The sequence below is a fragment of the Camponotus floridanus genome, unplaced genomic scaffold, assembly GCF_003227725.1.
Source record: "Camponotus floridanus strain SB8 unplaced genomic scaffold, Cflo_v7.5 scaffold365, whole genome shotgun sequence".
NCBI classification, from domain to species: Eukaryota; Metazoa; Arthropoda; class Insecta; order Hymenoptera; family Formicidae; genus Camponotus; species Camponotus floridanus.
This window is the reverse complement of record NW_020229509.1, coordinates 50393-122481: the sequence shown is the minus strand read 5'-3', so window position 1 is coordinate 122481 and position 72089 is coordinate 50393. Positions and strand designations below refer to the sequence as shown.

At 37.1% G+C, this 72089-nt stretch overlaps 4 protein-coding genes and 1 pseudogene across 6 annotated transcripts; 4 read left to right on the top strand and 1 right to left on the bottom strand.

Annotated features, from left to right (window-relative positions):
• Positions 1-8027: 8027 nt before the first annotated feature.
• Positions 8028-8468, bottom strand: LOC112638774 (cellular nucleic acid-binding protein homolog). The gene has a single exon (XM_025410988.1). The coding sequence runs from the start codon at positions 8466-8468 to the stop codon at positions 8028-8030; it is 441 nt and encodes a 146-aa protein (XP_025266773.1).
• A 15668-nt stretch (positions 8469-24136) lies between these two features.
• Positions 24137-25987, top strand: LOC112638768 (cytochrome P450 4C1-like). 2 transcript variants are annotated; one of them, XM_025410981.1, is made up of 6 exons: positions 24137-24273; positions 24508-24614; positions 24705-24773; positions 24969-25137; positions 25324-25503; positions 25568-25987. In XM_025410981.1, exons 2-6 carry the CDS (start codon positions 24528-24530, stop codon positions 25768-25770), a joined length of 708 nt encoding a protein of 235 aa, XP_025266766.1. In that variant the 5' UTR covers positions 24137-24273; positions 24508-24527; the 3' UTR covers positions 25771-25987. The 2 variants fall into 2 exon arrangements, with proteins under 2 accessions (XP_025266766.1, XP_025266765.1); XM_025410980.1 differs by having other exon boundaries at positions 24137-24614.
• Positions 25988-35017: 9030 nt separating this feature from the next.
• On the top strand, positions 35018-35737 carry LOC112638770. Its single transcript, XM_025410983.1, has 3 exons — positions 35018-35250; positions 35328-35610; positions 35703-35737. Coding segments are annotated over exons 1-3 (378 nt in total). The 5' UTR covers positions 35018-35157; the 3' UTR covers positions 35705-35737.
• Positions 35738-39672: 3935 nt separating this feature from the next.
• LOC112638767 lies at positions 39673-45970 on the top strand (annotated as a pseudogene).
• Positions 45971-63924: 17954 nt separating this feature from the next.
• Positions 63925-65775, top strand: LOC112638766 (cytochrome P450 4C1-like). 2 transcript variants are annotated; one of them, XM_025410979.1, is made up of 6 exons: positions 63925-64061; positions 64296-64402; positions 64493-64561; positions 64757-64925; positions 65112-65291; positions 65356-65775. In XM_025410979.1, exons 2-6 carry the CDS (start codon positions 64316-64318, stop codon positions 65556-65558), a joined length of 708 nt encoding a protein of 235 aa, XP_025266764.1. In that variant the 5' UTR covers positions 63925-64061; positions 64296-64315; the 3' UTR covers positions 65559-65775. The 2 variants fall into 2 exon arrangements, with proteins under 2 accessions (XP_025266764.1, XP_025266763.1); XM_025410978.1 differs by having other exon boundaries at positions 63925-64402.
• Positions 65776-72089: the final 6314 nt, after the last annotated feature.

Sequence of the window (72089 nt, the reverse complement as noted above, 5' to 3'; positions counted from 1 at the left end):
AGCCTATTCCGATTCCGATTGGGCAGGTGATATTGATGATCGTAAATCGCGATCGGGAAACATTCTATTCTTACGTGGTGCTCCAATAAGTTGGAAGTCAATAAAACAAGCGTCTATATTTTTATCTACGATGGAAGCAGAATATACTGCACTTTCTGAAATTTCTCGTGAAATTATTTATATAAAACGAATTCTAGAACATGGGCTTTGAGAAATATGTAACTACGCCAATTAATGTATTCTGTGATAATCAAAGCGCCATTGAGTTATCAAAGAATGCAGTATGCCATAAGCGAAGTAAACATATAGATATAAGTTTGCATTTTACGCGACAATTAGTCGAAGAAAAGGAAATTGTGATTCATTATCTGCAAACAGATTTAATGCCAGCGGATATACTTGCCAAAGCGTTACCAAAATGTAAGCATTTACGTTGTGTAGAAATGTTAGGATTGAACCGCTTAGAAACATAAGTTAACAGTTATTTTATTATTGCGCATATCGATAAAAGGGGTGTTGAAAATCGCGCCTTATTTTCATATTGTATCGAGTATGCGCTGCCATAATTTATGTAGATGTCACCGTATGGTCATTCCTTACACAGGATGTTCTATTAAGTTAGTTGTCCATGCGACGCCGTAAAGAAAGCATCGAGTTCTACCCTTTATTTAATAAAATTTCTTAAAGTATTAAATACAGTCTTATACATATACAGTGAGCGCTAGTTGTTGTATCTACCAGTATTCCCTCTATTCCCATATTCTCATATTCCCTGTCAAAGAAAAACAGAGGTGATTTAATTCTGATGCTGGCTATTCGAAAAGTATTCTAGAGACGATTTAATTCGTGTGTTGGTTATTCAAAAAAATCTAAAATCGATTTAATTTGTATGTTGGTTATTCAAAAAAAATTCGAGAAGCGATCTTAATTTGTGTGCTGGTTACTGTTCAAAAATGGTTTATCAGATACGAGTTGCATGTGCATTCTGGAAGCGAAATTTAAACAAAATTTAATTCAGAGATTATAAAGACACTGCCTCAACTAAAAAGCATATTTGATAAGAATAAAAATCCAGATAAAATAAATCATTGAACCGATTTTTACATGTTATAAGAGAATTCTTATTTTGAAAATGTGCTATACATTGCGCTAATTCTTATGTAATTGTAGCATGTCATATAGCGACAAAAGCTAACAAATTATTGGAGCAAATTACACTGATCGCTGGTGATTTTTTTTTGATAACACCAAGCTTCGAATGTATGATAGCCTACCCGGCTGTGTGATGTCTATTGGTGACTAAAAAAAATTACTTTCATTGCCGTTGCCTACAAATAATATAATATTTGAAAAGCTTTAACTTGATAGCATATGCTGTGGCTTTCCTTACACTACTATAAACTATAGCCTTAGAAGGAAATCCTTGTAAGGAAAAATATTTCAATAATGTGAAATGTACGAAGCAACATTTTTTAAAATTATAGCAGAAGGTAAATTGCCTTTTCTAAAATGATAAATTATTCATATATTCATATATTCATACATTTGTCATATATCTTATATTTATCATATCTGATCACGATATTCCAATGAATATCATTGGAAAAAGACGCCTCAGTACATATATCTGATTTGCATATATCAGAGAGACGAAAAAAATATATTATGGTTGCGTCTGCAAATGGACGATGAAACCTATTATATTATCGATATAAATCTATTATTTCGATGCTTTTGAGACAAATAATGTATTATGAAAATATATTATATTTATTTATAAATATAAATATATATTTATTTATATTTATTTATAAATTTTACGACATTACATCAATTTGCATAAAACATTTTATATTGTTAGCTTTTGATTATATCGATTTAACAAACGTCGTGCATAAATTATAATTTGTAGAAAGTTATATGCAAATATCTTTTTTATTGTATATACAGAATGTCGCAGAGTATTATACATATATAAGCGCTTGTAAAGAGCGCAGTAAATTGAAGAAACAAGTCCCAGCATTTTACAATTTTCGCAATAATAGAAATAAATAAAATAAATTAATTAATTATATAATAATATTAAATAAAATCGATCGAATGTGTATCTACGTGTGTGTTTGTGTGTGTGTGTGTGTGAGAGAGAGAGAGAGAGCTCGGCCGTTCGAGCTATTGCATGATTCAGGCCCGGTTCCACAATTTTCAGTTTAACCCGAGTTTAGCTAAACGGCCGTCAAAGTTAACGCTTACGTTAAACTGCGTTAAACCTGTATTCCGTTCCACAACTCATTTTTAACCATAGGTTACGTAAACCTATACTTTTTTCATTGAAACTCAGAAACATGAACTGTAATTGGTTAGCTGATATTTTTAAAGATGTTATAGTCCGAGAGACTATAACTTATTATACCATTATAATAGAATATATAAGAGAACATTCGCGAACCATGCAAAACCGCCATCTCAGCAAACCACGCGCGAGAACGCTCGCCGGAAACGCGAAAGACGCTAACGAAGGGATTCGACTTTGAACCTCCTTCGCTTGCATTTGGACTTTGGACGCCACGAAGAACCCCCATGACCATACATGGTCATGTCGCTAGGCGATCCCCTCCAAAACACCCTCGAAACCGAGGAAATAAAAACCGTCCACCGCAAATCCGCGGCGGACAGTCGTTAATTATAAATCAAACAACAACTAGTACGAGATCGAGGGCTAACTGCGATACTGTGTAACGATTCACTCAAAGAATTATTAAACGCTCTAAATCTAAAACGAGGCGACACAGGAAAGGACGACAATAAGGATAGAAGGCTTGTAAAGAAATCGACTAGAAATAAAGTACGAGAATCTATTTGTAAAATAAAACTCTTATAATAAAAGAATCGCTGTTACTGATCCGAGGATCCGAATCGTTTCTCCCGACTACCCCACACCCTGTGCCGCGCCGGGCACAACAAAGAAGAGGGAAAAATATGACGGTAAAGAGATCAGCTGTCTATTATTGTTGTGCAATAAATAGAAATATAATTTTGTGCAAGATTAAATATAATTGTGTAATGTCGAATAAAAAAGAATTGTCCGTGAAGGATAATCCTAAAAAACGATTACCGAATTTTTCGACAGACGAAAAAATAACATTAACTGAAATTATCGAAAAGAAAAAAAACATAATTGAAAACAAGCAAACTGATGGTGTAACTATCAAAGAAAAATACTGGTTAGACATAAGCCGTGAATTTAATAGCAGATGCATAAAAGCAAACCGAAATGTGATGTCGCTAAAAAGTTGCTGGGATAATTTAAAAAAGAAGACTCGGAAACATTTTGCAGAAATACGTAAAAAAGTTATCGCAACAGGTATATGTTGTATATAAGCATATTGTCTATAAACATATACAATTATTAATTAATAATAACGTGTAGGCGGTGGAAAGATGACTATCCCTGATGACTCGATAGCTGAAAAAGTAAAAAGTGTTATTGAACCATCAATCGAAGGTTTACGGAATCCATTCGACAGCGATTGTGTAGCAGGTATATTTATTTTTTATATAGTTTGAGAGAATATTATATATAGATAGATTATATACATCGTATAATGTATAAATATCTTGGCATTTATTTTTCGAAATAGAACCAGAATCTAAAAAATATGAAATAATCGTAAATTTTTTTTTATAGGCGGAGATGACATCAATGTGGATGAGGATACAAACGACAATGACGATGTGTATATGGATGTTGAAGTATGTATTGCAAATAGTTTCTGTATTTTAATCTTGGGGGAGGGGTGTTATTTTATGTACTCGCTTATTGATAATGCTTATTGGTGTTAGTAGATCGATATTTCGTGCGTTTTGATTAAATGCATTTCTTTTTTTTTTAATATCATTTTATCATTGATGATTGTTAGTCAATATTTTCAAAATTACTTTCTTGATGTTCCAAATATATTACTACACAATAGCAATACTAATTATGATGTTTATTAATCATAGACACTCAACGAAATAGATGATTTAACGACAAATTGGATTGATTGGACGCCGGCAATGCTACAATCGGAGAAGAGTACTGAATTACAGATTCCAACGACGGTTTCGTGCGTTGATGAAAGAAATACGAATCTTACATATAGTGAAGTAGAGGCAATTATGGAAACATCGTCCAAGGAAAATCAAAATGTAAATCCTGCAAGTTTGAATATAAAAAAAAAACTGTAAAACGAGGAAAACAGACAAGAATGCCTGTAATAAGCGCTGTAAGACGCAATCAATGTTTTTACGATTTAGTTCAATCTAAAGCCGAATTAGTCGAGCTAATGAAAAAGGATCTGCGTGCAAAATCTGAAAAAGAAATAAAAATTTTAAACACACAATTGCAAAAAGAACAACTTGAAATTGAACTTTTAAGAAAGCAACTCCAATCATATGAGCAATAAAACGTCTTTATTTTTTTCTTACTAATCTTCCCCAGTAAACACAAAATAACAGTAACATAACATCAATGTTATAATTTCTCACTCAACAATGGAACTATTATGTACAAGGTATGTTATATTGCAGTTATATTGTTGAGTGAGAAATTATATTGATGTTGTTACTTTTGCTTTGTGTTTACTGGATCCTTACTAATTTTTTTCCTTAAAAAATACTTTTCTTATTTTATATATATACAGGGTGACCCATTTTAACTTAGGCAGCCAAATAACTCGAAAAATAAGCACACTACGAAAAAATAGTTAGAATCAAAATTTCGTCATTTCGAGGGGGACGTATAATGACGTTAAAATCAGCCCCCCCACCCCTCCCCCTGGGCGGGGAGGGGGGGCAAGTTTGAAATCTTAAATGGGAATCCCTATTTTTCATTGCATATTCTTGTAGCTTATCTCGAGAGCTTTCCGAAACACTATAATTAAGTACCTTTTTATTAAGTACTTTTTGAGTTATAAGGCTTGAAATAATTTCTTAATTTTACATAAACCATAAAATATCTAGTAAACCATTCATTTTTCGATTATCTTACCTTCATACTTTTATGTACAAAATAATGAGAGGAATTGGTGTAAAGAAAACATACAGTTGTTTTTAAGAAAAAATATGGAATTGTTAATTGCAAATTACATATTTTTTCTTAGAAACAACTATGTGTTTTCTTTACACCAATTGATTCCTCTCATTATTTTGTACATAAAAGTAGTAATATAAGATAATCGAAAAATGAATATTTTACAAGATATTTTATGATTTATGTAAAATTAAGAAATGATTTCAAGCCTTATAACTCAAAAAGTACTTAACGAAAAGGTACTTAATTATAGTGTTTTGGAAAGCTCTCGAGATAAGCTACAAGAATATGTAAAGAGAAAATGTAGGTTCCATTTAAGAAATTGAAGGTGACCTTCAAATAACTCTTCAAGGTCAAATCAATGATACCATCTTATGTCCCCCTTGAAACCATACAACTTTTGTCTGAAACATTTTTTTCTCTCGGACTTGGTTTTCGAGTTATTTGACTGCCTAAGTTAAAATGGGTCACCCTGTATACAGGGTCTACCAAAAGTGTGGAAACCCCTAAATATCTCGGAAAATATACGTTTTACAGAAAAGTGTTTCCAACAAAAGTTGTAGGGTTTAAGAAGATCTATATACTGATTCTATCAGTTTGACCTTGGATGGCGTCGTCAAGGTCAGGTCAAGGTCACATTGACTTTTTTAAATGACACCCCCTACATTTGATTGCATATTCTTATAGCTTAATTCAAGAGCTTTCCAAAACACTATAATAATGTTCATTTTTATTAAGTACTTTGCGAGTTATGAGGGTTGAATGATAGAGTAGCGCCGGTATTAACATTATCCAAGGTGTACTACATGGAGGTTACTCGCTCGGATTTGCATCTGTTGTGTGTGTGATCCAGCTAACTAAGGCAAGATCGATTCCTCAACATATCCTCATATTTCGCTGAAGTCAAATTGCCAAAAAATTGCTCCATAAAACGTGTATGAAACGTCTCGTTAGTTCCTTCATTTACCGCTATGTGACGCACTACATGCAGTCTAACTCGCATTTAAAATTCAACTAAGAATGTATAAAGCTATCAAAGAACGAGCACCTTCTAACTTCAGCTTTGAGCAAGCAGAAATTAATTGTTATCGTCCAAATACAACGTACGATTAATTAAAATTAAACGTTTTAAAAATGGCTGGCGACTTGTCGGAACGTGAAAGAATCACTATCCTCATGATGCGTGGATATTTAGACTTATGTTTTCGCGTAAATTTATCTATTATTTCTTGAGATTTATTACATAAGGACGTAAAAAGTTTCGAAGATGGCTTATTCTTGCGGTTAATTTTTCGAGAATTTTCGATTTTTCTAATGTTCGAATTATGTTATTGAGCCTCTTGGATGAGGTCTTTTATTATAACATTGGAGGTTTCTAATTCATTATTGTCGTTTTTTCCTGTAAATAATCCATCCTTCAGAAATGTAAGGTCCAGAGCGGACGAAGAACTTCTTTCCCTTTTTGGATAAGGTGTCGATTTTCGTAGTGAGGTTTGGTAACTTCCCTCCTTGCAATTGACGGAGCTGGAATTTTCTGACGGTGTTTGGAAACTTCCCTCCGAAATTCCAGAATTATTGTTTTCTAAAGAAGTTTGGTAATTTCCCTCTTTGCGATCGACGGAGCTGAAATTTTCTGACGAGGTTTGGAAACTTCCCTCCGAAATTCCAGAATTATTTTTTTCTAAAGAGATTTGGTAATTTCCCCCTCCAAAGATGGTTAGATTATTAAAATTTTCAGAAAAGATTTGGTAACATCTCTCTTCAGGGATTGTTAAACTAGAATTTTTATTTGGATAAGCTTCCTTTAATTTTGATTTCTTTATTTTGATTTATCCTTTTTTGTTTTATATTTTCAAGTGTTTCGTCTTTGTTTCTTTTTTGGATTTTATTACCGCTTTCAGCATCTTCATTAAGAATAATGTTATCATTGATTGTGAAACCATCTTCATTTCTGAAATTAATTTGAGTTTCATCGATTTTCCTGGAATCCTCCAATGATCTTGTTGATTTCTCCTTGTCGAATATTTCAATGTTCGAATTATGATCATCGAATAATTCGTCTAATGGTTTTAAATATAATGTTGGCACACGAACTTCCATCTCTTCGTCTAAAGTGCTTATGATATTTAAATAAGCCTTTCCAGAAACGTTTTTCACTATTGTATCCCCTAGATAGATTCCGTGCTCTACCCTTAACTTCGGTATGTATCCTATTTTTATCTCAGGATTGACTATCCTTACGTAAAATAATGACTCGGATCTTGGTCGCACTGTAATCGTTTCGGGGGAGAAGAAAGGCACATTAATTCCAGAAATGTCTAGATGTCCCTCCGCGTAATCTATTTTTGAAGAAGTTTGCTTGAAGAAATCATTTCGAAGTATTCCGGATTGTGGAATCGGAAAGTCATCGGATACAATGTGAAAAGATACAGATTTTCCAAAAAGTGTTAACATAATTTCTCCGAGTGTGTAAACAGGATAGTTATTTATACCATTTAATTTCAAAATATTATCAAAATTTATATTAATATTTTTAGGTGTGAATTTTTCTTTAATTATATTCAGTCCGGATCCTGTATCTAGCATGAGAGTTATATGAGCGGATGTTTTGGTGAGCTGGACCTGAACAGTAGGCACGCGACTGTCTTTAGCGAGGTCACTGTTACAGGTCGTACATCTGGGTTTCGTTGATTTATTTGGCATCCTGCTGAGTGGACGGGTGTGAAGCTCGGGCCCCTGTCGCACACCCAACGTCGAGGGCCCATTGTAGTTTCCCTGGTCTTTCTCTTTCCGACGATTATTACTCGCGATCCGTAATTGACAGTTTTCAAGAAGGTGCCCTTCTTCCTTACAATATCGACAAAAAGAGTTGGTTATAGGTGTTGAATCCGTTCTAGTGCGGCAATCCTTAGCGACGTGTCCGATTTTATTGCAAATTTGACAAGTAACGGTAGATTTATTTGTTGAATTGCGGTTCGTTTTGTTTCTTCCAACAATTATTAGCGGGATGACCAGGTTTATTGCACCATTGACAAATTACAGAGGTCTTGTTGGCTTTATTATTGTTGTTATTTTGACGACATAGTTTCGCGTCGTGTCCGTTTTTAGAACATAATTGACAAGTTATAATTCGTTGCTGGATTACATTTACTGGTTGGCGATATTGAGGATCGCGCAAGCGACATTTATCTGCACTATGTCCGCGTTTCTTACAAATCTGACAAACCAGAATTTCGGTTCCTAAGGCTCCTGGAATTTGACCTAAAGAGGATGATTGTGTGAGCTTCCTGCAGTTACTAGCCACGTGTCCTTCTTTATAACAGCTCTGACAAGTTTCTCGCATTCGCGGCTTGTATTGATCTGAGTTAGTGTCTTGTCCCTGTCGTAAATCTGTCATTGCTCTCTTTCTATCCTTAAGACGTCAGCGACGGTTCCATGCACATCTAAGTCTCTCGCGATTCTCTGTTCTATTTCGGGTTTGAGTCCTCGTATAAAACATTTGCACATGTCTCCTTCTAATGATGCTTTTATATTTTGGTCAGGTAAAGAACGACTAGTACTGCGGTATGCTTCTAAAATCTGTTTTCCTAATAATTTTACTCTATTTGCATATGTGACTACATCTTCTTCATTTTTTTGATAGACGCGTCCTAATTCTCCTTGTAGTATATATATGTTTTTAGAAGGTCCGTAAATTTGTTTTAGATATGAAGTTAAATTAGATACTGTGTCAAAATCTTGATCTTGGATGGTTCGTCGGGCTTCGCCGACTATTCGGGTTCTTATAACTTTGGTAAATTGTGCTTCAGCTTCTTTAGGTAACATGGATTTAGCTTCCTCACATCCTTCAATAAAATAACTGAGCGGAATGTTTTTACCATCGAAAAAAGGAACGGTTTCAACCGCGTATTTTAAGGTAGCAAATGAGTTTTGGTGAGTCATGGTTTCGGACCTATCAAAATCTTTTTCTGCTTTATAAATAAAAGTAGATTAGTAAGTGTAAAATATTCTTGGCAAGTTATATCACTAGAATTGTCAGAGTTTGGCTCGGGCTATTAGAATAGTATTGTTTATGCTTGTGTCTGTGTTCTCTAAAGAAAGATCAAAATGTCTTGGTATAGACCCTACAATTCTTTTTGGAGTAGATGTATAAGGTAAACCAGGAGTAGATGATGTAATTTCAATTTTAGGTTTAGATTTTTTCTCTTCCAAAGCGAGTTTATAAAATTTTTTTACTTCCTTTTTATCGGCTTTACCTCGAGTCCCGTCACTCATCCCCGTTTCCTTCCCCCCGAATCGCACATATCTATCCCGGACGAGCCCTCAAAATTTACGTATGTTACGTCCAGGCCCGAGGAAGGATGGGCCGAAGGAAGGGCGTAACACTTGTATCCCGAGAACAGATGCCTTAAGGGCAAGTGTCAATTTTATTTTTTTGTATTTTTTTGTTTTGCATAATAAACAATCATGTCGAGTCAGTGCCCTGTAGATAGTTATTATGATAAGTGCGTGTACAAAGAGTGTAAGAATGGGAGATTTTCGCATGGAAAACGGAAATTCCGATTTCCAATGCAGAAGGATACAAGATGCAATACATGGATAAGCAATACAGGTATATTTTTATGCAATAATTGTCATTATTTTATTAATTTTTTGCCTTTTCTGTTCCCAAATTCAATACATATTATTTGTTATTTTATTATTTTATAAAATAAAAATAAAAAAAAACGACAGCAGTGAGATTCGAACTCGAGTCAGCGCCGTGACAAGCAGACATCTTACGTGCACTGCTATGCGCTATTACGAAGTAGCGTGTAACGTTACGGCCTATCCCGATCGCCACGGACTGGCTCGCCGGTTCCAAGATTCGGGAGTAGGTAGGAGAGTCAAGCTTGCGAGTCCTCTTTTATTAGAAATCAGTCTTTATTGGGCAATTACTTATCACAGGTTATCCTACGAGAACTTATCGTACGAGAACTTAATAGCGAGAGCTTATTCTACGACGGTGCGCAAGTACTTATATTACTAACTTAGCCTACGGACGACTACAGGTAGCTTAACTTAGGCGGTCGGTCGCGGGTTCGGTCAGCGAGCGCGTCGCGATCGCGGAGTTCACCGTACGGTGGTGCGCGGAAGCCGAGTGCCGGGCAAACCCAGGCGGCGGAGAGGTCACACCCGTCTCCGTCGGTGAGAACGGTTAGGATTCGAGACACCGGTTATTCTCAGAGGTTCGGATCAGGTCGGAAACTGGAGAGGAATAGGTATGTCGCACGAGCCGGCTTATATACCGCTCGAGGATCCCCCACGCTTGCGTGCGCCGAGGATGGAGTGAGATTAGGTGGGGGTGCCCATAGGCGGAATCGCGGGTGGGTGCCAGAGGCGTCGGGTTACAGGGTCAGGAATTTACTCGCGGAGAACTGTTACCATCAACGTCTTTATTTTACAAACTCATAAACAATAAATCGATAAAGAACAAATGGACAACAGTATCAGTCAGGAACAAATAAAGAAACTAATAAACTAATAAACAAAGAAACTAATAAACAATAGTATAAACAACTATATAGTGGCGACAGCGTCGTCACAAGCGCTTTATCGAATTGATTATAACCGACACGCCTGACATAGAAAATTTTTTTTACCAAACACTCGGTATACCAATTGCTATGTCAGCTTGAAGTAAGCATGTGTTACGTCCAGGCCCGAGGAAGGATGGGCCGAAGGAAGGGTAACACTTGTATCCCGAGAACAGGTGCCTTAAGGGCAAGTGTCTCGGGTCGAGCGAGCTTGCGGGAGAGCCAAAGATAGGTCAACGACCACAAAGATCGATTTTACTCTATTTTTGGTCCGAATGCCCGCTCGACGGTCCCCTTTTTGGTAAAGGAACTTAATCCTTTTTACCCGGGACGGGACCAAGTGCGATTCAGGAGCGTGGGTGATGAGGGGGAATTGATTAAGTTAGATTCGAAAGAAATAAAATTAATTAAATTTATTGTACATTATAAAAGAGATAAAAACTTACATAAACATTTTGGTTACGGCTCTAGTACAATATTAAGTGTGATTGTTTGTATGTGTGTGGGTGCATTAAGCGTGATTGTGTGTGTATGTGTGTGTGTATGCGAGACGGGGTGAGGTTAGTCGGAATCTGGACGATATCTTTCCCGGAAGAATTCTACGGGAATAGCGATGGGATATCCGGTGAAGGGAGTAAAGCAAGGGATGGGAATGTCAGAAGGGGCGGTGCGGAGAAAGGCCTTGAGAGTTGGAATATGAATAGGACTAGAGCCCAAGGTGAATTGACCCGGGAGGATGGCGTGAGAGTACGGAGGATAAGTCGAGCTGAGAATTTAGGAGACGATCCGATCACTAAGATTGATGTCGGAGTAAACAGGGGGAGAAAGAGAAGGAGGAGACAAGAGATGAGGATCTGGGACTGGCGAGTGGGGTAGAGAAGGAGAGGGTGATAACTGCGGAAAATCAGGTTGCGTGTCGTACACTGGGGAATAGCTGGGAGGAAGAGTTCCCGAAGACAGATACGGGGAGTAATTAGGGGGAGAAGGTTGTTGGACAGATACGAGGAGTCTCGCGTACTTCCTTGGAAATTCAAAAAAATTCGGGTGATGGGAAGATTCGTGTTTATATCGTTTAGATTTAGAGTGAAAGAGGGGTCAGCGACAGCCCGAGCCAGTAATCGGCAGGTACGACGATTGCGTCGGTATCGGAGGCGCTTTGCGTGAGCCCTAGCGGATCTCCTCGAAGGTTCCACTAGAGAAGCGATTATTATCAATAAAGGAAGATGGGGGGAGAGGAACTTAATAAATAAAAGATAAGACTTACTATTTGAAAAGCGTGCACAAATCGATACAAATTATTGCTGGGCCCCCTTGGCGTTGAGGATAGCGAGATATTAGCGCTGAATTGATTCTGGATATAGTTGTTGAAGAGGGTGGTTGCTGCCGGACCTCCTTGGTTAAGATTTTTGCACTGACTTGATAAGCAAGTATGTAACCGAACAACTATATAAGTATGTAACTGAGCAAATACGTAAATAGGTGAACTAGTAAGCGAAGAAAAAAATGGATGTATGTCTGTGTCGATTTGTCCAAAGTTCGCGCTTATATATCGTTTTGGATTACCCTCTCCCAGCGTGAGGAATAAGGGAAGAGAATAGAAACCCTCGTTAGATTTCCGTGGTCTCCTTCCTGTCCCTACTTATGAACATGTTAAAACAAATGCAACAAATCAGAATTTTATTACATTTGTCCGCGAATAGGAGAGCATCTTCCAAAACGGGGGACTTAGGATTCTCAGTATCGGAGGTAGTGGTAATTTATGCTTTATAAGATGCGTCTGTTGGAGATAAAGGGATGACTTTTACTACCCCCTTGAGATAAAACGGGTGCGACATCCGGTCACTCGCGTTTTGTAAATAGTTTTCTTTATTTTCTGTAGCTTGTTTGAATTTTGTGAGTTTTTTTTTAGTGATCAGAAAATATCAAATTCGTCTGACTGACTGCCGCCTTATTTAGCCAGATGCTACTTTTATCAGTCCGGGAATATCTGATTGTTATTCTGGAGTATTTACTGAGAATCCTACTTCAATTTAACTATCATTAACGATTTTCGGAAGTCGTGCACATGTGCGCCAGATAAGGGAAAGAAAAGAATCGTGAGCTCCTCTGGACGTAACACATGTAATCGTAATTTTCATAATGAGTTATATTTTTGTTACAGGAAATACAAAGTTGGAAAAAATTGTCTGCCAATATCCTTAGAAAATTAGGAATATGTGAAGATCATTTCGTTATGACATTTACAAACGCAACAAAAGTACGATTAAGAAAGGATGCTATACCAATTGCGTATGAAAATGCTGGCTCAAATTCTGCAAACGAAAATGTTGAAGTAGGTGAAATGCAAAGATATATTACAGAAGCACTTTCACCCAACGATAAAAATCTAATAATGGAGGAACAAATATCTGAAGAGTGTGCTTTATGGACATACAGGCCTGCAGCTTTAAATTTCGAAATATCTGCGGAAGAAGAAAACGTAATGGAATGGATGCATTTGGAAACACTCATACATCAAGATATTGAATGTAAAAGCAATGAAAGAAATATTGAATGCAAAGATGATAGCATTGCAAGAAATAATAAAAGAAAAAAGTGATCTAAAAGCAAAAAACAAAGCATTGAAAATTGAGAATTTGAATTTGCGGCAAAAAATTAAGCGCTTAGAATTTCGAATTCAAAGGATGGCACAAACATGTAAGTGTAAAAATTCAAATAAAAAGAAAGAAAAGAAAAAAGTGCTCAAAAATTTAATAAATGCACAAGAACTGCATCCTGTAGCAAAGACCATGATACATTTACAACTGCATACACCACGTACACGATATACTGAGGAAGAGAAAATACTTTCAAAACAATTATATTATTATTAAGCGTCAGCATTTTGCCGTTTGAAGAAAGCAGGTTGCAATTTCCCTTGTTATAGTCTCACAGACTTATTTAAACATTAGTACCTATATATAATTAAATTAAGTGTCAGCATGAAATATTGTTGAGAAATGCGGCAGCCTGATAGAATCGCTGCCTCAGCAATCCAAGCGTAAGAACGTTCACCCGGAAGCGCGAAAACGCTAACGAAGGAATTCAATTTTGAACTCCCTACGTTAGCACTTGGACTTTGGACGACCCGGAAAAACCTCCATGACCATACATGGTCATGTCGCCGGGCGATCCCCTCCAAAAATCCCCGAAATTAAGGGAATAAAAGCCGTCCACCGCGGATCCGCGGCGGACAGTCATAAACAGTGAATCTATAGTCAGAACAGTGCGCGAAGACTAATCATTAAATTGTGCAACGAGAACAACCGTTGATAAGACATAGTGCGAAACCGAGGGCTAGCCGCCAAACCGAGCTACGAAGCCCCCGACATAATAACTAATCACGAAAGGATCCAGGAAAGGACGACATTAAGGCTTGAGTAAACCGACTAAAGATAAGGGATAAATAAGTATATTCTGTATAATAAATTTCTATTGCTAAACAATTGGAGCGACTATTTTCCTCTCCCGGCTACCCCACACCCTGTGCCGCGCCGGGCACAACATCTTTGGTGGCAGCGATGGGATAGCCAAGGTCCAGGACTGTAGAAAAGCTCCTGAAGAAAAAAACTCCTTAACTCCTGCAACAGAAAAGAAAACAGAGAATTAAAAGAGCCACTGCTATACTAAGCAGATAGACTTAAACACGGCAACACGTAACATATACGGACGACAGTGATAAAAAGAAATCACGGCCAAGCAGCTGAAAGGAAACACCAGCGCCCAAGGACCAGCGTCGATCCACGGTCAAGGCAACGCAACGCGGACGGACAACGCATCGCCGACGGACAACGCACCAACGCGGGATCCAGCAGCGTCAGCAGTCGAGCGACCCGAATAGCAACCCGATACGCGACCATGCGAGCCATTGTACTACTAATGTAAGTCAAAATTTACAATTAAATGTCGGAGCCAACAAAGCGAGTTAGGTTTCACCCGCGATTTCTAAGCGAGCCAACGCGACTAGAGAATAGGTCAGGACTTATACCACCGATACAAGTAGCGGAAGAAGCTGTCCGCGACATACGAGATAGCGTGCGAAAAAATTTAGAAAATTATTATCCGAGTTCTGAGTCACCCGAAGCGCGTAATATTGACACTTCCGAACAAAACGGATCACGCGTTAATCAAGTAACATTCCGAAGAAATTATTCGCCATTATCCGTCGACCTTAGTATTTTAAATCCGGGAAGAAATATGAACCACGAAGCTGTCGAAAGAGAAATTGAGCGCATGCGAGCGCAACAAGCCGAACAAGGTGCCGCTGCAACCCATGAGGATGCCGGCGTCCACCCGGCCGAGGGCACAAGTAATATCTTGTTAGCCGAACTCATCCAAAACTTTCGCGAAATGCAGGCAGAAATAATAAACCTACGCGAACAAATGCACAATATGCTTACTAATCGAGGAAATATAAATAAAACACGAGTAAATTCAGACGATGTCCCCCTCGATATAACATACGGCCGCACTGAAAGAGATATAAGAAATAGGCGTAGCGCCGCCCCGCACTACTTACCATTAAAAGAAGCGCGAATAATGATTCCCGAGTTTGACGGAACATCGCGGCATAAGTTACAAGAATTTCTTAACGCTTGTACATACGCGGTACAAAACATTAATCCCGCGGATGAAGAGTCATTGATGCAAGCAATTCTGTACACTAAGCTAAAAGGAAAAGCTATGCAAGATTTTGAAACGCGAGACGTACAAACCTTCGAAGAATTGAAGCAACAACTCGAAGCTTGCTATCAGGCGAAGCAAAGCACGACGCACTTACAGATCGAGTTCAACTCTTTGAAACAAAAATCAAGTGAAAGTGCTTACGCTTTCGCACAGCGTGTTGATTTAATAGCCATGAAATTATACGAATCCATGGTGGAAGGAGAGGAACGATCCTCTACCTTTAAAAGGGCAATCCAAGAAACGATTAAAAAACAAGCTTTAATAAATTATCAAATTGGACTGCGAGAAGAATTAAAGACTCTCGTACGTTCACAAAGGTATACCACGCTCCAGGAAGCTATAAACGGCGCGAGCATGGAAGAAAAACTTATTGGACCAACAGGCACCCGAGCTTATGGTTTCGCAAATAAAAATAAAAATGACAATAAACCAACGCGAGCAAATAGAGATCCAAATATTCAATGCTTTAAATGCGGAAAAAATGGACATTACGGACGCGACTGTCGAAACAGCAAATTTACGTTACCAAAACCAGAAAAAAATTCGCGAGTAAATACCGTGAATAAATTTTGCAAGCATTGTAAAAAGTCAGGACACACCCGTGAGGAATGTTGGAATTTGAACGGACATCCTAAAGTAAATAACACTAAAAACCGTGATTCCAAGCCAATTAATAAAATAAAGCATAAAGAAAGCGTGAGCAAAAAACTCCGCATAGACAGAGGAAAAAGAGCACTGACTCCTCAAGCGATAGCGAAGGAGAAGAGGAGGAAGCGAGAAAAAAACAACCGCGACCTGCCTCAGAATATCGCATAACACATGTTAAAAATACGCACACGTCAGCCAAAGATGAGCTGCTGCAAGTATCATTACCGATCCGTGAAGCGAAGGGCGAAACGATAAACATGCTGTACGATTCCGGATCAACAATTTCTCTAATTAAATTAAAAAATTTGAAGGACGATACACCTATATATGAAAAGAAAAATGCGCATTAGATATAGTCGGACCATTAACCATCACTAATAATGGAAATAAATATTTATTGACTTTCCAAGACAATTTAACTAAATTTAGTAAGGCAATTCCGATTCCGAACCAAGAAGCAAACACCATTAGTAAAGAATTTGTTACAAAAATAATACTCGAACACGGGATACCGGAAAAAATTTTAACAGATCAAGGAACGAATTTCCTTAGCGAAATATTTAAGAATACTTGTAAACTATTGAAAATAAATAAAATATAAACAACCGCGTATCACCCGGAAAGTAACGGCGCGTTAGAACGATCGCATCGAACATTAACAGAGTATCTAAGACATTATATAAATGAAGACCAAACTGATTGGCACGAATGGATACCGTTCGCAATGTTCACATACAACACAACGCCGCACACCGCTACAGGGTATACACCCTTCGAGTTAATATACGGACATCAAGCAGAAATTCCAACAGCGCTAACTAAACCGCCTAAACCGACGTACAATTACGATGATTACGCGCAAGAATTGAAAGAAAGACTACGTGCAACTAATCAGCTTGCGAAAGAACATTTAAAAGAAGAAAAATTTAAAGCAAAAAAGCAGTATAATAAAAATACAAGGGAAGCACATTTTAAGATAGGCGACAAAGTATTGATCTACGACGAAACTCTGCGACGAGGAAGATCAAAGAAATTAGAATTCTTAGATCGTTATGGACTGGGCCATATACGATCTTAGAGAAAAATTCGGACGTGAATTACACCGTAAAAAAAGAAAGAAAAACCGTGCGCATGCACATAAATAAATTAAAATTATTTATAGAAAATTAAGGGAAAAAATGAATAAAACTTACCGAGAAGGAGGCTGCAGCACACCGCTACGGCCTGCGCGGCACTCACAGGCCAGCCGCCAAAAGCTGCGACGGTCCAACTGCCGCTGGAAACGAAGACGGGCCCACAGCCCAGGAAGATCCAATGGTTCCCAGGGCACCTTCAAACGAACTTGTCGACTGCCGGTGGATAAATCCACCCGCACCGACAAACCATATGGTCCCCGTGAATATACACGGTCACAAGCTTGACCAAAGGGCTCAGGAAGTGATACCCTTTCATCAGCGGGCACTCGCGACGTCAGTTCGATAAACTCTAACAGGCACTCCTCGTTAATAAACTTTTCCAAATAATATAAATAAATAATAAATGAAATTATTCTACATCTAAAAGAAGCGATAGTACAGTTACCGCAAGGAGCATATTTTCCTTTTCAAATAAAAAACGACGAATGGCTAACGATCGAAAATTATATAAAAGTAAGCGCGTATTGCGAGAAAACAAGCATATACACAATCTTAAATATAATTCCGTTACCGACACCTAACTACGAAAATAATTTTATACATACGGAAGTAGCTAATATGTTGATTGCTGTAAATAAAGAAACACATATTTAATTCTAAGAAAACAAGATTTAAACGAGTGTACAAATAATAATAATTTATATATATGCGAAAAGAATCAACCGATCTATTATGTTAATGAAAATACACCGTGCGAAGCGAAAATTTATGTACAAGGACAAAACTATCGAAATCAATGTAATATAGGTNGGATCGATGTAGCCGGACATCGTCCAATTAAACAGCGATTTATCCGTTTCGCCGAAAATCAAGAAGCTATCTACGCGGAGGTAGATAAAATGTTAGCGGCAAAAATAATAGAACCGTCGAAGAGCGAATGGTCTAGTCCGATAGTTATGATCAAAAAGCCGAATGGTAGCTATAGATTCTGTCTGGATTTTCGAAAATTAAATAGCGTTTCGAAAAAGGATGCGTATCCGTTACCATACATGAACGCCATCCTGGATAAATTGCGATCAGCCAGTTATATTTCGACGATCGACTTAAGTCAGGCGTATTTCCAGATTCCGCTGGAAAGAGATAGTCGCGAGTTAACGGCATTCACGGTACCGGGGAAAGGATTATTTCATTTCACCCGCATGCCGTACGGGCTCACCGGTGCCCCCGCGACGTTTCAGCGATTGCTCGATCGACTCATAGGTCCCGAGATGGAACCTCACGCTTTCGCTTATTTAGACGACATCGTGGTCGTAACGCGTACTTTTGACGAACATTTAATTTGGCTAAAACGTGTATTAGATCGGATTAAAGAGGCAGGTCTAACAATAAACCCAGAAAAGAGCAAATTCTGTAGATCTCAAGTTAAATATCTCGGGTTTCTAATTCAACAGGAAGGGCTTAAGGTAGACCCTGACAAAACCGCGCCGATAGTCGAGTATCCGCCGCCGAAAAATATAAAGCAGTTAAGACGGTTTATTGGAATGGCGTCTGGTATCGTCGGTTTATACCACAATGTGCAACTCAGTTAGAACCGCTAACTCGTCTCCTCCGAAAGAATTTCTCTTGGGAGTGGGGGGATGAACAAAGAAATGCATTCGAAGCAATTAAATCGCGCATTACGTCACCGCCTACGCTGTCGTGTCCGAATTTCGGACTACCGTTCACCTTGCAGACGGATGCGAGCTCGGTTGGTCTAGGAGCGGTCTTAACGCAGGAATCGGACGGCGTAGAACATGTCATCGCGTTCGCGAGTAGGGCGCTGTCGGAGGCCGAAAAGAGATACTCCACGACAGAACAGGAGTGTTTGGCTGTCGTTTGGTCCATCAAAAAGTTCAGACCGTACCTCGAAGGGTATAATTTTAAAGTTATCACGGACCATAGTAGCTTGAGATGGCTTCACAATTTAAAGAATCCGACTGGCCGTTTAGCGCGATGGGCCTTGGAGCTCTTAGAGTACGATTATAAGATCGAACACCGGAAGGGAGCGTTGCACCATGTTCCCGACGCGTTGTCGCGCATGTACGAGGATACCGCGGAATTATGCGCTGTAGCGATTACCGGAGACGCTTGGTACGACGCGCGCGTTCGAAACGTGGAAAACGAGCCGCGTAAAAATCAGGGCTGGAAAATTAATAACGACCAGCTGTATTTCCGAAAACCGAGCGCCGTCGTTTCCCAGGTTGTCGACGATCTCGAGCAATGGAAATTAGTCCTGCCGAGAGAAGCGCGCGCGAACGTTATCAGAGAGGCTCACGACACTCCACAAGCCGGTCATCACGGAGTGGAGAAAACTTATCAACGGGTAGCGACGCGTTATTTCTGGCCGCGAATGTTTAAGGAAGTTGCCGGTTATGTTCGACATTGCGATGTTTGCCAACGGACTAAGGTGGAACAGAATTTGCCGATGGGTTTGATGGGGCGTAGGGCTGTCGAGACTCCGTGGACGGTGGTCGCCACGGATATTATGGGGCCGTTTCCGCCGAGTAAGAACGGGAACGCGTACATCTTGGTCATGCAAGACCTGTTTACTAAGTGGATTGAATGTTGCCCCCTGCGAAAAGCGACCGGCAAAAAGATCCGCGAGCTTTTGACAGAAGTAATCGTAAATCGATGGGGCGCGCCGCGAGTGCTTCTGACGGATAACGGCACTGAGTTCATTAACCGCGAACTGCAGGCTTTTGCGGAGGAGCACGGCATAACTCACACGACTGTGCCTCCATACCATCCTCAGGCGAACCCTGTGGAGCGCGTGAATAGGGTAATTAAGACCATGATAACGGCCTTTCTGGAAAGCGATCACCGCGAGTGGGACCTGCACTTGGCTGAGTTCCGATTCGCGTACAATACAGCGTACCATACTTCGCTACACGCCACTCCTGCGTTTTTAAATTTTGGTAGGGAACCGCAGCCGATAAATACCGTGCGTGGAAGACACGAGCCGGCTGTCGAGGTCGCGGAGACGAATCCCGCGAGGTGGAAAGAACGCATGGAGAGGATAAAAGTGTTACGCGAATGGATAATCGAAAACTTGGAAGCTGCGCATGAAAAACAGTCGCGATATTACAATCTGCGTAGGAGAGATCAACGGTTTGCGATTGGCGAGCGAGTTCTGAAGCGGCAACATATCTTATCGTCGGCCGCTCAGAACATATCGGCTAAGTTAGCGACCAAATTCCACGGTCCTTTTACTATCGCGAAAATATTATCGCCCGTGGTTTATGAGTTACGTGATGACGCGGGTAGATCATTAGGTAAGGTGCATATCAAAGATTTGAAATTGTATAATGTACCACCTCCTACCCTTCCCGTAGGCAATTAACTAGAAAAAAGGAAAGAAGCGACGATGTCTCGCAGGTTCCTGGAGCAATACAGGGACGTATTCGAGGCTGTCGACGAGGCGCGTCCAGGTTTCTGGACGGCGCTGGACGAGGAGGCCCGACGAATAATGGAGGGCCGCACAACCACCAGAGGCGCCGTAGTGCGCGAGTTCCCCGCCCAAGTGGAGGCTGGAGTGCAGGCTGTCGTAACCACCCGGGACGCTGGTTCCCAGGGGGCTATCGGGAGCCGCAGTGAGGTGGCGATCCAGGTATCGCCGAGGCACCCCGAGCCGGACTCCACGTCCCCAGATGGGCGGGAGGCTTCTTCCCCCGCCCGGGAGTGCGTGGGTCCGGTTGCCGGGCCCTCTTCTTCCTCCTCATCGGTTCCGCGGCGGCGTCGAGGCTGCTGGAACTGCGGCTCCAGAAGGCACGTAGCCGGTGTGTGCCCATCGACAGAGAAGAGACTTTTCTGCTTCCGCTGTGGGACTCAGGGAGTCACGATAAAAGCGTGCCCCAATTGTCGCGAGGAATGGCGGGCGCAAGGCCCGTATAAAGAGGGAAAGGGCCATGACAGGCCCGTCCGCCGAGCGGTCAAAGGACCCGGCAAAGGGACCGCCCAAGACCCTATTGAAGGCTGTCGTCGCGTTGCGAAGGCTATCGACCCCCCCCTGTTTACCAGGCGAGGGGTATGTAATAGTAGGCCCTTAATAAACTTATTTTCTCACTTTGTATTCGGCGTTATCTTCGTATTTTTTCCTTCTTTCTTCCTTTTCGCCTAACTCCCCCTAAGTAGGTTAGCGTAGACGACGGGGCAGTCGCCCCGTAACCATCGCGCGACGTAAAACGCGATATAACGGGCCCAGAACCCTACCGAGAGACAAGATCGCGACGTAAGCTCGAGAGAGGCCGGATTAAACGGCTCTCTATTAGTGGAACCAATTCCTCAGCTAACATTAATTTTCGTGTTGTTTGATTGTTTTGTTTGTTATTTGTCGCACCTCCTCGACTCCGGGGACTTCGGCCGCCCGAACGAAGGCGAGCGGACGGTGCGGTCCGCCTTAGCGGCCGCCGTGGGTAGCCGAAGCCGATGGGCTCTCTCTTGGCATGGGGGGATGTGACGTGGCCGTCCCGTCGCGTCTATCCGCCCCGGCAATCTTGACGGGGCGCGAGCCGAGTGGCCGCGCCAAAGGTTGAGAGAGAGAGAGAGAGCTACCGAATTCCCCGGAGAGACGAGCGAATGAGTATAATTGCGTGTAGTATTAATTCTTTTTGTTTTCTTCCATCCTTTATTTTGTATCGAGTCGGCTTGAGGCGCCTCACCATCGAGCACCGAAGAACAGGGGAGAACATCATCGCCTCCCCGCGACCGCTAAGAACGACAGCCAAGGGAAACTCATAAGAGCGGAGGATCCTGTCCCGGAAAGCCCGGCATCATAGTTCCGGACCGGGGAGAGCCGCATAGCCTCCCCTCGACAGCCGGGAACGACAGCCGCTGCGACAGCCATCCTCCTGGAGAGGATGCGTGCGGGAAGGACCTCACCCGGGCCATATAAGGGCCCGCAGCGACGTTCAAGTTTGGCGCTATTTCGCGCGGGGCGCGAAAATGCCTCGCGTGGCGCGCGAGGCGCCAGGACCTCGCGCGTGTCGGCCGCTAATTGGCCGGGGGTCCGCGCATCCCCCTGCGCGGCCAACGACCCCGCTATCGACCCTGGATCGCGAGATCCAGGGCTCACTTGGTCGCAGCCGCTCGACTCGTATAGGCGAAGACGCATATTGTGTATTGTATTGTCGTGTGAGCTCGAGAACGAGACGAAACTTGGAGGACGAGGCCGAGGATCATCCCCACAGCAGGAGGAGCTCCGTCGGTGAGGTTGCCCACGTAATTTTGGTACTCCGCGAGCGTGATCGTGTCCGCTCGCCGGCCGTTCTGTCGCCGTCGCCATTACGGCTTATCGCGACCGCTCGAGCCTTCTGCCGAGTCGGTCGATTTTGTGTATTTCGGGCGACTGGAGACAAGCGACCGAGGAAGCGCGGACACTGGCGACGGAAGTGCGTATCGTAGGGTAATTCTCGTCTCTCTCCGGGTATCAGAGTGCGTAATACGCGTAGCATCCGACCAGCGGGTATCGACCGCGTGCGTCGTAAATCGCGAGAAATGCGTAGTTCGTACGGGCTGTCGTCTGGTTGTCGAAGCCGCGTCTCGCACCTCTGAAATATGTCTCAGAGCGAGTCTGTGGAAGTAATTATTCGTGATTAATGAGTCTTCGTGTATTTTAATCGTTCGTGAATCTGGCGCGAACCTGAGTATTATTGTCGCGTCTATTGTGTGCGTGTGAGTTATTCGTCTCGCAAGAAGGAACGTAATTCCTCGAAATTGTCGCGGTGTGCGGGTATCGCCCGATTCTAAGTATTGAGGCCGGAGGTCAGGAAATTCCTGGCGAATAGCACGGCTATCGAAGGAGGCGCGGTGCGGGACTGTCGCCCGGCCTTCCTTATTTCCTTGATAAGAGAAAACAATTAATTCTCACGCTGTCGAAGGTATCGGGGGTGTGACACGACATTGCCGCATCGCCCCGATTGCCAGAAATATTTGAGTTGCGAGCGTCGCCGAAAAAGGCGGAAAAATCTCCGACCGCCGCCGGCTATCGAACTTCGCCGGTATCGTCCGCCCATCGTATGCGGGATCTCTCCTCGCGGAATTCATATCTTGTCGCTTATTGCGTAGCTGACCGGCTACCTTATTTCTGGGTTGTCGACTCCGAGCACGCTCGGAGGAAATTGCGAAATACGCAGCTAATTAGTAGGATCTCCGCGAGGCTGTCGAAGCTGCGAATTATAGGCTGGTATTATCTCTCTTTCTCGTATGGTAAGCCAGTTATTGAGAATTCGAATTACCAAATTCAGTTATATCAAGTATTGTTCTCAGGAGCTTCGATTTTAGGAAGCCGCCGTAACAGACGTTCTTTGTTAGACCGAGAATATCGCGCGATTTTCGAGCGTTTCGAGAATCATTGTCCGTTCATGTCTAGTACGTTATTTCTGTTTTCATTCTGTAGCGATTTTTACTTCTTTTTGTTAATCACTTTTCTGATTATCTACGTTCTTAATAAACCTGTTATTTTCTTATTTATTAAATCTCGCGTTCTTTATTTGACTGGCGATCGTCCGTAATTTCTGTGTTCGTCTTTGTCTGTTAATTTAGTAAGCTCGCTCAATCAATTCACTTTTTCTTGCAAACCCCGCCCCTCTACCGTTAGGCGAGCTAGCCAGCCCGTGGCGAAGCGGGCTGTCGTACTCTTTCGCGTTTTTCGAAGAATTCGTGAAACTGGTACGTGAGAGACCGTACCTGGCGCCCAGTTCTGAGGTAACGAGACGGCCTTCGCTCCGCCGCGGCTCGCGTGCGGACAACCTCCATCCCTGTCCCGCCGATCGCGAGTACATAAAACCCTTGTATTTTGACGGCGCTTCCGCTCCCCCGCGAGAATCAAAATTTAGAATTGAAAAAGCGTCGCAATACATATTATTATTATGTATACATATTATATATACATATTATGTTATAAATATCTATGATATAATACAATTGTTGTTTAATATAAAAAATCTTGTCAAAAATTAAATATTGTACTTGTATAGATCATCGCGGAAAGAAAACTTTATCACGAACGCACCAATGACCGATACTTAAAAAACCTTGAAAGTAACAAAGAGACAGAAAATTTCGAAGTGTTTGGAAATACGTAAGAGATCAGAGCTTCTAATTTAGTTTGGCTGCGCAATTAATTTAATATTATACATTATGCTTGCATTATTTATATTAAACACATAATCACATGTAATAATACAACATACGTTTGCTGTAAAATTAAATCATTATTATTTGTAATAAAGTTTGAATTTTAAACAAGAACTGTTATTGTATAACTAAAGTGTGGCATGTAAAGGTGAAATTGTAATTAATATGCTTTTTTTAGTTAAAAAAAGTAGGCTAGCCATGTTGGACCTTTTAATAGCGGCATCTCGAGAACATTCTCTAACTGATTTGGATATCAGAGAAGAAGTTGACACTTTCATATTTGCAGTATGTATCTGTAAACTTTTTTTATTTTTTTGTACATGATATCTAAGTATGTATAACAATATAACGATATGCATACGATGATGATTATAGGGTCATGATACTACAGCGTCGGGCATAATGTTTGCTTTACTACTCTTAGCTGAGCATAAAGATATCCAGGTACCTATTTCTCACAATATATTGCGATATATAATTTAAGTTAAGATTTTATCAACGTAATAAAGATATCAAGTTCTTGTTACGATATAATTTTCCTAGATTTATTAGAATTTGATTCATTAAGAATTTATTTTTATCTGTATCACTAAAAATTAGAATTGAGAAATACATTTCATTATATTATTGATGACACAGGAGCGTGTGAGGACTGAAGTCGATACTGTGATGCAAGAGAATGGAGGAAAACTTAATATGAAGTCATTACAAAATTTATCATATTTAGACAGATGTTTAAAGGAAGCGTTACGTTTATATCCCAGCGCATCTTTGATATTACGCAAGACTGGGGATGCTGTAAAATTACGTAATTATAGTCACTTTTTGCTGCATATATTTTTGAATATGTTACATAATATGGAATATATATTATTGAATGTAAAGTAAGATTAATTAGTATTTTAACACTACAATATTGTTATATTTTATTTTTCTCAAAGAAACGCTTATTTTCGTGAATTTTAGTATTTTTCAATTTTGTAATAATTTTCAGAATCATATATCGTACCCGCTGGAACGACCGTACTTCTTAATATCTACGGAGTTCACAGAGATCCCAATTTTTGGCCAAATCCAGATATATTTGATCCGGACAGATTCTTGCCCGAAAGGATAAAGAATCGTCATCCTTATTCTTATATACCATTCAGCGCAGGACCAAGAAATTGCATAGGTGAATTAATCGCGATTTTCGTTTCTCTTCGTATCGATAATTTATCATAAATTTCAAATTGTAGGTCAACGTCTCGGTTTACTGATGATGAAAGCTATGATAGCTCTTTTGATACATAATTTTTACTTGGAACCTGTTGAGTATTTAAAAAATATTCGATTATTGTTGGATTTAGTAATACGTCCTGCTCATCCGGTTCATATAAGATTCATCCCGATCAAATGCAAACAGCCGTTTAAAAATAACGTGGATATTGCAAAAGTGTAACAAGATAATGCAGTGGGAACAATCGAAGAAAATTGTTATGCATATTATACGTTCAACATTATGAGGAAAATATTGTGTAAAGTTTAGCATTAAGTTTAATTATTAAAATATATACATAAAAATCTTATAAATCAGAACTCTAAGTACCCAAATTTAACTTATGTAAGGATCCTCTATCATGTGCAATCACAATAAAAACGTTTATCCATAAAATATATGTGTGCAAAGCTAATCAAACAATTATTTTTTTAGTCTTATTCATAGAATTAAAAAAATGTTTCAATCAACGCAATGGATATTTCCCACGAGTTTTGCGCTGGATAAAAATGAATATCTTTTTCTCGAAATAATACACGCATCATATATTAAGGTGTCAAGATTGATAGATATCTATTTCGATGATTAGAGGACGCCATAGTGGATCATGATTGCTGTTTTAATTTTCATCTTCATTTGCTGTAACAAGTTTTCTTTCTTTGGATTAATGAATTGTTTTCTACTTTTTTTGGTAAGTAGAATCTTTTTCTTCGAAATAATTTTTAATCGACGAAATATATTCATCGTATACTTGAATCGATTTACAATACTATGATTATATTTTTATATCTGCAGCAGTTTAAATTTGTCAACAAAGTTAATTAAATTAAATTTTTTTTTGTTATACGAAATAATATTTTTATGTTTTTTCTTTGTCCACTTTCAATTTTATGTGATAAATGTTTTAATTATACATTTGAAAGATGTAGTGTATTTCGAAAGATCTCCACATTATCGTACAACTTTAAATTTAATTCCTTCACACATAAAATATTATTTGTATTATATTTGTTTTTTTCTGTGTTTTAAATTAAGCGCATATTTTAAATGACATATATTTTGGTATATATTGATATTTTTGCAAAACACATCTATAAAATGTATTCCTTTTTTAAATCTCGTGGGAGACAGATCTGTCGCGTAGATTTACACTTACATCGCGAAATCGCGAAATCGCAGCTTTGTGAATTCGTGGAAAACGAAGGAAAATGGTGATTTTTCGCAGAAACGTAAATATCGATAACAGCCAGTATGACATCGATAAATTAGAATTCGGTCTGTGTAGCTGGGACTCGTAATTTACAAAGTTGTCTCTCTAAAATGTCAGTTAAGTCTTAACTAATGTTAAAATCATAGTAATCTTTGGGTAATAGCAGGCTTTCAAAATGAAAAGTATGAGGCATAATAACTACTCTTACAGAATTATTTCGAGGAAATTTTCGTTTTTTTGTCGCATGAGTGATACAAGTGAAACCGACATCGATTGGTCAGACAGAGTACGAAAAGTTGGCGCGCTGTTCTACTTTTGAGGGACCGTAAGTCATTAGCGTGAATTCATTGCATGAATTGGCGGTATCAAATCCATGTCTGGAACAAGGACCAGATTCTGGATCGGTTCACTGTGTTATTATAATGGACACGTGTTTTCACGTGCAGCAAACGTTATACGTGTGTACACAATCAACGTACGGAATACAAATTATACTTCAACTCGTCGTCAGGTGCATAATGATTCAATTATAGAACTATCTAGAATGAATTGAAAAGCAGAAAAACATTAATCTTCATAATATTTAAAACTATTTATATAAGAAAAACATTAAGCTTTATAATTCTGCATTCAGTTTTCTAAATTAAATAATTCATCATAATTTTACGTTTGTCTCTTACATTATTTTAATCACATTAGTTTTCTTTTTTTTTGGAAGCTTCGATAAATATGTATTCATAAAGTACAACATGTAGAAAGAAAACAAAAAATGACATTTAACTTTACTGATATATTTTTAAAAAAGTCTAGAATATTTTTAGAAAAGTCTGGTCTTGCTTCAGGGATTAATCTTAAATTTGAAGATGACAATATTTTCTCATCATTAATTATCCTAAATAAAAAAGTTAATCAACTAGTTTACATTATCAATCAGATTTTTTAACCTTTCCATTATCAATCAGATTTTTTAACCTTTCCAAAATCAAAAATTTGCAAGACTACAAATCACTGAAACATTATGCAAGTGTCTTGGAAGTGAATCATTAGTTTTCAATTCGAGCAGAATATTTAAGCACAAAATGAAAGTGCAAGTCCATCTTTAACAGTCCATCTTTATCACAAGCTTTAGATGTAATCGTCTGCATATCTAATCCATGAGATATTGCTCGCTCTTTTTTACTACGATGATGTAATTATAATTATCTATAATGATAATTATCTGCGATTACATAAATAAGACATTTTCTTAAAAGCAAAAACAAGAAGCAATACCGATGTCGTTGGTTATCGCTATAATATGAACCGTAGCGCGGAAATCTATGTTGAAAGGCCCCACTTTATCTTTTGTAATTGCGTGAACGATTACTTGTCGACGTTGATAAATCCTCGATTCACGATGATGCGCACCGCTTCGAAGATAGAAGCGCCTACTCTCTAAAAGTAAATCAGTGTATTATCACTCAAAAACAGTAAATAGTCACTGATTACAGCAGTTATAAGTACAGCACTGCAAATCAGTGATATTTTATTGAAAGAATCAGTTAATAATTTTGACTGTTTCAATCAGTAATATTTTTCAATATCAGTAATATTTCTTTTGTTATTGTCAGTAATATTTAATTAGAATTCATCTCTCTATCTATTTCATATAAAATTAAAAATTTTATTTACATTTACTAAATATTTATTATATTAAAAATTTTATTTTATTTATATTACATGCATATTGAACTTGTTATTTTAAATAGATAACGAACAAATAATTTTCATTAAGTCGCCAGACATTTATTTGTCCGACTTATAAAGATCGATTTAATATCTGAAGCCTCTCTATTGAGCTTGTATCAGAAATTAAATATAAAATTAGAAGTAATACTTCTAATTTTAAATGTCGCTTTTTGCAAATTTTATATAATTCTTATAACTAAAATTAAATACGAGAGAGATAGCGATTGTAGCGGTAAATGAACGAACTAGCGATTACTGGTTTTACAGTAAAATTTACTGAATTTACAATGAATTTTATTTTAACTGACCATAATCAGTGAGATATAAGATAAAATCTTATTTTACTGTTTAAATTAGTGATATTTTCACTGATTCACTTTTAGAGAGTAGAGTTAGGTTTCATTTATCATAGCATTCTTCAGACACGCGGTCCGCGATGATAGCGTGATTGTCTAGTCCTGGAAGGAAAGATTTTGAGAAACAATATCACATCTGCCGGCGCAAAAATTCCTGAGACAGAAGCGAACAAACGACGGAAGTAGATGACTCCGCGAGGTCGCTTTTATACGACTTGGGAGTGCGGTGGCACCACCAACGTTGGTCGCAAGTATGTAAATTCTCGTCTGTCTAATTCGAAATATCCGATAATCGATGTAATTCAGTATTTATTGAGCAACGATTTTGGCAACTAGTGCATAATAAGAAAAGAAAATAATATATGGGTTGTACAAGATTTAAGATAAGATAATGTTTATAAAAATATTGTGTTGGTATTAAAAATTTTCAAAAATTTATAAATCTTGGTTTGAGTGAATCTTTGCAAAAATTTCGTCTTGTATTTTGTCTTGTCACGATTTTATTAACAATTTTTATTTAATACTGAACAATTAAAATAATATTTAATATAATCTTTATAATATATAATTATTTCAGATAATTATTAGTTATGTGTCATTCTGTTTACCTTCTAAAAAACATTATATATTATTAAAACTTCGTTATTGGTATGAAAAGCTAATTACATATAGAATAACAGATGGCTAAATGCAAGCGCACGCACCCAAAGAACTTTGTACATATGCTATAGTTTTAAAATCTTTTATTGTTTATTTTGTTTATTGTATTAATTGTTTTTAAAATTGTTAATATATAAACATTTTTATTTATTTTTAAATAAATTTGCTTATTTTGTATAATATAGTTCATTTTTTCTATCATTTAATTTACAAATATAATCACTGAGAAAAAATTTAGTTGCATTAATTAGAATTCTGATAGATTCAACGAGTATGTCTGTTGGAAAATGGACGAACCAGAATTCTTGTAGGAATTATCAGATGAATCTGATTAATTTCTTCCTGTTAAATTTATCAAATTTTCTGGTTAATAATATTAAACTCACCAGTACCAAGTCGTCTAACATTTTTTCCATCTAATCTCAAAAATCTATTTAATATTTTGAATTCCAACACGATTATTGGATAAATTCAATCCAGATTATTGAATAAATTAATTTAAATTCAGTTTGTTAGAAATTACTGATAAACAGTGATGCAAGAATTAAATATTATTTAATTATTCGCACTGAGAAAAAAATCTGGTTGCATTAGCAAGACTAATCTTGACATATCAATTTTATTAATCCCGTCGTTAGTAAAAGTTATTCGCCTGCGCAGAGATAGTTATAATGGACAATGCAACGATTTACATCATCGGCGCGCACGTTCCTTGTATATCGCGCGATGCGGTCCCAAGCAGGAAGGCATGCAGAAGTAGAATGCGCACGTGTGGGCAGGTGAGATATCGGGTAACACACCTGGACATGCCCGCATGTTTTCGCTATTATTCGAACGTCCTGCCGGTATCATAGAATAACACGATTTTTAAATAGCTTTCTTGAGTTAACTAAATTTTTTTTATTTCAAGATAATTTTTTCCTCAGTGTATTAAGTATATGCATCGCGCGAATCAAATTTAAAATTTTTAATACAAGTTCTTATACAAAATTATCGTTTTAACAAAAGAATTTTATCGCTGGCCCTCTCGTCACATAATATTTCCAAATATTGCTAATTAAATATACAGAATTATTGAATAAGAGTGTGAAGATTCGATGTGATAAGTCAACGATTAAATATTAGTTTCGTAAAATTTAACGATTACCTTCGATATTATGGAATCGCGAGTTAATTATTATGAATTTAATAATTTGTTTTTTTCAATTATAATTGTAACTACGAATTTCGTATCGGAAAATATTCATAAATAAATTAATAAATTACGATTGCGAAATCACCATGTTCTTCCCGCGTTCTTTTCATTCACGTTCTTAGACGAAATTGTCGTTTCAATAAAAGAGTTATCGTTCCTTTCGTTAAATAAATTTTGTTAATGAAAGTTGCGTGGCTCGTACCGCCGAGAAGTCGAAACGATTTTCGTCATGGAGAATTATTTCTCACTGGTTTTTGTGAGATCCATTCGCGACGTTTAGTTCGGTGTTCCTGTTGAAAATTGGAAATTTTTATTGTAAGATTGAAATTAATCCCAGGTTTTCCTGAAAATTTCCGAAAAGCAATAATTTCGGTAGTAATACAACGATGATACGCTTCTTTAACGTCGAATTAATTTAAATAATATATATTTAGATGGTAGAAATGTATCCTTTTTTTTTTTCATTAAAAATGTTCTATCATTATTAGAATCGGTATTATTATTGCCTATATTTATAATGCCAGAAAAATTTAATAGTAGATTAATACATGAACAAATTAACGTATCTAAAATATTTTTATAATTGTTGTTAATATGATATATTATATATACGCGTAATTATACATGAATGTTACATAAAATGTGCGAATACTTAAAAATTTAGAGACGAATCGAATGGTTACCCCTATATCAGTAAGATATTGATTAAAAGAAAAAAAACATTATTAATTTAAACGTTACAAGAATAAGAATCTATATAATTAATCTAGAATTATTTATATATTTAAAATTATTTCATTTATTTTATTTTGAACGCTATTCGAATTGAAATTTTTTAAATCTTGCTGGTATCGGGTTCGATTTGTGTCGCGCGCGCAGACGGTACCCCTGTCTAAATTATGTGTTCGCACATTTAACACATACTCCAATAATGTGCATGTATTTTATTATTTATAAATATAATCGTTCGTAATCACATTTCAATAACAAAGGTTATATCCATTGAATTTTCAATAAAGAAATATATTTCTTAGTAATGGTAGAACATGTTTTCTGACGTGAATATCAATTTCGTGAATTGAAAATAATGACGAGGGATAATTGTGTCTTTGATTTAATACTGAAATTATTGCTATCGAGAATAGTCCGGAAGATCTAGGATTCGTTCTCTCCTACAGTGAAAGCGTCTCCCGACGTTTAATGGATCACTTAACTTTTCTTCGCAGATTGATCTTGCGAAATCTGATGTAGAAACGAGATGTCAGTCGTTCTCCATTTTTAAGATCGCTCTTCTTTTTATCGGATATTATCGGTATGTCACTCGCGTACCTGCAATCGAATATTCCGATTATTGTCGACTTATTTAAAATCGTACAAATTAATAATCATTAATTGCAAAAATTATACAAAACAATTGCGTTTTGAAGGATTGATTCTCGACGAATGATTCGAGTCTTCCCGCGAGAGGTCAGAATTGAGTTCGAACGCGTAACGCATGTAAACGTAATATATACAATTCGTCATATAACAATTCTCTTAAGAAAATAACCAGTATATTGAAACCGTTTCACCAACTGTCAATTGAATCGGTTTTTATATCAATAATTAAATCAGTAAAACTGTTTCGATATACTGATTATTTATTTTAAAAGTTTATTCATTGTCGCCGCGATGTTAACGTACGGAATAAACGGAATATATTCGTAAGTTACAATTTTATTATTAATAAATAGTTGATTTGATCATTGCTCTTTCCATTATTCGAAATACTCGATTATACGATTGGAATATAATTAGAATATAATTTCGAAACACGTATTTTGCGTGATGCGTTCATTTAATTAAAAAGACTCGAATGCAATTAAGAATCGATGTGTGTGACTGGAATCAAAATTATAAATTATCATTTTGTTGCAATCCTTAGGAACAATAATTATTCTTCTTTTAATATTTATAATTAAGAATATTTCGTCCGATGCTTTATCATATAATTATGTGATGATTTAAATATATATAATTCATCTGAGAACGCGCAGTAAAACGATCGAATGGCAAAATCGAATAATTAACGTAATGGAAAGCCTTGCGATGTATATTAATCGTTTAATAAATAATTAATCTGTGTGTACATGTGTGTGTGACTTTAAAAATATACTTGTATATAAATTCAATTATCGTATATGTACGTCATAGTACGCATAAAATATTTCGGCAGCGAAGTCAATAACACGACGTTCGGCCTTGATGACGTAGCGCTGTATTGTTTATATAGGCGAAGACCTTGTATCATTCGCACGGCGACATTCAAGTAGTAAAGTAGTGATACGGAACACTTCGTATTATTGAATGCTTTTTCTAACAGTTCGATCGCGATTAATATCGAAATATGATTCGCTACGACTATTACAATTAACAATTAATTAACTCTTAATAAATGAAACTATACATGAAACTATATGGCGATGATACATCCATCGAAACGCGATCCTTCATTATTCCAAATAAAAATTGAATCAAAAGAAGCAAAAATTATAAATATATAGACGACCTTGTATTATTCACACGGCATTCCAACGGCAGAGTAATGATACAAAATGCTTTGTATTATTGAATTCTTTTCCTAAACGCGATCGCGATTAGTATTGAAATATAATTCGCTACGACTATTGTAGAGCGAATCGTACTTCTTTATCCCTTATACGATATATTAATGTGCGTTTCTCGTAATTATTCTGCGATCGGGAGTGTCGTGCAAAAGTTTCGTGATCGTTTCTATAGTATATGACTAAATATAATTAATTATTTGTTCGCGAGTGAATATGAGTGCTATGAGGAAACAGTAAAAGCTGAAGAAGAAAAAAGACGGACATCTGGAAAAGTATCGAACACTCAGAGAGCAGTGAAAGAGCCTGAAGCAGTCAGAGAGATATGTGGTGAGTAACTTATAAAAATTATTTATTTATTATTATTATTTATATATGTATTATTTTCAAAATAGCTATATTGCTTATTATATATATATATATATATACTATATGTTAAAGTACGTAAAATATTTCGATGACAAATATATTAAAAATAAATTAACTTATGGTAAAGGTCATGAAAATGTATCGCAACGATATATCTTTATCGAATCGCAATCATTAATTACTGCGAATAAAAATTGAAAAAGGGAACATAAAAGAGGATAAAGAAATTAATTTTATTATGATCTTTCGATTATTGATATATTCGCTTATTATAATAATTTCTCTAACGATACTTATTAAAATTGAATAAATTTCGACCAATGCTTTAAATTTTCTTAACCTACAATCATTCATAGAATATTTCAACGACGTTTTATGACTTACGATCATTCGCACAGTAACCTTGAACAATAAAGTAGTGACGTTTCATATATTATCAAATTCTCTCTCTATATAGTCAACCTTGGCGATATAAACTACCGCGATAATGTTTCGCGGTTTAAATTAAATGTCGATTACAGTTGGGTAGATAGGTGTATCAATGACTGTACATACACGCCGTGTATAAATATACGTATCCCAACGGGCATAAACCAAACGTATATAGATTTAATAATCTGGAATTATTTTTATCATGATATGATGATTGAATATGATGATTTTAGAAAATGCATTGCTGGTAATCATCATAAATTATTATATATAACGCGGTATTGTACACAATGTCAATCTCGTAAATGTAAATGTCCGCCTGAAATTATATACAAAAAGTATGCATATAAAAAGAAAAAACAACAGGAAGAGAATGTACAGGTAACGGATAATTTTTGCTAATATAATTACGAAATTAATTTAAAATATTCAAGTAATTATTTTTTAGGTGATTTTTTTGTAGGAGAATGTTTCAGGAGAGATGAAAAATCTGAATGGAGATCAGAATGGAGAACAAAATAATCTGAATGGAGATCTAAGTAGAAATCATAATAACGATTGTTATGTAAATTTTGATGAGCTATGGGCACTCTATAATATAACGGATTAAATTTTATATTTTAATTTTAATTTTAAATACACACACACACACACACACAAATATGTATAATATATACACATTTTAAAATAAATTTTATATATATTTTACTTTAAAAAAATGTATTTATTTACACGACTTTCCTTGCGTTCCCATTCCTTTCACTATCTCCCTCGCACGCGTTTTCCTCGCGCCATCGTTCTCTCTCAAGCGTCGTCTTTCAAGCGTTGTCTTTCAATAGAATACTGCTGTTTTTATAGTGCAGTTGTTTGTAGACTCGATACTTTTGTTTTACGATACGTTTTGGAGATGGCTGCATATGGTGTCTCTGCTACGATCTCGGACCGAGACCTCGTTGTCGCATCAGAAAGTCTCCGAGAGTGCGCGAGTTAAGAAGAGTACGTAAAGAAAAAGAAAAAATGGAATACCTCTTGGAAAACTGCGCCGGATGGAAGCAGGCCTTTGGAGACTTGCTCTGTGTCCTGCTGATGAAGCTGGTCTTCGATTGGAATGTAAGTATTGATTTTGCGAATAATTTATAAAAAATTGTACATCTATTGTGCATAATACTTATATTTTTTATTTTTAGTCCCTGTATGATGTTAAAATACCGGGATTTATGAATATCCACCACCGGCAGTGGGTGCGGGCGGAGCGGCGGGGGAGGAGACAGGACCTCTCCTTCATGTGGGGTGACGCTCCGGAGAGTCCGCCGGACGGCGATGACATTTTCGACCTAAGACGACTCTTCGGGGAAGAGCCATACATGGAGGAGGAGATTTGGATGCCCGGGGAGATTCGGGCACCCGGGGAGATTCGGGCACCCGGGGAGATTCGGTCACCCAATGGCATGTGTAATGGGGAACACAGATGTAAGTATTTTTTTATAAATCTTATTATAACTATATATTTTTTACTATATATTATAATATATATTTTTTTACTATATATTTTTTTGTTACAGGAGCCGCCTCCCCCTGAACCGGCGCAACTCCCCCCCTCCCCAATTAATTATATATATTTTTTATAATTATATTTTATTATAACATTACATTTGATATTTTTATATTTTTATATTTTTATATTTTAATTTTAATTTTAAATACATACACACACACACTCACACACACATAAATATGTATAATATACACATACACACATTTTAAAATAAATTTTATATATATTTTAATTTAAAAAAAATCTAATTATTTCGCATGCCTCTCCTTGCGTTCCCATCTCTGCGCTAGTTATAAGTATCGTTATCTCCCATGTGTTAATTTAAGTCTCGTCTCGCGCTAGTTGTAAGTCTCTCTCTCTCTCGCTAGTTGTAAGCCTCGTTCGTCGCACGCGTTGCTCTCGCGCCATCGCTCCCTCTCCCTCGCACGCGTTGTTCTCGCGCCATCGCTCCCTCTCCCTCGCACGCGTTGCTCTCGCATGCGATGCATTTCGAAGAAATGCTGCTGTTTATATTATTTATAAACCGAACATGTTCGTACGCAATATTGTTTATCAATCGGGCATGTAATACAATATTGCGATAAAACATCTAACACGCGCCGCCGCCGAAATCCCTCCGTCCCGCGTGACGTCATTCCCCCGCGCCACCGTAATCCCCCGCGCGCCTCACCCCCCTGAGAGGACCTGAGTTAGAACCCGCCTTATATACCTACTAACAATCATTAATAAACAAATCAATAATCATTAATAAACAAAATATAATGTATCTTTCATTTATACAGGGTGTCCTAGACTTAACGAATCAGCCGTTAATGATAGATCTGAGGTCATTTGGAAACGAAAATCTTAATATAAAAATGTTGAGGAAGAAGTAGTTTCGGCGCTACAGGAGATTAAAGATTACCAATCGACGCATTACGTTCTTTTGTGCTCAGGGACATAACGCAAAGAACCCGCGTACAGCGCAATAATATCGATATCGATAGAAGGATCAATATAAAATAAAAAATAGGATTTTGCAGTGAGCGCGATTGTGTCTTCGATACGATAGTAGTCGGTAATTTGAACATTTTTATAAAGTCTTTCTCAACATTTTGGTATTAGAATTTTTGTCTCCAAATGATCTCAGGAATCTGCTATTAACGGCTGATTCGTTAAGTCTGGGACACTCTGTATGTATAAATAATTATAGACATATCGATTATTATTAGTGGCACTTTTCTTTTCCTCCATTAATGGAATTGAATTACCTGGAATTTATATGAAGTAGAATAAGTAAAGTAATAATAATAATAATGAAGATGCTATTAAGACATAACACTATTTACACCCTATACATCATTCATAAGCAGTGGAACAAATATTTTTTTAATAACGTATACCCCTTAAGTCGTCCCCTTTTAATAAGATTTGCGGAAACCATTATATAAATTTCACATTACGTAAGATTATTTTATAAATTGCGGATGTAAAATATATAATAAATAAATGTTCTGTCCAATGACGAAGTCTGCGGTCGGATTTCACAGCCGCTCCAAAAGTCACCGGCGCGCGACTCCGCGGCGGTGATTTGTGTAATTGCAAATGCGAGACGATCAGCGTCAGAACAAAGGAGAGATTTTGACTTGGACGTTTACATAACGGCACGAAATGGAATATCAACCGGCGCTACCGCGATTACCTTTACGTATGTACTATACAGGATGTCCCAAAAGTCGCGAACCGGTCGAATATTTCATAAACTATGCACTTTAGAAAGAAATGTTTCAGACAAAAGTTGTATGGCTTGAAGGGGGCCAGCAGACAGTGGCAATGATTTGACATGGGAGAGTCATTTGAAAGTCACGTGAAGATCACCGTCAATTTCTTAATTAAATAAAACTCCTTATTTTTTATTAAATATTCTTAGTAGTTCACGTCGAGAGCTTTCCAAAACACTATAATTAAGTTAGTTTTCATTAAGTACTTTCCGAATTATGAGGCTTGAAATCATTTCTTAATTTTACATAAACCGTAAAATATCTTGTAAAATATTCATTTTTCGATTATCTTATCTTAATACTTTTATGTACAAAATAATAAGAGGAATCAATTGTCGTAAAGAAAAAGATAGTTGTTTTTAAGAAAAAAATATGTAATTTGCAATTAACATATTTTTTTTAAAAACAACTATGTGTTTTCTTTACACCAATTGATACTTCTCATTATTTTGTACATAAAAGTATTAAGGTAAGATAATCGAAAAATGAACATTTTACTAGATATTTTATGATTTATGCAAAATTAAGAAATGATTTCAAGCCTTATAACTCGAAAAGTACTCAATGAAGAAATACTTTATTATAGTGCTTTTGGAAAGCTCTCGAGATAAGCTACACGAATATGTAATAAAACATAGGGATACAATATAAGAAACAGATATTATAAAGATGATAAAAGATTTAATTATCAGTAGAATATATCTATATATATATATAGATATATTCTACTGATAATTAAATCTTTTATCATCTTTATAATATCTGTTTCTTATATTGTATTAGTTTCGGATTTATACTTTCTTTGTATAACATCTTTAATATTTCAAAAACATATTAAATCGAATGAATACAATTCTGTAATAGTACTTGTATCTGTCCTTATTCTTAATAAAAGCAATTTTCAAAAGTAATAACATTATTTTTTGTTAAAAAATAAGACAAAAGAAACATAAGCAATAAAAAACACTTCAACAATATTCTTTTGCGCAACAATTTTTTTCAACTCCTTCGTGATCGTGCACTTTGTTTTTATCATGTTGCTCTTTAAATGTTAATCATTTTTAATGAATCATTTTAAATGTCAATCATTTTTAATGATTAACATTTATACGCAAATAATCGAGTCATTAAATTAATAATATTTAAATGTAAAACTTGTATTTAGCGAATTAGAATCTTTGGATGGACTTCTTTGAGATTCTCGTTTATATCCCATGTATAATATTATTTTATTGCAAATGTAAGATAAATATTATAGAGACTTATTTTAACTGAAATGGAGATACGGAACGAGAATTTCATTCTGTTGATTAAAAGCTATATAAATCGAAATTTTATTATTGTCCTATATTATTTTCATATTATATCAAACTTTCATGTGCTTTAATAAATAAAATACATTTTATTAAAAAAAAAAAGAGGAAAAAAGAAAGATGAGTTTTCTAAAAAAAACTTACAAAAGACTGGCACAAATATTTTTTTTCGATTCTGATTAATTTTAAATATATAGATTAAGAGACACATATGTGTATATTATACATGTGTATATATCTTCATTTGTCCTCTTATATTGAAAAATTATTCATTTACATTGAAATACCCCATTAAAAAAAATTGACTTTTACAATATTAGGTCTCATCAAAATGCCTATCACACTTTTGTCATGTTTTTTTTAAATAAAATCTCTCTCGAAATATAATGTGCGATTAAAAAAACGATAAGAGCAATTATTGAAATTGAAATAAAATTCAAAAATAGCAACTAGCGTCGTTCGTTAACTTTGCTAAAGATAATTCGAGATGACAAATTTCTAAATGATTTATTATCTAAAGCACGCCTATTTAAGAAATTTAATTGAAAGTGTTAGGAAGAATAATGTAAAAATTTGTAAAAAAATAAAATTGTTTTCCTTATTTTGTTAATATTGATATTGATATCTTGATTATGAAAACGATACATTTTAAATAGAAACAATCGCTATTTCTAATCAATGTTGGCAATATTAAATCTAATTTCAAAATGGTTTTCATAATCATTTTTTTATGTTCTCAGATAAAGATAAAAACGTTAGATATAAACGTTTGTCTTTAATTGAAATGATTAATGAATTATTAAATTGCCTGGTTCTTAAGAGTTCTAATTATTAATATGCGCTTGAGTGGAAGAACAGTATAAATACACGCTTCAGATGTTTATTATCAGTTTATGCAGCTTTGTTAAACTTGTGCATCTGTTTAACAAGATTTATAATTCTATCTTAAAATTAATCATTTGAGTTATGTGTTTCCATTGATCGTTGCACATAGAATCTATCTGGTAATCTTTATAAAATTTGTATAAAATAAAAGTTTATAACATTTTATTGCAAAATCCCAATTTAATACCATAATTAATGTTAAACGAAATATGATTTTAACACAAATTTCTTTCAAATATTATAATATTATATTGTTAATTTTATTTGATTGTTATAATTTTATTAAATTATTATATAATATGTTACAATATTCATATTATTATCTTCTAAAATGCACATTATATTAACTTTGAGAAAATGTTTAATACGATGTTATTAGATATCAAAATCGTTACGCCATAATTAAATAAACAAAAAGAACAAATAAAATAAATAAATAAGCTTTTAAACAATAATTATATAGTTTATATAATTATATTATTTATTTAACTTCTCAAGATAATTACAAATATTGTCGAAAATCGAATATCTATTTTTGTATATATTAAAAAATATTTATTTTATATATGACATTTTATATATGTACGAAGAATAAAAAACAAACGGAAGAAGCTTAAAAAAAAGTAGTCAAATAGTCAAGAAACATCGGGACGGTTAAGAAACAATGTTCATTACTATATTGGTATTTTCTATGTTTATTTTATTGGTATATAATTATTATGTGTATCATAAAAAATACCGACAACTTCTTAATCTTATACCGAGACCATCGGGTTTTCCGATTATTGGCAATGCGCTCCAATGCTATGTGTCAGAAGGTAAATACAAAATTTCTAATCTATTTACATTAATTGACAAACGAAATCTGTGTTACGTACACAAGCAAAAATTCATAAATCATTTATTTTGAAACATATATTTATCAAGTGTATTACATGTAGATTACTTCTCTTTGCAGTAACAATTTGCAATTCATTTTCTTTATTATTATTTATCTGTTTTCAACGTATTTGGATAGAAGCGCACATTAATGTTGAAAATAAAATTAGTCAAAACATTTGTGTGTATTAATGTTTATAATATAATTTTCAGAGAAATTATGGAAGCTCTTCTGTAAATTGTCTGATGAATATTATCCCATTATTAAATTCGGGTTTTTTTTTATATATGGAGTGGGTATCCGTCATCCAGACGATATAGAGGTAATACAAGAAATTTCATTCTCTATACACATTACGAGTGGATTAGATTGAAGAGTTTTGCGATTTATAGAAAGATTTTTACTGATAAAATGTGTTCCTTAAAAAAAATGAAATCCTAATTGATACTCCATCGAGGTTAGAATAAAATACAGAGATACAATTTATAAATTATTTGTATATCTAATATATCAGTATATCTAAGATATTTTAGTGATATAATAACTGAATAATACATATTTCTGTTTTCGATTATTTCAGACGATACTAAGCAGTACTAAGCACATCGAGAAAAGTTTTCTGTATAACGTTGTTCATCCTTGGTTAAATACAGGTCTTGTAACTAGTACAGGTAATATAAATATAATAATGTTAATATATGTATAAGTACATATATACTTTTCTATTACAATTTGTGAAACGTCATTTCGTTTACAAGCCACGTCACAAAAAATCAAATAAAATGTTACAATTAGACTTAAATATATTATAAAACAAATACAAAAAAAAGCAAGTAAGGCCACCGATATTAAAGGTTGAAAAAGACGTTATTGACGATTTTGATATGACTTTTACGGGCGTGATACAACGGATTAGTTTATATTATTATTTATTGCATTGAAAAGGATCCGGAGAGGATTGAAACGTTTGCGCTAATTATTGTATCTTGAAATTTTAAACATGATTGTAATTTAACACGCGTTTACAATTAAATCTTTTTTTGTCAACCTTTAATATCGGTGGCCTTACTTGCTTTTTTGTGTTTTTGTGTATTTGTTTTATATTTATTATTCGGCGCCACCTATTCTTATAACATTTGTTATTTTAAATATATTACATATCTAGTTTTATCTTTAATCCGTAGCGGTGCACAATATAACTCTAGGGTAACTGCGAGATATTGATGTCACTATGCTGTGATTCGTTTTATTAAATTTATATTAGTTAGACTGATTACAAAACTAGATTTCTTTTTACAAGCGAGATTTCGCGGGAAGTGTAGAACAACTACTAAAAGTACTAATACTTACTATACTACTACTACTGTAGTGTAATACTAAAAGTAGTAAAACTACTACTTTTAGTATTACACTACAGTAAAAAAAAGCTCTGATGAAGTGTCATCTATGCGAGTCTGAATTAAAAATAAACTTGAAATTAAAAATATTATAGTTGTTGTCATTAAAGACAAAAAACACTAATAGAATATTATCCTAAATAGCGAATTTATATTTCTGTGTTACAAAAATTAATAAAAAAGAAATTTGCAGATGAGATAATTTCGCTGTGATGCACGTATATATTGTTATAAATGGTAGAAATAGATAAGAGAGATATTCCAGTTAAATCAAACACCATCACTAATAGATTGTAATATCAGTAATAGATTTAATTAATATTAATATTAATTTATATATTTATATATTTATATATTTATATATTTATATTATTATTATACATTAGATATTTATAGTAATTTATTTTTATCTGGTAATTTTAGAAATATTTTTTCAGTTAAATCAAATACACCACCACGAATAGATTGTACTATCAGTAATAGATTTAATTATTATTAATTTATATATTATATATTATATATTATATATTATATATTATATGTAATATAAATATATATATATATATTATATATATATATATATATTATATGTACCTTATATATTATATATTTATATATTATATATTTATAATAATTTATTTCTATCTGCCAATTCATAAAGATTTAATTACAAAATAATAACATTTAATATATATACATAACATACATAACATAATTACATTTACGTCGATATTTGCAATTTCTCTTTTATAGCACAATTTTGTGTTATCTTGTTTCTGTTTTAGCGATTAAGTGGCGGGCGCGGCGAAAGATGTTAACACCTGCATTCCATTTTAATATATTAAATAAGTTTGTTGATACCTTAATCAAGGAGAGCGATTACATGACAAAATCTTTGAAAGATGTCGGAGGGACAGTTGTAAAAGATTTATTACCATTTATTAGTGAACATACGCTAAGTGCGATATGCGGTAAGTGGTTCTTATTTTGCATTATGTATACAGGAATTTTATTCTAAGTGATTATAGCTTCAAATAAATATAGAATAATGTTTCTACACAAAGTATCAACAAGGAAAAATAGATAATATTCAATATTTTTGAAAAAAAGCAATCTACAAAATATTCATCTGTAAATAATCTTCGACTGTTTTAATTAAATGTATTTGTAGAAACTAGCATGGGCGTTTCTTTGCAAAAATTTGGCGAGGTGCAATGAAAGTATCGAAATGCGATTCACGATATAACCGAATTAATACTTTACAGGTAATTCATAGATATGGTATATAATTGTATGATATTTTAACTTATAATCCACATCTTTTAACTTATAATCTCATTTTCTAACTCTTTCTATGATCTATTAACTGTGATACATTAAATTATACATTTTGAAAAATAAATTAATTAATGAATAATTACGTAAAGGTGAACTTAGTGAAAACGGCACTTTGTTTACAAGTCGACAATTATTAATCAAGATCTATTGTATATGTATCACTAAATATTTTATTACATAATTATTTGTATTTTTTAAAATGTTGAAATTATCAGAACAATAAAAAAATAAATAAATTGTATTCAAAATGTGTAAAGTAATTATTTTTGATCAAAATTTTATAGCCTTGATAAAATAAAAAGTTTTTAGTACAAATTCTACTTTTTTGTAACATATATAGATTTAAATTTTTTATATATTCTTTACAATCTATGGTTATTAAACATTAAACTAATTTCATGATGGTTTTAATTAAGGCTTTTACAAAATAACATTATTGGAATTATATCATCATTTGAAATTATGTAGTTTTATTGAATTTCGGTTTAGAGTATTAAGGCCTTGGTTGTATAATGATTTATTATTCTCATTGTCATCACAAGGAAGAAAGCAAAAGAAAGTCTTGAAAATATTGCAGGAATTTACGGAAAAAGTACGTTATCACATTATTTTAAACCTTACAACACTTTTATATGTAAAATAACTATAAATCTCGTAATATTTGTAGGATTACATTATTTATTTTAAGTATTAATATATATATTAATTATACATATTATGTATACATATTATTTATACATATTATTTATACATATTATTATTATGTATACATATTATTATTATGTATACATATTATATATACATATTATGTTATAAATATCTATGATATAATACAATTGTTGTTTAATATAAAAAATCTTGTCAAAAATTAAATATTGTATTTGTATAGATCATCGCGGAAAGAAAACTTTATCACGAACGCACCAATGACCGATACTACGAAAAAACCTTGAAAGTAACAAAGAGACAGAAAATTTCGAAGTGTTTGGAAATACGTAAGAGATCAGAGCTTCTAATTTAAGTTTGGCTGCGCAATTAATTTAATATTATACATTATGCTTGCATTATTTATATTAAACACATGTAATAATACAACATACGTTTGCTGTAAAATTAAATCATTATTATTTGTAATAGAGTTTGAATTTTAAACAAGAACTGTTATTGTATAACTAAAGTGTGGTATGTAAAGGTGAAATTGTAATTAATATGCTTTTTTTAGTTAAAAAAAGTAGGCTAGCCATGTTGGACCTTTTAATAGCGGCATCTCGAGAACATTCTCTAACTGATTTGGATATCAGAGAAGAAGTTGACACTTTCATATTTGCAGTATGTATCTGTAAACTTTTTTTATTTTTTTGTACATGATATCTAAGTATGTATAACAATATAACGATATGCATACGATGATGATTATAGGGTCATGATACTACAGCGTCGGGCATAATGTTTGCTTTACTACTCTTAGCTGAGCATAAAGATATCCAGGTACCTATTTCTCACAATATATTGCGATATATAATTTAAGTTAAGATTTTATTCAACGTAATAAAGATATCAAGTTCTTGTTACGATATAATTTTCCTAGATTTATTAGAATTTGATTCATTAAGAATTTATTTTTATCTGTGCACTAAAAATTAGAATTGAGAAATACATTTCATTATATTATTGATGACATAGGAGCGTGTGAGGACTGAAGTCGATACTGTGATGCAAGAGAATGGAGGAAAACTTAATATGAAGTCATTACAAAATTTATCATATTTAGACAGATGTTTAAAGGAAGCGTTACGTTTATATCCCAGCGCATCTTTGATATTACGCAAGACTGGGGATGCTGTAAAATTACGTAATTATAGTCACTTTTTGCTGCATATATTTTTGAATATGTTACATAATATGGAATATATATTATTGAATGTAAAGTAAGATTAATTAGTATTTTAACACTACAATATTGTTATATTTTATTTTTCTCAAAGAAACGCTTATTTTCGTGAATTTTAGTATTTTTCAATTTTGTAATAATTTTCAGAATCATATATCGTACCCGCTGGAACGACCGTACTTCTTAATATCTACGGAGTTCACAGAGATCCCAATTTTTGGCCAAATCCAGATGTATTTGATCCGGACAGATTCTTGCCCGAAAGGATAAAGAATCGTCATCCTTATTCTTATATACCATTCAGCGCAGGACCAAGAAATTGCATAGGTGAATTAATCGCGATTTTCGTTTCTCTTCGTATCGATAATTTATCATAAATTTCAAATTGTAGGTCAACGTCTCGGTTTACTGATGATGAAAGCTATGATAGCTCTTTTGATACATAATTTTTACTTGGAACCTGTTGAGTATTTAAAAAATATTCGATTATTGTTGGATTTAGTAATACGTCCTGCTCATCCGGTTCATATAAGATTCATCCCGATCAAATGCAAACAGCCGTTTAAAAATAACGTGGATATTGCAAAAGTGTAACAAGATAATGCAGTGGGAACAATCGAAGAAAATTGTTATGCATATTATACGTTCAACATTATGAGGAAAATATTGTGTAAAGTTTAGCATTAAGTTTAATTATTAAAATATATACATAAAAATCTTATAAATCAGAACTCTAAGTACCCAAATTTAACTTATGTAAGGATCCTCTATCATGTGCAATCACAATAAAAACGTTTATCCATAAAATATATGTGTGCAAAGCTAATCAAACAATTATTTTTTTAGTCTTATTCATAGAATTAAAAAAATGTTTCAATCAACGCAATGGATATTTCCCACGAGTTTTGCGCTGGATAAAAATGAATATCTTTTTCTCGAAATAATACACGCATCATATATTAAGGTGTCAAGATTGATAGATATCTATTTCGATGATTAGAGGACGCCATAGTGGATCATGATTGCTGTTTTAATTTTCATCTTCATTTGCTGTAACAAGTTTTCTTTCTTTGGATTAATGAATTGTTTTCTACTTTTTTTTGGTAAGTAGAATCTTTTTCTTCGAAATAATTTTTAATCGACGAAATATATTCATCGTATACTTGAATCGATTTACAATACTATGATTATATTTTTATATCTGCAGCAGTTTAAATTTGTCAACAAAGTTAATTAAATTAAATTTTTTTTTGTTATACGAAATAATATTTTTATGTTTTTTCTTTGTCCACTTTCAATTTTATGTGATAAATGTTTTAATTATACATTTGAAAGATGTAGTGTATTTCGAAAGATCTCCACATTATCGTACAACTTTAAATTTAATTCCTTCACACATAAAATATTATTTGTATTATATTTGTTTTTTTCTGTGTTTTAAATTAAGCGCATATTTTAAATGACATATATTTTGGTATATATTGATATTTTTGCAAAACACATCTATAAAATGTATTCCTTTTTTAAATCTCGTGGGAGACAGATCTGTCGCGTAGATTTACACTTACATCGCGAAATCGCGAAATCGCAGCTTTGTGAATTCGTGGAAAACGAAGGAAAATGGTGATTTTTCGCAGAAACGTAAATATCGATAACAGCCAGTATGACATCGATAAATTAGAATTCGGTCTGTGTAGCTGGGACTCGTAATTTACAAAGTTGTCTCTCTAAAATGTCAGTTAAGTCTTAACTAATGTTAAAATCATAGTAATCTTTGGGTAATAGCAGGCTTTCAAAATGAAAAGTATGAGGCATAATAACTACTCTTACAGAATTATTTCGAGGAAATTTTCGTTTTTTTTGTCGCATGAGTGATACAAGTGAAACCGACATCGATTGGTCAGACAGAGTACGAAAAGTTGGCGCGCTGTTCTACTTTTGAGGGACCGTAAGTCATTAGCGTGAATTCATTGCATGAATTGGCGGTATCAAATCCATGTCTGGAACAAGGACCAGATTCTGGATCGGTTCACTGTGTTATTATAATGGACACGTGTTTTCACGTGCAGCAAACGTTATACGTGTGTACACAATCAACGTACGGAATACAAATTATACTTCAACTCGTCGTCAGGTGCATAATGATTCAATTATAGAATATCTAGAATGAATTGAAAAGCAGAAAAACATTAATCTTCATAATATTTAAAACTATTTATATAAGAAAAACATTAAGCTTTATAATTCTGCATTCAGTTTTCTAAATTAAATAATTCATCATAATTTTACGTTTGTCTCTTACATTATTTTAATCACATTAGCTTTCTTTTTTTTTCGAAGCTTCGATAAATATGTATTCATAAAGTACAACATGTAGAAAGAAAACAAAAAATGACATTTAACTTTACTGATATATTTTTAAAAAAGTCTAGAATATTTTTAGAAAAGTCTGGTCTTGCTTCAGGGATTAATCTTAAATTTGAAGATGACAATATTTTCTCATCATTAATTATCCTAAATAAAAAAGTTAATCAACTAGTTTACATTATCAATCAGATTTTTTAACCTTTCCATTATCAATCAGATTTTTTAACCTTTCCAAAATCAAAAATTTGCAAGACTACAAATCACTGAAACATTATGCAAGTGTCTTGGAAGTGAATCATTAGTTTTCAATTCGAGCAGAATATTTAAGCACAAAATGAAAGTGCAAGTCCATCTTTAACAGTCCATCTTTATCACAAGCTTTAGATGTAATCGTCTGCATATCTAATCCATGAGATATTGCTCGCTCTTTTTTACTACGATGATGTAATTATAATTATCTATAATGATAATTATCTGCGATTACATAAATAAGACATTTTCTTAAAAGCAAAAACAGAAGCAATACCGATGTCGTTGGTTATCGCTATAATATGAACCGTAGCGCGGAAATCTATGTTGAAAGGCCCACTTTATCTTTTGTAATTGCGTGAACGATTACTTGTCGACGTTGATAAATCCTCGATTCACGATGATGCGCACCGCTTCGAAGATAGAAGCGCCTACTCTCTAAAAGTAATCAGTGTATTATCACTCAAAACAGTAAATAGTCACTGATTACAGCAGTTATAAGTACAGCACTGCAAATCAGTGATATTTTATTGAAAGAATCAGTTAGCCCCTTTTCGTCTCCAGCCCGTGCCTGCCCCGCCCCGCGGGCCGCCCCATGGATGCCTTTCGCACCATCGGTACACTTTTCTTCATTTCATTCTGCCTCATGTTTCCGCTCCGCCCTTCGTCGTTTCCCTTCTATTGCCCCCATTCTTCCTTCTCCTCCTTCCCTTCGCGCTGTCCCATCTCTCGCCGGTCTAGTTCCCATTTTCCCGCCCCATCCATCTTTCCTCGTTGCCTTCTCCCATCGCCTCTTCCCCCTATTCTTCCCTCCTTCTGTCTCTTTCCTTTCGCCCTCTTTGGCCCATCTTCATGTGCACGCGCGGGCCCGCCGCTCACCCTTCTTTTGTTCCCCGCCATCCTTTTTGTCATCCGCCCTTGTACATTCCTTTTCCCTTTGCTTCGCGCGCTGCCTCTCATTACTACCCTGCGGCCCCCCATTCTCTTGCCCATCCCCTTTCGTTCCTCACGCACAGCTTCTTTCCCCTCGTGTTCTTCTATGTCCCGGCCGGCACGTTCGCCTCACTCCGCCCTGCGGGCCTGTCCTGGTGTGTTCCCCGCTCTCTCCGCCACCCCCGTGCGCCCTTCTTCCTTTGCCTGCCTTCCTGCTTTGGGCACCGCACTCGCGCGCATCTCCCCGGCCCGTGCGCGCCGCTGCACTGTCACACTCGTTTGCCCTTGTCCCTTCATCACCTCTCTCTGCGCCAGGCTGCACTCCACTTTTCCTCCCGCCGGGCTTTCACTCCCATTGATCTGTCCCGGCTTTCAGTCCTTGCTCCTGCCCACCCGCATTTTTTTCTCCGTGCGCCTCTTCCACTCCTCTTTTCCTTTCTTGCCATCCACTTTGTTTCTCCTCCTTTTCCCCCACTGCCTTTCCACTACATTTCATTCCCTCCTCCTGGCATTGCCTTTTCTCCCACTACCTAGTGTTTGGCTTCCCCATCTTTCCCATCGCATTTTTGCGCTTCGCTGGCCACCTGTTCGCACGCCTTTGGTCTGGTGCCGTTTCACATCTTCTTCCCCCGCACCATTTGCATCCTTTACACCGGCCGCACTTCCTCCGCTTCCCTCTGCTCATTCATCCCAACGCCTTATCTGGTTCGGTCCCTTTTCCCCACCAGCCACATCCCTCGTTGCCCTCTCTCCAGCCTTCTCACTTCCTGCCCCTCCACTTTTTTCTCCGTGCTTCCTCTTTGGTCCTTCCACTGACTCGCCCCATGCCCTTCATTCTCCTCCACTCCGACCCCATTTTATTTCCCCCATCCATCCCTGTTTCACTCATCGTTCCCCCTTTTCGCCCCCATTCCCTCCCCTCCCACGCTCCTCCACGAGCATTTTCCCCTCTCGCCTATGTCCCAGTTTTGGGTGCGCTGCGCTGCCTTTCAGCCCCATCTGCTTTCTTCTCTCTGTCCATTCGCTGTTCTCCTCCCCTCCACGCCGTTTTGCACTCCTCTCTCACTCGTTTTTTTCGCGGTCACCCGCACTGCCCCCCTCCCTACTCCTTCCTCTGCACCATACTTCTCTCATTCTCCCGATTCACTCTTCCCTCTTCCTTTCACTTGGTTCCGTCATTCCCTCCCCTTGTTCCTACCCCGTCGGTGCCCCGCACACATCACCGCGCACCTGTTTTTTGCCACCAGCATTCCCCTCCCACCACGCATTTCATCCATTTATTGCCCTTTTCATACCCCACCTCTTTTCTCCATTCTCTTCATCATTCCAGTCTTGTCACCCCCCTCTCTTCTTGTTTCTTTTCTTTTATGCAACTCGTTTGCCAAAATCGTTGCTCCATAATACTGCTTCACATCGCATGCTTCAGGATATTTCGCATTACGACAGACAGATTTAACATACTTGCGACCAAACGTGGTGGTGCCACCGCACGCCCAAGTCGTAATAAAGCGACCTCGCGGAGTCATCTACTCCGTCGTTTTTCGCTTCTGTCTCGAGGAATTTTTGCGTCCGGCAGATGGTGATATTGTTTCTCAAATCTTTCCTTCCAGGGACTAAGACAATCACGCTATCAATCGCGGACCGCTGTCTGAAGAAATGGCTATGATACAATGAACCTAACTCTACGCTCTAAAAGTGAAATAGTGAAAATATATCAAACTAATTTAAAACAGTAAATAAAGATTTATCTTATATCTCCACTGATTAGGTCAGTTACAAAACAATTCATGTAACATTCCAGTAAATTTTAACTGTAAACCATAATCCGCATCAGTTCCGTTCATTTAACCGCTACACAATCGCTATTCTCTCTGTGATTTAATGTTTAGTTATATAGAATTATATAAAATTTGCAACAAAGCAACATTTAAAATTAGAAGTATAACTTCTAATTTTAATATTTAATTTACTGATACCAAGCTCAATAGAGAGGCTCAGATATTAAATCGATCTTTATAAGTCGGACACAATAAATGCCCTGGCGACTAATGAAATTAATTTTTTCGTTACTCTATTTAAAATAACAATTCAATATGCATGTAATATAGAATAAAATAAATAAATTTTTAATATAAATAAATATTTAGTAATGTAAATAAATTTTAATTTTATATGAAATAGATAGAGAGATGAATTCTAATAAATATTACTGACAATAACAAAAGAAATATTACTGATATTGAAAAATCATTACTGATTGAAACAGTTCAAAATTACATTCNATTAATTAAATCTATTACTGATATTACAATCTATTAGTGATGGTGTTTGATTTAAAAGCATTTTGTAATGTAATCGCCCTCCTTGATTTAGGTACAACAAAGCTATTTAATATATTAAAATGGAATGCAGGTGTTAACATCTTTCGCCGCGCCCGCACAACTTAATCGCTAAAACAGAAAACAAGATAACACAAAATTGTGCTATAAAAGAGAATTTGCAAATATCAACGTAAATGTATTATGTTATGTATGTTATGGTATTATATTAATGTTATTATTTTGTAATTAAATCTTATGAATTGGCAGATAGAAAATAAATTATAATTTATTTCTATCTGCAATTCCCATAAGATTTAATTACAAAATAATAACATTTTAATATATATAACATAACATACATAACATAATTATTTACGTTGATATTTGCAATTTCTCTTTTATAGCACAATTTTGTGTACTTGTTTTGTTTTAGCGATTAAGTGGCGGGCGCGGGCGAAAGATGTTAACACCTGCAATCCATTTTAAATATATTAAATAAGTTTGTTGATACCCTTAATCAAGAGGGCGATTACATGACAAAAATTTGAAAGATGTCGGAAGGACAGTTTGGTAAAAGATTTTATTACCATTTATTAGTGAACATACGCCTAAGTGCGATATTGCCGGTAAGTGGTTCTTAATTTTGCATTATGTATACAGGAATTTTTAATTCTAAGTGATTATAGCTTCAAATAAATAATAGAATATGTTTCTACAATACAAAGTATCAACAGGAAAACTAGATAATCATTCGCAAGTATTTTTGAAAAAAAGCAATCTACAAAATTCATCTGTATAATCTTCGACTGTTTTAATTAAAATGTATTTGTAGAAACTAGCATGGCGTTTCTTTGCAAAAATTTGGCGAGGGTTGCAATGAACGTATCGAAATGCGATTCACGATATACCGATTAATACTTTACGGTAATTCATAAGATATGGTATATAATTTGTATGATATTTTAACTTATAATTCAACATCTTTTAATTATAATTCTCATTTTCTAACTTTTTCTATGATCTATTAACTGTGAATACTTAAATTATACATTTTGAAAAATAAATTAATTATGAATAATTACGTAAGGTGAACTTAGTCGAAAAACGGCACTTGTTTACACAAGTCGACAAAATTATTAATCAAGATCTTATTGTATATGTATCACTAAATATTTTATTAACATAATTATTTGTATTTTTTAAAATGTTGAAAATATCAGAACAATAAAAAATAAATAAATTGTATTCAAAATGTGTAAAGTAATTATTTTTGATCAAATTTTTATAGCCTTGATAAAATAAAAAGTTTTTAGTACAAATTCTAGCTTTTTTTGTAAACATAATAGATTTAAATTTTTTATATATTCTTTTACAATCTAATGGTTATTTAAACATTAAACTAATTTCATGATGGTTTTAATTAAGGCTTTTACAAAATAACATTATGGAATTATTCTCATTTGAAAATTATGTAGTTTTATTGACATTTTCGGTTTAGATATTAAGGCCTTGGTTGTATAATGATTTATTATTCTCATTGTCATCCAAAGGAAGAAAGGCAAAAAGAAAGTCTTGAAAAATTCGCAGGGATTTACGGAAAAAAGTACGTTATCACATTATTTTAATCCTTACAACACTTTTATATGGTAATAACTATAAATCTCGTAATCTTTGTAGGATAACATTATTTATTTTAAAGTATTAATATATATATTAATATATATATATATTATATATATATATGTGACGTGGCCGTCCCGTCGCGTCTATCCGCCCCGGCAATCTTGACGGGGCGCGAGCCGAGTGGCCGCGCCAAAGGTCGAGAGAGAGAGAGCTACCGATCCCCGGAGAGACGAGCGAATGAGTATATTGCGTGTAGTTTAATTCTTTTTTTTTTTTTTATTTTATTTTGTATCGAGTCGGCTTGAGGCGCCTCACCATCGAGCACCGAAGAACAGGGGAGAACATCATCGCCTCCCCGCGACAGAAGAACGACAGCCAAGGGAATCATAAGAGCGGAGGATCCTGTCCCGGAAAGCCCGGCATCATGTCCGGACAGGGGAGAGCAGCATAGCCTCCCTCGACAGCCGGGAACGACAGCCGCTGCGACCAGCCATCCTCCTGGAGAGGATGCGTGCGGGAAGGACCTCACCCGGGCCATATAAGGGCCCGCAGCGACGTTCAAGTTTGGCGCTATTTCGCGCGGGGCGCGAAAAAATGCCTCGCGTGGCGCGCGAGGCGCCAGGACCTCGCGCGTGTCGGCCGCTAATTGGCCGGGGGTCCGCGCATCCCCCTGCGCGGCCAACGACCCGCTATCGACCCTGGATCGCGAGATCCAGGGCTCACTTGGTCGCAGCCGCTCGACTCGTATAGGCGAAGACGCATATTGTGTATTGTATTGTCGTGTGAGCTCGAGAACGAGACGAAACTTGGAGGACGAGGCCGAGGATCATCCCCACAGCAGGAGGAGCTCCGTCGGTGAGGTTGCCCACGTAATTTTGGTACTCCGCGAGCGTGATCGTGTCCGCTCGCCGGCCGTTCTGTCGCCGTCGCCATTACGGCTTATCGCGACCGCTCGAAGCCTTCTGCCGAGTCGGTCGATTTTGTGTATTTCGGGCGACTGGAGACAAGCGACCGAGGAAGCGCGGACACTGGCGACGGAAGTGCGTATCGTAGGGTAATTCTCGTCTCTCTCCGGGTATCAGAGTGCGTAATACGCGTAGCATCCGACCAGCGGGTATCGACCGCGTGCGTCGTAAATCGCGAGAAATGCGTAGTTCGTACGGGCTGTCGTCTGGTTGTCGAAGCCGCGTCTCGCACCTCTGAAATATGTCTCAGAGCGAGTCTGTGGAAGTAATTATTCGTGATTAATGAGTCTTCGTGTATTTTAATCGTTCGTGAATCTGGCGCGAACCTGAGTATTATTGTCGCGTCTATTGTGTGCGTGTGAGTTATTCGTCTCGCAAGAAGGAACGTAATTCCTCGAAATTGTCGCGGTGTGCGGGTATCGCCCGATTCTAAGTATTGAGGCCGGAGGTCAGGAAATTCCTGGCGAATAGCACGGCTATCGAAGGAGGCGCGGTGCGGGACTGTCGCCCGGCCTTCCTTATTTCCTTGATAAGAGAAAACAATTAATTCTCACGCTGTCGAAGGTATCGGGGGTGTGACACGACATTGCCGCATCGCCCCGATTGCCAGAAATATTTGAGTTGCGAGCGTCGCCGAAAAAGGCGGAAAAATCTCCGACCGCCGCCGGCTATCGAACTTCGCCGGTATCGTCCGCCCATCGTATGCGGGATCTCTCCTCGCGGAATTCATATCTTGTCGCTTATTGCGTAGCTGACCGGCTACCTTATTTCTGGGTTGTCGACTCCGAGCACGCTCGGAGGAAATTGCGAAATACGCAGCTAATTAGTAGGATCTCCGCGAGGCTGTCGAAGCTGCGAATTATAGGCTGGTATTATCTCTCTCTCTCGTATGGTAAGCCAGTTATTGAGAATTCGAATTACCAAATTCAGTTATATCAAGTATTGTTCTCAGGAGCTTCGATTTTAGGAAGCCGCCGTAACAGACGTTCTTTGTTAGACCGAGAATATCGCGCGATTTTCGAGCGTTTCGAGAATCATTGTCCGTTCATGTCTAGTACGTTATTTCTGTTTTCATTCTGTAGCGATTTTTACTTCTTTTTGTTAATCACTTTTCTGATTATCTACGTTCTTAATAAACCTGTTATTTTCTTATTTATTAAATCTCGCGTTCTTTATTTGACTGGCGATCGTCCGTAATTTCTGTGTTCGTCTTTGTCTGTTAATTTAGTAAGCTCGCTCAATCAATTCACTTTTTCTTGCAAACCCCGCCCCTCTACCGTTAGGCGAGCTAGCCAGCCCGTGGCGAAGCGGGCTGTCGTACTCTTTCGCGTTTTTCGAAGAATTCGTGAAACTGGTACGTGAGAGACCGTACCTGGCGCCCAGTTCTGAGGTAACGAGACGGCCTTCGCTCCGCCGCGGCTCGCGCGCGGACAACCTCCATCCCTGTCCCGCCGATCGCGAGTACATAAAACCCTTGTGTTTTGACGGCGCTTCCGCTCCCCCGCGAGAATCAAAATTTAGAATTGAAAAAGCGTCGCAAAAATTTGGCGCCCAACGTGGGGCCACGTTTCAAAGAAAATATCGCGCATACGCTACGTAATTTTGTTTGTTAACATAGGTCAGGTCGCGAAAGTTTGGCGTAGAGCCACGTTGCAAAATTCGACATAGAGCAACGTCGCAAAATTTGGCGTAGGTTTCATAGCAAAAATAAATCCCATATTACGACGGAGATTATTTTGCGAAATTTCAAGTTTGAGAAAAACAAGGACTTCGCGTTAAGTAAGAAAAAGTTCGGGGAGCTTGTGCGAGCTAAAATTATTTATTGAGTTCGTTCAAAGTCATTTTTTCTTTTCGATCGTGTATTCGTTTCGTGCGTGATTATTATTTTCGTTAGTCGTATATCCGTTTCTTGTTTGAGTTAGACTTTCGTTGGAAATTTCTTTTGCCAACTTTCGCATATTTGTTGTCAGTTCTGGGATATTCGAACAATAACGGCTTTGTTTCGTGTTTTCGAGCTGTCGACGGTTATCATAGTGTTGTCGAGGCCACATCTGGCCGAGTTCGAACATATTTATTTTGTTCAAGTTTTTCTGTCGGGATCGTATGAGTCAAGTCGATCCAGAGGACGACTGGATTTTCGTATTAAATCGCGAACAATTATTCAAAGAATTAAAGCAGCGGAAACTTCCAACGGAAGGAAGTTATTCGATTCAGACCGCGCGTTTGCTGCGTCGCGTACGTGAAGAGCGAAAATTTGAAACAATTGAAATGTCGGACGAGGAACTTTTGGAGGTCCCTGTAGACGCGACGGCTAGACCGGATAGCCCTATGGACCAAACGAGATTTCGCGCACCCTCAGGCTCTCGCGATACTCCTCGCTCTGAAGGTCGAGATTTTTCGCGCGACCATTATGGAAATTCCGCAATGACTGCGTATAACGTCATGCGGAAGTGGAACCTGAAGTTCTCGGGTACGAAAGGGGAGGACGCGGAGGCGTTTTTGCTGCGCATTGAGGAAGGTCGCGAGTTAGTTCCTGTATCGGATGAGGATATTTTGCGTTGCTTGCCCTTTTTTCTGACGGGCATGGCTCTCTATTGGTTCCGCAGTAGGCGTAATAGGCTGTCGAACTGGGCTGTCTTTAAAGACGCGTGGAGAACGCGCTTTGGCGACCCAGATTTTCAGTACGCTCTGCGCGAAGAAATAATGAGAAGGACTCAGGGTGAACATGAGCCTGTTACCGATTATTTTACGTGTCTGAGAACCATGCTAGATAGATTATCGCCGCCGTGGACGGAATCGGAGCAAGTCAGCTGCGCGTTTAGGAACTTATTACCGCGACTCCAACAATCTCTTCGTCGCGATGAGGTGCGAGAGTTAGATGCCTTGGAAAATTTAGCGACTCGCGTCGAAGCCAGTCATTCGCTATCTCAACGATATCGGGCTCCTCCGACTCCGGAGAAATCGTTGTTCCCCGATCTCGCTTATCACACGCCGCGTAATACAAAGTCGGCGACCCGAGGCCGCGAGACCCTGGCCGCGTTAAGCACTTCGGAGGAAGGGACGGAGGCCAAATCAAGGTCACGACGGAATAAGAATCGTACAGCTCAAGCCGCGACCGGGACGGAGGCCGCGACGAGTAGTTCGTCGTCGTCAGGGGCGACAGCCGTAGAGTCGACAGCCACGCGTAATTCCACGATCAAATGCTGGAATTGTGAGGGTGTCGGACACATCTCGCGAAACTGTAAAGCCGCTCCGCGGAAACACTGCTATCGTTGCGGTCGAGCGGAGGTAACTTTACGTACGTGTCCGGACTGTTCGGGAAAAGAATAAAGGAGTCGAATAATGGGGGGGACCCGACTCCTGAACAACCCCAACCCCCTGTTCGTGTCGTTAATTGTCAGGAATTCTCGTTTAGTGCTTTTGGTTGTCGTGACATTCCGTCTATGTTATTTGTTCAAATTAACTTATTAGGTAAAGAAATTGGCGCCTTAGTGGATTGTGGTTCGACTCGTACGTTTTTGGGCTCTAGCGTAATCGAATTAGTAAAGAAATCGAATGTGAATTTTCGAAAGTCAGATGGCCGACGAGTCGTTACGGCAACCGGCCAGACGACACGGGTTAGGGGGGAGGTGGATCTTCCTTTTTCGTTGAATAATAGAACTCATAATGTGAGAGCGTATGCGTTGCCGTCATTAGCTATTCCGTGTATAGTAGGGCTAGATTTTTAAAGTTTATTTAGCATGACGGTCAATTTTTCGCGACAAGAATGGTACTTCGAAAATGAGCCAGCCAAGGTGTATCGCTTTCAGAATCAGCCGTTAGATCCCGTTTTTCATTTGAATGTTATTGAGAATACTGCCACTCGTAATTTAAGTAGCTCTTTCGTGTCGATAGGTGAGAGCGTAGCGGAAACGAAATTAGACGATGATAGGCCGGAAAATGGGCTGTCTGTCGCGAAAGCGACGCGTAACCGCAAGGCCAAGAAAATTCGGCTGTCGAAATCGGATCCGCTTATTTGTTGTGGTTTAAACGAATTATCGTCGCGCGAAGATCAGATATTGGCGAAGTTTCTAAAGAAACATATAACAGGCGATCCAGATAAACCGGGAGCGACGAATTTAACGGAACATAGGATCGATGTAGCCGGACATCGTCCAATTAAACAGCGATATTATCCCGTTTCGCCGAAAATCCAAGAAGCTATCTACGCGGAGGTAGATAAAATGTTAGCGGCAAAAATAATAGAACCGTCGAAGAGCGAATGGTCTAGTCCGATAGTTATGATCAAAAAGCCGAATGGTAGCTATAGATTCTGTCTGGATTTTCGAAAATTAAATAGCGTTTCGAAAAAGGATGCGTATCCGTTACCATACATGAACGCCATCCTGGATAAATTGCGATCAGCCAGTTATATTTCGACGATCGACTTAAGTCAGGCGTATTTCCAGATTCCGCTGGAAAGAGATAGTCGCGAGTTAACGGCATTCACGGTACCGGGGAAAGGATTATTTCATTTCACCCGCATGCCGTACGGGCTCACCGGTGCCCCCGCGACGTTTCAGCGATTGCTCGATCGACTCATAGGTCCCGAGATGGAACCTCACGCTTTCGCTTATTTAGACGACATCGTGGTCGTAACGCGTACTTTTGACGAACATTTAATTTGGCTAAAACGTGTATTAGATCGGATTAAAGAGGCAGGTCTAACAATAAACCCAGAAAGAGCAAATTCTGTAGATCTCAAGTTAAATATCTCGGGTTTCTAATTCAACAGGAAGGGCTTAAGGTAGACCCTGACAAAACCGCGCCGATAGTCGAGTATCCGCCGCCGAAAAATATAAAGCAGTTAAGACGGTTTATTGGAATGGCGTCTTGGTATCGTCGGTTTATACCACAATGTGCAACTCAGTTAGAACCGCTAACTCGTCTCCTCCGAAAGAATTTCTCTTGGGAGTGGGGGGATGAACAAAGAAATGCATTCGAAGCAATTAAATCGCGCATTACGTCACCGCCTACGCTGTCGTGTCCGAATTTCGGACTACCGTTCACCTTGCAGACGGATGCGAGCTCGGTTGGTCTAGGAGCGGTCTTAACGCAGGAATCGGACGGCGTAGAACATGTCATCGCGTTCGCGAGTAGGGCGCTGTCGGAGGCCGAAAAGAGATACTCCACGACAGAACAGGAGTGTTTGGCTGTCGTTTGGTCCATCAAAAAGTTCAGACCGTACCTCGAAGGGTATAATTTTAAAGTTATCACGGACCATAGTAGCTTGAGATGGCTTCACAATTTAAAGAATCCGACTGGCCGTTTAGCGCGATGGGCCTTGGAGCTCTTAGAGTACGATTATAAGATCGAACACCGGAAGGGAGCGTTGCACCATGTTCCCGACGCGTTGTCGCGCATGTACGAGGATACCGCGGAATTATGCGCTGTAGCGATTACCGGAGACGCTTGGTACGACGCGCGCGTTCGAAACGTGGAAAACGAGCCGCGTAAAAATCAGGGCTGGAAAATTAATAACGACCAGCTGTATTTCCGAAAACCGAGCGCCGTCGTTTCCCAGGTTGTCGACGATCTCGAGCAATGGAAATTAGTCCTGCCGAGAGAAGCGCGCGCGAACGTTATCAGAGAGGCTCACGACACTCCACAAGCCGGTCATCACGGAGTGGAGAAAACTTATCAACGGGTAGCGACGCGTTATTTCTGGCCGCGAATGTTTAAGGAAGTTGCCGGTTATGTTCGACATTGCGATGTTTGCCAACGGACTAAGGTGGAACAGAATTTGCCGATGGGTTTGATGGGGCGTAGGGCTGTCGAGACTCCGTGGACGGTGGTCGCCACGGATATTATGGGGCCGTTTCCGCCGAGTAAGAACGGGAACGCGTACATCTTGGTCATGCAAGACCTGTTTACTAAGTGGATTGAATGTTGCCCCCTGCGAAAAGCGACCGGCAAAAAGATCCGCGAGCTTTTGACAGAAGTAATCGTAAATCGATGGGGCGCGCCGCGAGTGCTTCTGACGGATAACGGCACTGAGTTCATTAACCGCGAACTGCAGGCTTTTGCGGAGGAGCACGGCATAACTCACACGACTGTGCCTCCATACCATCCTCAGGCGAACCCTGTGGAGCGCGTGAATAGGGTAATTAAGACCATGATAACGGCCTTTCTGGAAAGCGATCACCGCGAGTGGGACCTGCACTTGGCTGAGTTCCGATTCGCGTACAATACAGCGTACCATACTTCGCTACACGCCACTCCTGCGTTTTTAAATTTTGGTAGGGAACCGCAGCCGATAAATACCGTGCGTGGAAGACACGAGCCGGCTGTCGAGGTCGCGGAGACGAATCCCGCGAGGTGGAAAGAACGCATGGAGAGGATAAAAGTGTTACGCGAATGGATAATCGAAAACTTGGAAGCTGCGCATGAAAAACAGTCGCGATATTACAATCTGCGTAGGAGAGATCAACGGTTTGCGATTGGCGAGCGAGTTCTGAAGCGGCAACATATCTTATCGTCGGCCGCTCAGAACATATCGGCTAAGTTAGCGACCAAATTCCACGGTCCTTTTACTATCGCGAAAATATTATCGCCCGTGGTTTATGAGTTACGTGATGACGCGGGTAGATCATTAGGTAAGGTGCATATCAAAGATTTGAAATTGTATAATGTACCACCTCCTACCCTTCCCGTAGGCAATTAACTAGAAAAAAGGAAAGAAGCGACGATGTCTCGCAGGTTCCTGGAGCAATACAGGGACGTATTCGAGGCTGTCGACGAGGCGCGTCCAGGTTTCTGGACGGCGCTGGACGAGGAGGCCCGACGAATAATGGAGGGCCGCACAACCACCAGAGGCGCCGTAGTGCGCGAGTTCCCCGCCCAAGTGGAGGCTGGAGTGCAGGCTGTCGTAACCACCCGGGACGCTGGTTCCCAGGGGGCTATCGGGAGCCGCAGTGAGGTGGCGATCCAGGTATCGCCGAGGCACCCCGAGCCGGACTCCACGTCCCCAGATGGGCGGGAGGCTTCTTCCCCCGCCCGGGAGTGCGTGGGTCCGGTTGCCGGGCCCTCTTCTTCCTCCTCATCGGTTCCGCGGCGGCGTCGAGGCTGCTGGAACTGCGGCTCCAGAAGGCACGTAGCCGGTGTGTGCCCATCGACAGAGAAGAGACTTTTCTGCTTCCGCTGTGGGACTCAGGGAGTCACGATAAAAGCGTGCCCCAATTGTCGCGAGGAATGGCGGGCGCAAGGCCCGTATAAAGAGGGAAAGGGCCATGACAGGCCCCGTCCGCCGAGCGGTCAAAGGACCCGGCAAAGGGACCGCCCAAGACCCTATTGAAGGCTGTCGTCGCGTTGCGAAGGCTATCGACCCCCCCCCTGTTTACCAGGCGAGGGGTATGTAATAGTAGGCCCTTAATAAACTTATTTTCTCACTTTGTATTCGGCGTTATCTTCGTATTTTTTCCTTCTTTCTTCCTTTTCGCCTAACTCCCCCTAAGTAGGTTAGCGTAGACGACGGGGCAGTCGCCCCGTAACCATCGCGCGACGTAAAACGCGATATAACGGGCCCAGAACCCTACCGAGAGACAAGATCGCGACGTAAGCTCGAGAGAGGCCGGATTAAACGGCTCTCTATTAGTGGAACCAATTCCTCAGCTAACATTAATTTTTCGTGTTGTTTGATTGTTTTGTTTGTTATTTGTCGCACCTCCTCGACTCCGGGGACTTCGGCCGCCCGAACGAAGGCGAGCGGACGGTGCGGTCCGCCTTAGCGGCCGCCGTGGGTAGCCGAAGCCGATGGGCTCTCTCTTGGCATGGGGGGATGTGACGTGGCCGTCCCGTCGCGTCTATCCGCCCCGGCAATCTTGACGGGGCGCGAGCCGAGTGGCCGCGCCAAAGGTTGAGAGAGAGAGAGAGAGCTACCGAATTCCCCGGAGAGACGAGCGAATGAGTATAATTGCGTGTAGTATTAATTCTTTTTGTTTTCTTCCATCCTTTATTTTGTATCGAGTCGGCTTGAGGCGCCTCACCATCGAGCACCGAAGAACAGGGGAGAACATCATCGCCTCCCCGCGACCGCTAAGAACGACAGCCAAGGGAAACTCATAAGAGCGGAGGATCCTGTCCCGGAAAGCCCGGCATCATAGTTCCGGACCGGGGAGAGCCGCATAGCCTCCCCTCGACAGCCGGGAACGACAGCCGCTGCGACAGCCATCCTCCTGGAGAGGATGCGTGCGGGAAGGACCTCACCCGGGCCATATAAGGGCCCGCAGCGACGTTCAAGTTTGGCGCTATTTCGCGCGGGGCGCGAAAATGCCTCGCGTGGCGCGCGAGGCGCCAGGACCTCGCGCGTGTCGGCCGCTAATTGGCCGGGGGTCCGCGCATCCCCCTGCGCGGCCAACGACCCCGCTATCGACCCTGGATCGCGAGATCCAGGGCTCACTTGGTCGCAGCCGCTCGACTCGTATAGGCGAAGACGCATATTGTGTATTGTATTGTCGTGTGAGCTCGAGAACGAGACGAAACTTGGAGGACGAGGCCGAGGATCATCCCCACAGCAGGAGGAGCTCCGTCGGTGAGGTTGCCCACGTAATTTTGGTACTCCGCGAGCGTGATCGTGTCCGCTCGCCGGCCGTTCTGTCGCCGTCGCCATTACGGCTTATCGCGACCGCTCGAGCCTTCTGCCGAGTCGGTCGATTTTGTGTATTTCGGGCGACTGGAGACAAGCGACCGAGGAAGCGCGGACACTGGCGACGGAAGTGCGTATCGTAGGGTAATTCTCGTCTCTCTCCGGGTATCAGAGTGCGTAATACGCGTAGCATCCGACCAGCGGGTATCGACCGCGTGCGTCGTAAATCGCGAGAAATGCGTAGTTCGTACGGGCTGTCGTCTGGTTGTCGAAGCCGCGTCTCGCACCTCTGAAATATGTCTCAGAGCGAGTCTGTGGAAGTAATTATTCGTGATTAATGAGTCTTCGTGTATTTTAATCGTTCGTGAATCTGGCGCGAACCTGAGTATTATTGTCGCGTCTATTGTGTGCGTGTGAGTTATTCGTCTCGCAAGAAGGAACGTAATTCCTCGAAATTGTCGCGGTGTGCGGGTATCGCCCGATTCTAAGTATTGAGGCCGGAGGTCAGGAAATTCCTGGCGAATAGCACGGCTATCGAAGGAGGCGCGGTGCGGGACTGTCGCCCGGCCTTCCTTATTTCCTTGATAAGAGAAAACAATTAATTCTCACGCTGTCGAAGGTATCGGGGGTGTGACACGACATTGCCGCATCGCCCCGATTGCCAGAAATATTTGAGTTGCGAGCGTCGCCGAAAAAGGCGGAAAAATCTCCGACCGCCGCCGGCTATCGAACTTCGCCGGTATCGTCCGCCCATCGTATGCGGGATCTCTCCTCGCGGAATTCATATCTTGTCGCTTATTGCGTAGCTGACCGGCTACCTTATTTCTGGGTTGTCGACTCCGAGCACGCTCGGAGGAAATTGCGAAATACGCAGCTAATTAGTAGGATCTCCGCGAGGCTGTCGAAGCTGCGAATTATAGGCTGGTATTATCTCTCTTTCTCGTATGGTAAGCCAGTTATTGAGAATTCGAATTACCAAATTCAGTTATATCAAGTATTGTTCTCAGGAGCTTCGATTTTAGGAAGCCGCCGTAACAGACGTTCTTTGTTAGACCGAGAATATCGCGCGATTTTCGAGCGTTTCGAGAATCATTGTCCGTTCATGTCTAGTACGTTATTTCTGTTTTCATTCTGTAGCGATTTTTACTTCTTTTTGTTAATCACTTTTCTGATTATCTACGTTCTTAATAAACCTGTTATTTTCTTATTTATTAAATCTCGCGTTCTTTATTTGACTGGCGATCGTCCGTAATTTCTGTGTTCGTCTTTGTCTGTTAATTTAGTAAGCTCGCTCAATCAATTCACTTTTTCTTGCAAACCCCGCCCCTCTACCGTTAGGCGAGCTAGCCAGCCCGTGGCGAAGCGGGCTGTCGTACTCTTTCGCGTTTTTCGAAGAATTCGTGAAACTGGTACGTGAGAGACCGTACCTGGCGCCCAGTTCTGAGGTAACGAGACGGCCTTCGCTCCGCCGCGGCTCGCGTGCGGACAACCTCCATCCCTGTCCCGCCGATCGCGAGTACATAAAACCCTTGTATTTTGACGGCGCTTCCGCTCCCCCGCGAGAATCAAAATTTAGAATTGAAAAAGCGTCGCAATACATATTATTATTATGTATACATATTATATATACATATTATGTTATAAATATCTATGATATAATACAATTGTTGTTTAATATAAAAAATCTTGTCAAAAATTAAATATTGTACTTGTATAGATCATCGCGGAAAGAAAACTTTATCACGAACGCACCAATGACCGATACTTAAAAAACCTTGAAAGTAACAAAGAGACAGAAAATTTCGAAGTGTTTGGAAATACGTAAGAGATCAGAGCTTCTAATTTAGTTTGGCTGCGCAATTAATTTAATATTATACATTATGCTTGCATTATTTATATTAAACACATAATCACATGTAATAATACAACATACGTTTGCTGTAAAATTAAATCATTATTATTTGTAATAAAGTTTGAATTTTAAACAAGAACTGTTATTGTATAACTAAAGTGTGGCATGTAAAGGTGAAATTGTAATTAATATGCTTTTTTTAGTTAAAAAAAGTAGGCTAGCCATGTTGGACCTTTTAATAGCGGCATCTCGAGAACATTCTCTAACTGATTTGGATATCAGAGAAGAAGTTGACACTTTCATATTTGCAGTATGTATCTGTAAACTTTTTTTATTTTTTTGTACATGATATCTAAGTATGTATAACAATATAACGATATGCATACGATGATGATTATAGGGTCATGATACTACAGCGTCGGGCATAATGTTTGCTTTACTACTCTTAGCTGAGCATAAAGATATCCAGGTACCTATTTCTCACAATATATTGCGATATATAATTTAAGTTAAGATTTTATCAACGTAATAAAGATATCAAGTTCTTGTTACGATATAATTTTCCTAGATTTATTAGAATTTGATTCATTAAGAATTTATTTTTATCTGTATCACTAAAAATTAGAATTGAGAAATACATTTCATTATATTATTGATGACACAGGAGCGTGTGAGGACTGAAGTCGATACTGTGATGCAAGAGAATGGAGGAAAACTTAATATGAAGTCATTACAAAATTTATCATATTTAGACAGATGTTTAAAGGAAGCGTTACGTTTATATCCCAGCGCATCTTTGATATTACGCAAGACTGGGGATGCTGTAAAATTACGTAATTATAGTCACTTTTTGCTGCATATATTTTTGAATATGTTACATAATATGGAATATATATTATTGAATGTAAAGTAAGATTAATTAGTATTTTAACACTACAATATTGTTATATTTTATTTTTCTCAAAGAAACGCTTATTTTCGTGAATTTTAGTATTTTTCAATTTTGTAATAATTTTCAGAATCATATATCGTACCCGCTGGAACGACCGTACTTCTTAATATCTACGGAGTTCACAGAGATCCCAATTTTTGGCCAAATCCAGATATATTTGATCCGGACAGATTCTTGCCCGAAAGGATAAAGAATCGTCATCCTTATTCTTATATACCATTCAGCGCAGGACCAAGAAATTGCATAGGTGAATTAATCGCGATTTTCGTTTCTCTTCGTATCGATAATTTATCATAAATTTCAAATTGTAGGTCAACGTCTCGGTTTACTGATGATGAAAGCTATGATAGCTCTTTTGATACATAATTTTTACTTGGAACCTGTTGAGTATTTAAAAAATATTCGATTATTGTTGGATTTAGTAATACGTCCTGCTCATCCGGTTCATATAAGATTCATCCCGATCAAATGCAAACAGCCGTTTAAAAATAACGTGGATATTGCAAAAGTGTAACAAGATAATGCAGTGGGAACAATCGAAGAAAATTGTTATGCATATTATACGTTCAACATTATGAGGAAAATATTGTGTAAAGTTTAGCATTAAGTTTAATTATTAAAATATATACATAAAAATCTTATAAATCAGAACTCTAAGTACCCAAATTTAACTTATGTAAGGATCCTCTATCATGTGCAATCACAATAAAAACGTTTATCCATAAAATATATGTGTGCAAAGCTAATCAAACAATTATTTTTTTAGTCTTATTCATAGAATTAAAAAAATGTTTCAATCAACGCAATGGATATTTCCCACGAGTTTTGCGCTGGATAAAAATGAATATCTTTTTCTCGAAATAATACACGCATCATATATTAAGGTGTCAAGATTGATAGATATCTATTTCGATGATTAGAGGACGCCATAGTGGATCATGATTGCTGTTTTAATTTTCATCTTCATTTGCTGTAACAAGTTTTCTTTCTTTGGATTAATGAATTGTTTTCTACTTTTTTTGGTAAGTAGAATCTTTTTCTTCGAAATAATTTTTAATCGACGAAATATATTCATCGTATACTTGAATCGATTTACAATACTATGATTATATTTTTATATCTGCAGCAGTTTAAATTTGTCAACAAAGTTAATTAAATTAAATTTTTTTTTGTTATACGAAATAATATTTTTATGTTTTTTCTTTGTCCACTTTCAATTTTATGTGATAAATGTTTTAATTATACATTTGAAAGATGTAGTGTATTTCGAAAGATCTCCACATTATCGTACAACTTTAAATTTAATTCCTTCACACATAAAATATTATTTGTATTATATTTGTTTTTTTCTGTGTTTTAAATTAAGCGCATATTTTAAATGACATATATTTTGGTATATATTGATATTTTTGCAAAACACATCTATAAAATGTATTCCTTTTTTAAATCTCGTGGGAGACAGATCTGTCGCGTAGATTTACACTTACATCGCGAAATCGCGAAATCGCAGCTTTGTGAATTCGTGGAAAACGAAGGAAAATGGTGATTTTTCGCAGAAACGTAAATATCGATAACAGCCAGTATGACATCGATAAATTAGAATTCGGTCTGTGTAGCTGGGACTCGTAATTTACAAAGTTGTCTCTCTAAAATGTCAGTTAAGTCTTAACTAATGTTAAAATCATAGTAATCTTTGGGTAATAGCAGGCTTTCAAAATGAAAAGTATGAGGCATAATAACTACTCTTACAGAATTATTTCGAGGAAATTTTCGTTTTTTTGTCGCATGAGTGATACAAGTGAAACCGACATCGATTGGTCAGACAGAGTACGAAAAGTTGGCGCGCTGTTCTACTTTTGAGGGACCGTAAGTCATTAGCGTGAATTCATTGCATGAATTGGCGGTATCAAATCCATGTCTGGAACAAGGACCAGATTCTGGATCGGTTCACTGTGTTATTATAATGGACACGTGTTTTCACGTGCAGCAAACGTTATACGTGTGTACACAATCAACGTACGGAATACAAATTATACTTCAACTCGTCGTCAGGTGCATAATGATTCAATTATAGAACTATCTAGAATGAATTGAAAAGCAGAAAAACATTAATCTTCATAATATTTAAAACTATTTATATAAGAAAAACATTAAGCTTTATAATTCTGCATTCAGTTTTCTAAATTAAATAATTCATCATAATTTTACGTTTGTCTCTTACATTATTTTAATCACATTAGCTTTCTTTTTTTTTCGAAGCTTCGATAAATATGTATTCATAAAGTACAACATGTAGAAAGAAAACAAAAAATGACATTTAACTTTACTGATATATTTTTAAAAAAGTCTAGAATATTTTTAGAAAAGTCTGGTCTTGCTTCAGGGATTAATCTTAAATTTGAAGATGACAATATTTTCTCATCATTAATTATCCTAAATAAAAAAGTTAATCAACTAGTTTACATTATCAATCAGATTTTTTAACCTTTCCATTATCAATCAGATTTTTTAACCTTTCCAAAATCAAAAATTTGCAAGACTACAAATCACTGAAACATTATGCAAGTGTCTTGGAAGTGAATCATTAGTTTTCAATTCGAGCAGAATATTTAAGCACAAAATGAAAGTGCAAGTCCATCTTTAACAGTCCATCTTTATCACAAGCTTTAGATGTAATCGTCTGCATATCTAATCCATGAGATATTGCTCGCTCTTTTTTACTACGATGATGTAATTATAATTATCTATAATGATAATTATCTGCGATTACATAAATAAGACATTTTCTTAAAAGCAAAAACAAGAAGCAATACCGATGTCGTTGGTTATCGCTATAATATGAACCGTAGCGCGGAAATCTATGTTGAAAGGCCCCACTTTATCTTTTGTAATTGCGTGAACGATTACTTGTCGACGTTGATAAATCCTCGATTCACGATGATGCGCACCGCTTCGAAGATAGAAGCGCCTACTCTCTAAAAGTAAATCAGTGTATTATCACTCAAAAACAGTAAATAGTCACTGATTACAGCAGTTATAAGTACAGCACTGCAAATCAGTGATATTTTATTGAAAGAATCAGTTAATAATTTTGACTGTTTCAATCAGTAATATTTTTCAATATCAGTAATATTTCTTTTGTTATTGTCAGTAATATTTAATTAGAATTCATCTCTCTATCTATTTCATATAAAATTAAAAATTTTATTTACATTTACTAAATATTTATTATATTAAAAATTTTATTTTATTTATATTACATGCATATTGAACTTGTTATTTTAAATAGATAACGAACAAATAATTTTCATTAAGTCGCCAGACATTTATTTGTCCGACTTATAAAGATCGATTTAATATCTGAAGCCTCTCTATTGAGCTTGTATCAGAAATTAAATATAAAATTAGAAGTAATACTTCTAATTTTAAATGTCGCTTTTTGCAAATTTTATATAATTCTTATAACTAAAATTAAATACGAGAGAGATAGCGATTGTAGCGGTAAATGAACGAACTAGCGATTACTGGTTTTACAGTAAAATTTACTGAATTTACAATGAATTTTATTTTAACTGACCATAATCAGTGAGATATAAGATAAAATCTTATTTTACTGTTTAAATTAGTGATATTTTCACTGATTCACTTTTAGAGAGTAGAGTTAGGTTTCATTTATCATAGCATTCTTCAGACACGCGGTCCGCGATGATAGCGTGATTGTCTAGTCCTGGAAGGAAAGATTTTGAGAAACAATATCACATCTGCCGGCGCAAAAATTCCTGAGACAGAAGCGAACAAACGACGGAAGTAGATGACTCCGCGAGGTCGCTTTTATACGACTTGGGAGTGCGGTGGCACCACCAACGTTGGTCGCAAGTATGTAAATTCTCGTCTGTCTAATTCGAAATATCCGATAATCGATGTAATTCAGTATTTATTGAGCAACGATTTTGGCAACTAGTGCATAATAAGAAAAGAAAATAATATATGGGTTGTACAAGATTTAAGATAAGATAATGTTTATAAAAATATTGTGTTGGTATTAAAAATTTTCAAAAATTTATAAATCTTGGTTTGAGTGAATCTTTGCAAAAATTTCGTCTTGTATTTTGTCTTGTCACGATTTTATTAACAATTTTTATTTAATACTGAACAATTAAAATAATATTTAATATAATCTTTATAATATATAATTATTTCAGATAATTATTAGTTATGTGTCATTCTGTTTACCTTCTAAAAAACATTATATATTATTAAAACTTCGTTATTGGTATGAAAAGCTAATTACATATAGAATAACAGATGGCTAAATGCAAGCGCACGCACCCAAAGAACTTTGTACATATGCTATAGTTTTAAAATCTTTTATTGTTTATTTTGTTTATTGTATTAATTGTTTTTAAAATTGTTAATATATAAACATTTTTATTTATTTTTAAATAAATTTGCTTATTTTGTATAATATAGTTCATTTTTTCTATCATTTAATTTACAAATATAATCACTGAGAAAAAATTTAGTTGCATTAATTAGAATTCTGATAGATTCAACGAGTATGTCTGTTGGAAAATGGACGAACCAGAATTCTTGTAGGAATTATCAGATGAATCTGATTAATTTCTTCCTGTTAAATTTATCAAATTTTCTGGTTAATAATATTAAACTCACCAGTACCAAGTCGTCTAACATTTTTTCCATCTAATCTCAAAAATCTATTTAATATTTTGAATTCCAACACGATTATTGGATAAATTCAATCCAGATTATTGAATAAATTAATTTAAATTCAGTTTGTTAGAAATTACTGATAAACAGTGATGCAAGAATTAAATATTATTTAATTATTCGCACTGAGAAAAAAATCTGGTTGCATTAGCAAGACTAATCTTGACATATCAATTTTATTAATCCCGTCGTTAGTAAAAGTTATTCGCCTGCGCAGAGATAGTTATAATGGACAATGCAACGATTTACATCATCGGCGCGCACGTTCCTTGTATATCGCGCGATGCGGTCCCAAGCAGGAAGGCATGCAGAAGTAGAATGCGCACGTGTGGGCAGGTGAGATATCGGGTAACACACCTGGACATGCCCGCATGTTTTCGCTATTATTCGAACGTCCTGCCGGTATCATAGAATAACACGATTTTTAAATAGCTTTCTTGAGTTAACTAAATTTTTTTTATTTCAAGATAATTTTTTCCTCAGTGTATTAAGTATATGCATCGCGCGAATCAAATTTAAAATTTTTAATACAAGTTCTTATACAAAATTATCGTTTTAACAAAAGAATTTTATCGCTGGCCCTCTCGTCACATAATATTTCCAAATATTGCTAATTAAATATACAGAATTATTGAATAAGAGTGTGAAGATTCGATGTGATAAGTCAACGATTAAATATTAGTTTCGTAAAATTTAACGATTACCTTCGATATTATGGAATCGCGAGTTAATTATTATGAATTTAATAATTTGTTTTTTTCAATTATAATTGTAACTACGAATTTCGTATCGGAAAATATTCATAAATAAATTAATAAATTACGATTGCGAAATCACCATGTTCTTCCCGCGTTCTTTTCATTCACGTTCTTAGACGAAATTGTCGTTTCAATAAAAGAGTTATCGTTCCTTTCGTTAAATAAATTTTGTTAATGAAAGTTGCGTGGCTCGTACCGCCGAGAAGTCGAAACGATTTTCGTCATGGAGAATTATTTCTCACTGGTTTTTGTGAGATCCATTCGCGACGTTTAGTTCGGTGTTCCTGTTGAAAATTGGAAATTTTTATTGTAAGATTGAAATTAATCCCAGGTTTTCCTGAAAATTTCCGAAAAGCAATAATTTCGGTAGTAATACAACGATGATACGCTTCTTTAACGTCGAATTAATTTAAATAATATATATTTAGATGGTAGAAATGTATCCTTTTTTTTTTTCATTAAAAATGTTCTATCATTATTAGAATCGGTATTATTATTGCCTATATTTATAATGCCAGAAAAATTTAATAGTAGATTAATACATGAACAAATTAACGTATCTAAAATATTTTTATAATTGTTGTTAATATGATATATTATATATACGCGTAATTATACATGAATGTTACATAAAATGTGCGAATACTTAAAAATTTAGAGACGAATCGAATGGTTACCCCTATATCAGTAAGATATTGATTAAAAGAAAAAAAACATTATTAATTTAAACGTTACAAGAATAAGAATCTATATAATTAATCTAGAATTATTTATATATTTAAAATTATTTCATTTATTTTATTTTGAACGCTATTCGAATTGAAATTTTTTAAATCTTGCTGGTATCGGGTTCGATTTGTGTCGCGCGCGCAGACGGTACCCCTGTCTAAATTATGTGTTCGCACATTTAACACATACTCCAATAATGTGCATGTATTTTATTATTTATAAATATAATCGTTCGTAATCACATTTCAATAACAAAGGTTATATCCATTGAATTTTCAATAAAGAAATATATTTCTTAGTAATGGTAGAACATGTTTTCTGACGTGAATATCAATTTCGTGAATTGAAAATAATGACGAGGGATAATTGTGTCTTTGATTTAATACTGAAATTATTGCTATCGAGAATAGTCCGGAAGATCTAGGATTCGTTCTCTCCTACAGTGAAAGCGTCTCCCGACGTTTAATGGATCACTTAACTTTTCTTCGCAGATTGATCTTGCGAAATCTGATGTAGAAACGAGATGTCAGTCGTTCTCCATTTTTAAGATCGCTCTTCTTTTTATCGGATATTATCGGTATGTCACTCGCGTACCTGCAATCGAATATTCCGATTATTGTCGACTTATTTAAAATCGTACAAATTAATAATCATTAATTGCAAAAATTATACAAAACAATTGCGTTTTGAAGGATTGATTCTCGACGAATGATTCGAGTCTTCCCGCGAGAGGTCAGAATTGAGTTCGAACGCGTAACGCATGTAAACGTAATATATACAATTCGTCATATAACAATTCTCTTAAGAAAATAACCAGTATATTGAAACCG

Coding starts and splice junctions, on each gene's coding strand:
- LOC112638774 (XM_025410988.1), bottom strand. CDS start 8,468: ATGACAGATTTACGACAGGGACAAGACACTAACTCAGATCAATACAAG.
- LOC112638768 (XM_025410980.1), top strand. CDS start 24,495: ATGCTTTTTTTAGTTAAAAAAAGTAGGCTAGCCATGTTGGACCTTTTA. Junction 24,774..24,968: donor CTGAGCATAAAGATATCCAG/GTACCTATTTCT, acceptor TTGATGACACAG/GAGCGTGTGAGGACTGAAGT. Junction 25,504..25,567: donor AGGACCAAGAAATTGCATAG/GTGAATTAATCG, acceptor TTCAAATTGTAG/GTCAACGTCTCGGTTTACTG.
- LOC112638770 (XM_025410983.1), top strand. CDS start 35,158: ATGGAATACCTCTTGGAAAACTGCGCCGGATGGAAGCAGGCCTTTGGA. Junction 35,251..35,327: donor AGCTGGTCTTCGATTGGAAT/GTAAGTATTGAT, acceptor TTTTATTTTTAG/TCCCTGTATGATGTTAAAAT.
- LOC112638766 (XM_025410978.1), top strand. CDS start 64,283: ATGCTTTTTTTAGTTAAAAAAAGTAGGCTAGCCATGTTGGACCTTTTA. Junction 64,403..64,492: donor TTGACACTTTCATATTTGCA/GTATGTATCTGT, acceptor TGATGATTATAG/GGTCATGATACTACAGCGTC. Junction 64,926..65,111: donor TGGGGATGCTGTAAAATTAC/GTAATTATAGTC, acceptor AATAATTTTCAG/AATCATATATCGTACCCGCT.